A 72089-nucleotide genomic window follows, 5' to 3' on the forward strand; every position below is an offset into this window, starting at 1 on the left:
GAGAATTCTCCTGTAATGGTCTGAGCATGTGCAGAGATGGAGTCGCATGCTTAACTCTGCTTCTTTGCCCATTTCCAATTTTTTTCTTATATAAGAGTCATTTTGCAAGCCACAGTGTCTGAGAGCATTATTTATTGATAAGTCAGAAGAGCTACGAAGTCAAAACTGGTCATTTTTAATATTAGTGCTACAGATACAGGAACAAGAAAATGACTGTATGTCCGTTCATTGTCCATGCATCTACTGCTAATGCTAAAGCTAGGACTGCTGCTCAGAGCCTACAGTACAGTATCATTTCAACAGCCAAACAAATTTGAACCACTGTAAAGTCTAATTAATGCAGAAGTTTAATGATAAAGTGCCAACAATAATGGCTGACCACACAACAGTAAAGTGGCTTATTGTGCACGTCGACCAGCATGATACAAGAAAGCAGGAGTCTGAGTAACTAAAAAGGGACTTTAATAACCTCTTCAACACAACTAGAAAGTTTGATGTTCAAACATTTATCAGTATTCCTCTGCATGCATGGAAAACAAACACTTGGCTACACAAAAGCTGCATGTCCAACAACCTGAAGTTTATTGACAATTTCAATGTGTTTTGGAGGGTAAAAAAGAGAAAAGAGGATTTTTTTAGGTGAGATGCACTGCCCACAAACAAGAGATGTGTCTCAACTTCATTTTAAATTTTAATTTTTTATATCTGAAGCACTTTGAATTGCTACTGTGTAAGAATGTGTGTGAAAGGGGCGATACAAATCAACCTGCATGGCTTTCTCCCTGTTTTGCCACTTTTTTTCCCCCCCAGTTACTTTGGGAAAGAAGTCACACTTTCTGTTTCTATCTCTCTCTCTTTCTTGCTCTCTCTCCCCTACCTTCTGCTTCTGCATTTGGGTTCACCTCTTATTGCCTATTATTAAATTATTCTATATTATTATTGCATATAATAACCATTTGCCAAATTATTATCACTTTGAGTAAATAAATTTATGTAGTGAGCATCAGAGATCTCTCCTAGTATCTTTTATTCACTGAAGTAATTCAGAATGTGATACTTTATGATGTGCTGATACTGGCCGATACGCATGCCAACATGTGAATAAGGGGAATACTAAAGACTTTGTGTCTATTTCAAGCACTGATAGAAACGTTATAAAAACTCCCATACAAAAACCTTTTTTTGTTTTAGATTTTTTAAGTGATTTTTTTTAATGAGAGCATGTTATGAGTAAAATTATTGTGATGATTTATTGTGGTGACTTATTGCGTGTAATGTTGTCGCTGGCCTGAGTGCCGGTGGGCGTGGAGCAGGACACACAGACTCCCTCGAAGTGAAACATTTAACATAAAACATATAGAACAGTGGCACTCACACACAACACTAACGACATACATGACTTATACATTTAACTAAACACAGACTACAATCACATCTCACAAATGACTATACACGCACTAACATACATCAGTGAACAAACAATGACCAACGGTGACGTTTTTTGTTTTGGATTTTTAAAGTGATTTTTTACAATGACAGCATGTTATGAGTAAAATTATGGTGGTGATTTATTGTGGCGACTTATTGTTGTGAGTACTGGTCAACTGACAAAAACAGTTAATCATAAAAGCATCTTGGGCAGAAGAAGAATATTTCAGTGTTCACTGGTTAGACATCTCGCTAACGTGTAATCTTTGATCTTTATTTACCTTTACTATTACTATCTTAAAAAGTAACAATAGTAATAATTTTATATTAGAAATCAGTCATGAAATCAAAAATGAAGGTCAAACAGATGCACATAATGGAATGCTGTTTGTATTTATTAATTGTAACACAAGTAGAGTGACAGATCAGCTGTAGTACATAGTCTGTAACTTTATATGTGACTCTACTGTTACAGCTTCATATAGGACTCATATGGGACCTGCTGTCTCAGTGATTAGTCATGGTATCATTTATCCAATTCCTGATAGGAGAAGCACACACACTTGTGAATCTGGCATTACTAGTACATTGATTCCAGCGACTCTTGAGAACTCCATAGATCACACCCGTTCTCCCAAACCTCTTCTTCAGCCAGCCTCCACCGGAGTCCCCCTGTTTGAGAGATGGAGGGAGTTCTTTCTCTTTTCCATTGTTGTTTCCATAGATATAAAGCACCTCATAGACCTGGCTTGTAACTCATTCACTCATGTTTAACATAATTCACCACAAAGGGGCACTGCTAGCACTGAAATAACTTGAAATAAATTGTAAGAGGCAGTATTATTTATTTTATTTTATATTTTACATTATATTTAAGATATTTAAGGAAATAATATATGTCATCATAATGGTAGGTGTCCTACTGGGCAGACGTAGACAGGTGAGTTAAGACCTTCACCACAGAAATAGTTGTTTCTGGATCTAGGACAATCTGTGACTTTCAGATCAAGACACTGCAGAGGTTGGTTCAGGTCGGCAGGTCCTAAAACATGAAGAAGAAATGATAATACGGGCGTGACATTATTGTAAGTGCTTATTCAGCATTCTGGTGTAGTTTAGCTACAGCTCAGAGTGCAGTACAAGCAGACCTAAAACAAACACAAACAAAAAGTGAGAAATACAGAAGGAATAAACACATGTGAAGGAGCCTGATGCTGGAGTCCACAGAGTTGAACATTTTCAGCTTTAAAAAGGTAAAAAGGTCACTGAATGTGATATTCTGCTATTTTAAAAATTGCATCTAAACTTAATCTACTTTGACAGTATGGCTGTGACAAGAACAAGCACACTATACACCCAAAGCATAAAAATGTTCAGTCTCATATTTAAATTAGTCAAATATTTAAATGTAAAGTATTGTAGAATGCTCTTTTACACAGGATAAAAGAGAAAATAATAAACTAACTGAAACAAAACTACAAAGAGAAAGGTTTATGTACATTTACATAATAGCCTTTACTTCTATGAGCAGTTTGTTCAGAATAATTTTTACCAGTTCGGTTAACAGTAGATCCGTGACCAGCGATCTGCAGCTGCTCTCCATTAACAGGAGTCTGACAGGAGGAGTCAGGAAGCTTAGCAGGAGTGATTCCACTTACAGGTCCAGGAAGTTTGAGCAGCATGATGTCACCTGTTCTCTCAGTTACATCATATTTATGGATGTCACCTGCCTGAATGTTAAACTTTTGGTATGCTCTCTTTGGATGAACACCTGCCCAGACTTCAACACTTCTGCAGAACATATACATACACATACACAAACACGCACACACACACACACACACACACACACACACACACACACACACACACACACACACAAACACACACACACACACACACACACACACACACACACACACACACACACACACACACACACATTCAAATACACATGCATTACTCAGATGAAAATGAAAATGATAAAATAACACACAAGTATTTTAATCAACCTCTACATACCCGATCACTGACTTATTATAGCAGTGTGCTGCAGTCAACACCCAGTTCTTGTCGATCAGAGTTCCTCCACAGAAACTTTTTTCTGAATGTGTCACTTGAAAAACCCACACTTGATGGCGGCGTACATTGTTGCCACAAGGTTTTCCACCAATCAGTCGATGTTTAACCACAGCAGATTCAACTCCTAAATGATTATTATTACTGCTATTATTGATAATATTATTACTACATGTTGATCTACATTCTCAGAAATCAACATTACACAGTCACCGTCACAACACTGATACAATCACAAAACTGAAATTATTTTTGAATGTAAGCAATATGTTTATATGGCTTTATTTTCCCTTCTAAGTCCAGGGTTTGTGTATGAAGTTTTACCTGCTGTCAAAAGCAAGAGTTGCAGGACCTTCAGCATTGCCATTATGTCCTCCTCAGTCTTCAGCTCAGCAAAATATGAAGTGTGTTAGTCACACTTTTAAACTGATTGTAACCCACACAATCGCACACCCCCTGCCACAAACTTACCAATCACACGACACCTTCTCAGCCCTTTTTCCTTCTAAGCGCTTGAAGCCGAGCACCTAACCATATATAGATGGAGTGTGCTTTACTGCTATACTGAGAAAATAATTATCAATTTACTTATTCGATCCTGAAGCGTCAATCTAAAAAAAAACACTTACTACAGTGAAAAGAACTTGTGCAGCACATTGTTTTGCTATTTTGTTAATAAACATGAGTCCAACCTGTTCATCAGAAAAGCTTAAAAAACCACAGTGGTTTGCAAATGTATTTTTGGAAAGTAAGATTTTGCTGAGCAAAGCCGAGGTACATCATAAAGTTCTCAGTGATGCATTCTAGACTGGTGACCACAGCCCAGGTACATCGTGAAGTTCTCAGTGATGCATTCTATCTACCATAGATACTTGCTGGACAGCCCCACCACAGATTTAGGTAGGGATGGTAGGGAAATTAATCTTCTAACTTCCACATAAACAGAAAGATCCCTATCAATATCTTAAGCCTGTGATCTAGGCTACAACATAGAAATTTGTTTCTGAGTTCTGCAAAGCCTCTGCAGACTGTTTTCAATGTACTGATTGGGACATGTTTAAAACTGCAGCCACTGGAGACTTTCTAACTGATGTAAATGAACTGATGTAAACACCTCTCACTGGATTTATCAAGAAGTCTGTAGATGATGTGACTCAATAAAAGCAAATCTGCACTTTCAAACCACAAAACATGGCGGAAGAATTCTGCCGTGGGCGCAAGAAGCAGCCTTCAAATCAGCCAACAGCAAGCAGCCAGTCACAAGCAGAAAGCTGCCATCCACAATACAAAGAACAAACCTTCTTCAGCACTAACTCGGATAGCCAACGCATGTGGCAAAGGATCTAAGCAATCACAGATTTCCAGAGCAATGTGAGTAACTCGGCGACCACCGACGTCTCCCTCCCTACTGCTATGTATCATTTCTATGCTTGTATTGAGAACACGTCTCAGACTCAGGTAACCACCACTGCCCTGCACCCAAACTTATGAGAAATGAGGTAAGAAGAGCACTGGTGAGAGTCTCTACTCGGAAAGCAGCGTGCCCGGATTGTATCCCAGGTGAGGTCCCCTGGAACAGTCCACAGTTCTTTCCTGCTTTAAAACCACAGCATCATTCCAGGCCGTAAGAAATCCATCACATCAAGATGTGATTCTTTTCTGGTTGGTACAGTCTTTCCCTTGTCTTGTTATATATGTTTAATTCTTGGGGTACACAATTATTTTCTTTTTGGTCAGCACACTAGCTACACATAAATTATTGTAGTCAGAATGTGTCTCTGTTGCCTCATTGAAAGGTCTTTGAAAAAATCCCAATCAATGCAAAAGAAACACCCTTTCAGTGCTGTCATCCTTAAACAGTCAAAATCTCAACTACTGGCTCGCACCTTTTAAAGACAGAATTGAATTTGCATATTGAATAAATATTGTGGCCTGTTCTGTATGACATGAACAGTTTCAAATATATGCTCTGTCCTGATTTTGTCCTTCATGCTGTGGAAGAAAGTTTGCATGTGTGGTTGAAAAACCTTGCTAGTCACTGAGGTCTAGTCAGCAGCATCAAACAAGTTACAAAGATCGTTATCAGTAAGTGGTATATTTATCAGACAGTGGTGCCTTGTGTCCTATCAAGTTGTTTTTTTTAAACAAAAACAACAGAATTATCAATTACTATACTAAAAAATTATATATATATATATATATATATATATATATATATATATATATATATATATATATATATATATATAGCCCCACAAGCGCAATAGTGCAATAGACAATAACAGATTAAGTGCTATTGAGGTGGTAGATAATTTTTCATTTAAATTACTCCTTTATACTGATATTTAACAAGTTAACAATATTCATAAGAACATAGGCAAACATCAACGTCATTATTATTTTATACACCTCCTAAACAGTGGTGTCATTACTATACTATAAACACCTAAACAATGATGTCATTACTATTCTATAATCTCCTAAACAGTGGTGTCATTACTATACTATAAACACCTAAACAGTGTCAGTAGCAGGTACCATAAATGCCATTCAATGTCATACTGTGACATATTAATGAAATGTGTGGCCGGCATGGGTTAGCAAGTTTCAGATGGACCAGACCTTGGGGATGGAAACTGACTCCAAGGAATGTGGAATATCTCTTCTTGGACAGTGTGTGATATACAAAGGTCTGTTGATGTTGAAGGTTGGGGTTGCATTGAGAGGAGGCTCTGCCTGATAGTTTCTGATGTGGGTTCTGCCCAGGTTGTGGAACAGTGGATCAGCTTGGTTGTCTTAGCCTTGTGAAGAATTATGGGAGTATGCCAGTCTAGTCTGCCTGTGCTTTGTAGACTTGGAAAGGGTCATATGACTGTGACCTAAACAGTGGTGTCATTACTACACTATAAAAACCTAAACAATGATGTCATTACTATTCTATAACCTCCTAAACAGTGGTGTCATTACTATACTCTAAACACCTAAAGAGTGGTGTCATTACTATACTATAAAACCTAAACAGTGGTGTCATTACTATACTATAAAAACCTAAACAGTGGTGTCATTACTATGCTATAAACACATAAACAGTGGTGTCATTAACATATATATATATATAGAGCCCCACAGGTGCAATAGACAATAATAGGTTAAGTGTTATTGAGGTGGTAGACAATTTTTCATTTAAATTTCTCCTTTATACTGATATTTAACAAGTTAACAATATTCATAAGAACATAGGCAAACATTGACATCATTATTATTCTATGACCTCCTAAACAGTGGTGCCCTTACTCTACTATAAACACCTAAACAGCGGTGTGATTAGCAGGTACCATGAATGCCATTCAATGTCATACTGTGACATATTAATGAAGTGAAAAGCTTTAGCTTTAAAGGTGCGGGGTTATAAAAGACACTAACACTATAACAGCTTTTAGATAGTAGTAGACAAGTTATGTTTGTGCCTGCTTGATTATTCTCACTCATCTGGTCAGTTTCATCTTGGTGTTTTACCACATGACCATATGTAGCATTTACCATATCATGTAGAGCATTTGTCTTAAAGTCTTTAGATGATTTAGAAGACTCTGGTCTCCATCATAATGAAAAACCACAAAGCGACTGGCCTCTTTTAATTAGACCAATAAAAGATCACAGGCTCATAGCATGTAGCTCATATATATACACATTGCACATTTTGAAAACAAGCTGAAGAGGAACTTATCGTAATACATCTTAGCCTCTGATCTGTGTCTCCATACTGCCTGTGTCAAACCGTAACCATGAGCTGTGAGTGTGTGAAACCAGACTTGCTGTTAATAAATTCAGAAACAGGAAGTGTTTTTATATGACATAGAAAGTTAAGATTTACATGAGGTGCATTCTTTTTTTACTTAAGATTTTAAGATAATTTTCGATATAAACTGTGATCAATTATGACAAGACAAAAGACATTTATTGGCAGAAGATGGTGCCTTGTGTCTTTTCAAGTTGTTTTGTTTAAGCAACTTTACATTTACAGGTATCAATTACTATATAGAACAATAACAATTAAACATCAATAAACGGTATTTACCGTTCATTGATGTTTAATTGTTATTGTTCGATATAGTAATTGTTACCTGTAAATGTAAAGTTGCTTAAACAAAACAACTTGAAAAGACACTAATAATATCCTTGCTGAATACAGCCTTCTGTCTTGGTCTCAGATGATCCATGTTCAGGTTTTGCAAAGCCTGTAAAGAATGACAAGGTTTAAATAGTCACGTTTGTTCCTCCCGACCCACCTGTTTCTTCCACACGGACTCCAACTCCCATGATCCTCTGAACAGTTTAATCAGACGCAATTGTAACGTTGAGCGGTAAGGAGGCGGACGCGTCTGCGGAGAAGAGCGAGATTTATTAGGTGTAAATCCAAATTCAGAGTTGTTATAGCAGTCCAGGGACATTGAGATTACGGGGATACATGATGAACCAAAGATACAAGTACACGAACGCAGACAGGGGAAGCAGGCTACAACCAAAACTAGGAAATAACAAACGGAGGTAAGGAAAAACAAACGGTTAAGATAACACGGGCTTCCTGACACATTCAAACATACAAACACATAAACACAATCATTCAAATAATGAACAGCCAAAAACACAGGGAATCAGACAGGGTTTAAAAACATGAACCTAACAAGGTAGAAACGAGGGACAGTTGTGAGCAATCAAACGAGGGGCCGAGAAAACGAAACTAAAACTAATGGAACTAAAATACACAAGACAGGGAAAACATGGAAGCTGGGAGGGACTAACCGTGACAGCAATTCCGCCACAAACATCACACCTGTTTCTCATTAACACATCAATCCTTGCAACTTTAAGTTTAGATTTTCTGTTTTGTATATTGCAAATTCTCTGTGTATCTACATACATGTCTTCTTTGCCTAGCCATGCCTGGATTTGTTTGCCCTGTTTATGTGATTATGTTACTGAATCTCTGCCTGGATTATGACTGTTTCTAGATGTCTGACTGTATTTGTTTGCCAACCTTATTAAATGAGTTGTTATTCACCAAACCTACTTTCTGCTCTGCTTCTGCATGTAACAAAAGTCACCTAAAGTGGTAGTGTAATTCAGTAATTAAGGTAGTTGACTTGTAATTGGATGGTTACTAGTTCAAGCCCTGCCACTGTTGGGCCCTTGAGCAAGACCCTTAACCCTCAGTTGCTCAAGTTGTACTCAGTCATAATTGTAAGTCATTTTGTCACATGTGCATTTGTAGCTGGAACAAAAAAAAAAGAATTGTAAGGCAGCTGCTCTGAAGACTGTGTGAGAGGTGAAGATATTTTTAAGTAGGCGTAAACGTAAAGCAAATAAATATAGGAACAGAATAAAAAGGTAATAAATATATATGCATGATTTAGGCAAACCACATGTAAAGGGGGGATTGCAAACTGTTGTAAAAAGCACTATAAATACATTTGACTTGAAGTATAGGCCACGTGGGAATATTAAATAAGGGATGATACAAATAGTGCAAATAAACACGGGAAGTTAAAGTGGCCACGTGTACCATGTAACTGTCCAGTTCAAGTAACTCAGTCATGCTGTTCGTGTGCAAGTATGGAGATGTGCTGAATGTGTGTGTGCAGGTGTAGGTGTGAGTATCTGTATGCCTTGCAGATCTTCTGTGGAGGATCTTCTTGTCCTTAGAACTGCTGTTGCCATACCAGACAGTGATGATCCCAGAAAGAACTGACCCTACTATTGCAGTGAAGAAGGCTTTCCGCAGTGCTTTAGAGATCTTGAATTTCCTCAGCTCCTTGATGTGATATAAGTGCTGCCTTGCCCCCTTTACCAGGGTGGAGATGTGTTTGGTCCTCAGAGATGTGGGCTCCGAGGGAACCTGTAGTTGCTCACTCTCAACCTGGGTTCTGTTGCTCCTTAGTGGTGCATAAGTCACATGAGCAAAGGGGGGATAGTGGAGAGTATAACGAGACATTGGTATGCACCGGGAATAAACACACATACCCAAAAAATTTTGTTCCCGATGCCTGGTATGTGCACAAAATACACCACACAGAGACAATCATACCAAACACGCACCCGCCGGACACCCGCCGCCCAGTGAGCCATTTCAACATTGGCAAATAGATTTTGTAGAACTAACACCAGCCGAAGGGAAGAGGTACATGCTTGTGTGTGTGTGCATGTTCAGTAAGTGGGTGGAGGCCTTCCCAACAGGGAAACAAGACAGCGATGCAGTAGCAAAAGCGCAACTGAGAGAAATCATTCCCCGATGGGGTTTGCCACAACGAGTGTCTAGTGACAATGGAACACCCTTCGTACATGAAGGACTAAAGGCTCTGACTAAATACCTAGGAGTGGATATGAGAAAACTCTGCAGTTATCACCCAGCTAGCGCAGGGGCAGTAGAACGGGCAAACGGCACCATTAAAGGGGGGTTAGCTAAATTAATGCAGGAAACAGGCATGAATTGGGTAAAATGCCTTCCCCTCGTCCTGTGGCAATGTCGAACCAGGCCGCAGGCACGAACAGGACTATCAGCTTTTGAGATAGTGTTTGGACGGCCTCCCAACACGGGGATAGGACCGCCCGACTGGGATACTAACCTGATCAATGAATCGCTTTTGCAGTATTGTGTGTCTGCACAAATCTCTCTCCCATGTGTCTAAGCAGGTGAAGGCAGTCCTTCCTGAGGTGACGGACAATCCCCTCCATACACATCAGCCAGGCGATTGGGTGCTGATTAAGGACTTCAGAAGCAAGCAGTGGAGCCAGCCCAGGTGGAGAGGACCATTCCAAGTACTACTGACGACACAAAACCGCATGGCCTTGGACATGCTCCTCGCTAAGGAAGGGGGAGTGTGCTCGATGATAGGCAACCATTGTTGCATGTACATACCGCCCAATGATGCACCTGGAGGTAATATCTCCATGGCCTTGGACCGCATGAGTAAGATTGCTGACCAACTTCGTGCTGAAGAAGCCGGAGTGAGACCTTGGGACTGGAAACAGGGATCTCTATTCTCAATGTGGAAAAGTATTGTAATTATGATTCTCCCATCCATTTTACTACTTGCCTTGATTATATGTTGTGGACCTTTGTTATGTCAATGTATGCTTAGTACTATTTGCATGAATATGGATACCAGATACCAACTTATTCAGGTCACTAAAGGGGACCTGGATGAGGATAACACCCTGTACCTGCACACTGTATTCTCTGATAATTAACAAATGATTGTATAAGAATCAAAGGGGGGAAATGTGATGGAAAATGTTACGAAACTATGTATTATGTGATTCATATAAAATCATACTGATCCTTTGTTCTCAAATTAATAATGCTGTCCGCACATTTGTATCTGCCTGTTGCTGATTATGTTGAACATGTATCAGGAACTGTTAACGTCAAGGTCAACTTGACACACAGTTTGGAGCCAGTTTGGGTTGGTTTGTGGGAAAAACCAAGCCGAGGGCTGATTGGCTTATAGCCACAGCAACAAAGGAAAGAAGAGCTGCTTAAGAAAAGATGATTGGTTAAAGACAACACAGGAGTAGTATAACTAGCCACGCTTTTGTATACTCGGGGCTCCCTACCTGAGGCGAGTGAAACATTTATTTTATTCTTTTTTCTTATTAAATTACTCTCTTAATCACGTCTGACTTGATGTTTGTTCAAAATTCCACAACAGTTGGTCATAAAACGGGAAGACTATTATGAAGACTTGCCTCAGCATCCCACTTCATCACGTCTCAGTACATCTGTCATAGTGTCCGTCAGGACATGACATTCTTAAAATTTGTAACTTCATAATTCATAATATATTTTTATTGTGTTTAACGTATTTATCTTCGACTCTAAAAATCTAGAAAAGTTGTCTGTAGCTCTTTGTGTCAACATATTGTATTATTTGCTTAGAATATCCTTACCATCTAACCAAAGAAAATTTTTTAAATGTAAACAGAGGACGTTTTGTCTCTTAAAAGACTTTATGAAGTCCAAAAATGTTTTGTGGGTGAAAACAAATGTTTCAAATCTACAGGCTTTTGAACACTCATAAAGGACTCAAACATTTGTTTGTATTTTCATTTGTTCTGTCTATAGTGCTAAAACCTAACTTGTTGAAAAACCAACAACATTATGAATAACAAAAAAATAAACAGTTACAAAAAAAAGGCAGTCCCAAACCAGGACAATACCAGCAATTATGAACATAGCAGTTATCCTGCAAATCTTCAGTATCGTGTGTGTCCTCCTCAGAGCAACGTACTCTTCCTGTCTGGTCAGAGATGCCTCGGACAGGTCAACAGCACAGAGCTCATCCCACACTCTCCTACCACTGCGCAGGGACTGTGACTACAGTCATTCTCCTCTAGCACTACAAGTGGCAGGACGGAAATGATTTTGCAGATGGACCGATCAGATTTGTTCTTCCTGCTCCGGTGTAGGCACACAACACTACCTAGACCCTGGACCTGCCTGTCCACTGAAACCTTGTTGAGAAGCAGTGAAGAGGCTTCTTCCATGATGCCTGCAGGATGTCAGTGTCTCCAAGACAATGGACAAAATTGTACACCATATTTCCTATATTTAGGAAACTAGGGCACTGCATCAGAAGACAGCTAGAAGAATTGTGCTGCAGTTATATAGCAAGTGAACATTCAGTAGTGCAAATATTAAACATTGTACAGATGTATTTTTTGCAGTATTATCTTTCATTCAGCTTTGAAATATTTTATGTGATTAAAGTTGTCTGCTACCACTAGAGGGCTTGCATATGCAAGCTACAGGCTTTCGAAAGGTCAGCTCGTTTGAGATTTGAGTGTTACTTCCAAACCATTACAAATTTCTGTTAAAATGTTTCCACTACTCTAATTATTTTTCCACAGCCCATTTTAATGATAGTTGTGACTGGTCAACAGTACAATGAAATCTGCAAATGCTTTTGTGAACTGGGTTGCAAAATATGTTAGTGACAGGACACAGATAGCAGAAGTAAGAGGACAAACCTGCTTCAGAATTTTCCATTTTTCTGAACTGCTTCTGGATTTTGGAAACAGGACTCATGAGAACCTGATCTGAATTTTAAAAATGAGGCTGCTTTATATTCATCCATTTGATTACAAACAGGAAGAGGGATGTACACAAAGATCAGGACTAGATTAAAGTGTCATAGATCGGCCTCGGGACTTTACCTGTAACTTAGGCTGAGAAAATGAGAGGACCATATGCTGAAGACAATTTTGTTTCTTTTTTCAATTTTTTCTTTAATAGTAAATGTAGAAACTGTGATAATTCCTAGCATCTTTTATTCACTGAAGTAATTCAGAATGTAATACTGGTAGTATTACATAAGGGGAGTACTGAAGATGTTGTCTCTATTTCAAGCACTGATAGAAACGTTATAAAAACTCCCATACAAAAACCTTTTTTTGTTTTGGATTTTTAAAGTGATTTTTTTCAATGAGAGCATGTTATGAGTAAAATTAATGTGATGATTTATTGTGGTGACTTATTGTTGTGAGTACTGGTCAACTGACAAAAACATAGTTAATCATAAAAGCATCTTGGGCAGGAGAAGAATATTATTTCAGTGTTCACTGGTTAGACATCTCGCTAACGTGTAATCTTTCTTTACCTTTACTATTACTATCTTAAAGTAACAATAGAAATCAGTCATGAAATCAAAAATGAAGGTGAAACAGATGCACATAATGGAATGCTGTTTATATTTATTAATTGTAACACAAGTACAGAGTGACAGATCAGCTGTAGTACATAGTCTGTAACTTCATATGTGACTCTACTGTTACAGCTTCATATAGGACTCATATGGCACCTGCTGTTTCAGTGATTAGTCATGATATCATTTATCCACTTCCTGATAGGAGGAGCACACACACTTGTGCATTTGGCATAAGCAATTTTGCTAGAAGTAAGATGTGAACCTTTGTGAACTCCATAGATCACACTCGTTCTCCCAAACCTCTTCTTCAGCCAGCCTCCACCGGAGTCCCCCTGTTTGAGAGATGGAGGGAGTTCTTTCTCTTTTCCATTGTTGTTTCCATGGATATGAAGCACCTCATAGACCTGGCTTGTAACTCATTCACTCATGTTTAACATAATTCACCACAAAGGGGCACTGCTAGCATTGAAATAACTTGAAATAAATTGCAATAGGCATTACTATTTATTTTTATTTTATATTTTACATTATATTTTAGCTATTTAAGGAAATAATATATGGCATCATAATGGTAGGTCTCCTACCTTGCAAGTGAAGGCAGGTGGGTTATTAGGAAGACCTTCACCACAGAAATAGTTGTTTCTGGGTTTAGGACAGTCTGTGACTTTCAGATCAAGACACTGCAGAGGTTGCTTCCGGTCGGAAGGTCCTAAAACATGAAGAAGAAATGATAATAAGGGTGTGACATTATTCTAAGTGCTTATTCAGCATTCTGATGTAGTTTAGCTACAGCTCAGAGTGCAGTAAAAGCAGACCTAAAACAAACACAAACAAAAAGTGAGAAATACAGAAGGAATAAACACATGTGAAGGAGCCTGATGCAGGAGTGCACAGAGTTGAACAGTTTCAGCTTTTAAAAAAGTAAAAAGGCCACTGAATGTGATATTCTGCTATTTTAAAAATTTCATCTAAGCTTAATCTACTTTGACAGTATGGCTGTGACAAGAACAAGCACACTATACACCCAAAGCATAAAAATGTTCAGTCACATATTTAAATTAGTCAAATATTTAAATGTAAAGTATTGTAGAACGCTCGTTTACACAGGATAAAAGAGAAAATAATAAACTAACTGAAACAAAACTACTAAGAGAAAGATTTATGTACATTTACATAATAGCCTTTACTTCTATGAGCAGTTTGGTCAGAAGCATTTTTACCAGTTCGGTTAACAGTAGATCCGTGACCAGCGATCTGCAGCTGCTCTCCATTAACAGGAGTCTGACAGGAGGAGTCAGGAAGCTTAGCAGGAGTGATTCCACATACAGGTCCAGGAAGTTTGAGCAGCATGATGTCACCTGTTCTCTTGGTTTTATCAAATATATGGATGTCACCTTCCTGAATGTTAAACTTTTGGTATGCTCTCTTTGGATGAACACCTGCCCAGACTTCAACACTTCTGCAGAACATATACATGTACAAACATACATACACACAAACACGCACACACACACACACACACACACATTCAAATACACACGCATTTTTCAGATGAAAATGAAAATGATAAAATAACACACAAGTATTTTAATTAACCTCTACATACCCGATCACTGACTTATAGCAGTGTGCTGCAGTCAACACCCAATTCTTGTCGATCAAAGTCCCTCCACAAAAGCTTGGTGTAAAAACCCACACTTGATGGTGGCGTTCATTGTTGCTACAAGGTTTTCCACCAATCAGTCGATGTTTAACCACAGCAGATTCAACTCCTAAATGATTATTATTACTGCTATTATTAATAATATTATTATTACATGTTGATCTACATTCTCAGAAATCAACATTACACAGTCACCGTCACAACACTGATGCAATCACAAAACTGAAATTATTTTTTAATGTAAGCAATTTGTTTATATGGCTTTATTTTCCCTTCTAAGTCCAGGGTTTGTGTATGAAGTTTTACCTGCTGTCAAAAGCAAGAGTTGCAGGAACTTCAGCATTGCCATTATGTCCTCCTCAGTCTTCAGCTCAGCAAAATATGAAGTGTGTTAGTCACACTTTTAAACTGATTGTAACCCACACAATCGCACACCCCCTGCCACAAACTTACCAATCACACGACACCTTCTCAGCCCTTTTTCCTTCTAAGTGCTTGAAGCCGAGCACCTAACCATATATAGATGGAGTCTGCTTTTTATACTGAGAAAATAATTATCAATTTACTTACACTATCTTGAGGCATCAATCTAAAAAAAACACTTACTACAGTGAAAAGAACTTGTGCAGCACATTGTTTTGCTATTTTGTTAATAAACATGAGTCCAACCTGTTCATCAGAAAAGCTTAAAAAACCACAGTGGTTTGCAAATGTATTTTTGGAAAGTAAGATTTTGCTGAACAAAGCCGAGGTACATCATAAAGTTCTCAGTGATGCATTCTAGACTGGTGACCACAGCCCAGGTACATCGTGAAGTTCTCAGTGATGCATTCTATCTACCATAGATACTTGCTGGACAGCCCCACCACAGATTTAGGTAGGGATGGTAGGGAAATGAATCTTCTAACTTCCACATAAACAGAAAGATCCCTATCAATATCTTAAGCCTGTGATCGAGGCTACAACATAGAAATTTGTTTCTGAGTTCTGCAAAGCCTCTGCAGACTGTTTTCAATGTACTGATTGGGACATGTTTAAAACTGCAGCCACTGGAGACTTTCTAACTGATGTAAATGAACTGATGTAAACACCTCTCACTGGATTTATCAAGAAGTCTGTAGATGATGTGACTCAATAAAAGCAAATCTGCACACTTTCAAACCACAAAACATGGCGGAAGAATTCTGCCGTAGGCGCAAGAAGCAGCCTTCAAATCAGCCAACAACAAGCAGCCAGTCACAAGCAGAAAGCTGCCATCCACAATACAAAGAACAAACCTTCTTCAGTACTAACTCGGATACCCGACGCATGTGGCAAAGGATCTAAGCAATCACAGATTTCCAGAGCAATGTGAGTAACTCGGCGACCACCGACGTCTCCCTCCCTACTGCTATGTATCATTTCTATGCTTGTATTGAGAACACGTCTCAGACTCAGGTAACCACCACTGCCCTGCACCCAAACTTATGAGAGATGAGGTAAGAAGAGCACTAGTGAGAGTCTCTACTCGGAAAGCAGCGTGCCCAGATTGTATCCCAGGTGAGGTCCCCTGGAACAGTGTACAGTTCCTTCCTGCTTTAAAACCACAGCATCATTCCAGGCCGTAAGAAATCCATCACATCAAGTTGTGCCTCTTTTCTGGTTGGTACAGTCTTTCCCTTGTCTTGTTATATATGTTTAATTCTTGGGGTACACAATTATTTTCTTTTTGGTCAGCACACTAGCTACACATAAATTATTGTAGTCAGAATGTGTCTCTGTTGCCTCATTGAAAGGTCTTTGAAAAAATCCCAATCAATGCAAAAGAAACACCCTTTCAGTGCTGTCATCCTTAAACAGTCAAAATCTCAACTACTGGCTCGCACCTTTTAAAGACAGAATTGAATTTGCATATTGAATAAATATTGTGGCCTGTTCTGTATGACATGAACAGTTTCAAATATATGCTCTGTCCTGATTTTGTCCTTCATGCTGTGGAAGAAAGTTTGCATGTGTGGTTGAAAAACCTTGCTAGTCACTGAGGTCTAGTCTGCAGCATCAAACAAGTTACAAAGATCGTTATCAGTAAGTGGTATATTTATCAGACAGTGGTGCCTTGTGTCCTGTCAAGTTGGTTTTTTTAAACAAAAACAACAGAATTATCAATTACTATACTAAAAAATTATATATATATATATATATATATATATATATATATATATATATATATATATATATATATATATATATATAGCCCCACAAGCGCAATAGTGCAATAGACAATAACAGATTAAGTGCTATTGAGGTGGTAGATAATTTTTCATTTAAATTACTCCTTTATACTGATATTTAACAAGTTAACAATATTCAGAAGAACATAGGCAAACATCAACGTCATTATTATTTTATACACCTCCTAAACAGTGGTGTCATTACTATACTATAAACACCTAAACAATGATGTCATTACTATTCTATAATCTCCTAAACAGTGGTGTCATTACTATACTATAAACACCTAAACAGTGTCATTAGCAGGTACCATAAATGCCATTCAATGTCATACTGTGACATATTAATGAAATGTGTGGCAGGCATGGGTTAGCAAGTTTCAGATGGACCAGACCTTGGGGATGGAAACTGACTCCAAGGAATGTGGAATATCTCTTCTTGGACAGTGTGTGATATACAAAGGTCTGTTGATGTTGAAGGTTGGGGTTGCATTGAGAGGATGCTCTGCCTGATAGTTTCTGATGTGGGTTCTGCCCAGGTTGTGGAACAGTGGATCAGCTTGGCTGTCTTAGCCTTGTGAAGAATTATGGGAGTATGCCAGTCTAGTCTGCCTGTGCTTTGTAGACTTGGAAAGGGTCATATGACTGTGACCTAAACAGTGGTGTCATTACTACACTATAAAAACCTAAACAATGATGTCATTACTATTCTATAACCTCCTAAACAGTGGTGTCATTACTATACTCTAAACACCTAAAGAGTGGTGTCATTCCTATACTATAAAAACCTAAACAGTGGTGTCATTACTATGCTATAAACACATAAACAGTGGTGTCATTAGCATATATATATATAGTGCCCCACAGGTGCAATAGACAATAATAGGTTAATTGTTATTGAGGTGGTAGACAATTTTACATTTAAATTTCTCCTTTATACTGATATTTAACAAGTTAACAATATTCATAAGAACATAGGCAAACATTGACATCATTATTATTCTATGACCTCCTAAACAGTGGTGCCCTTACTCTACTATAAACACCTAAACAGCGGTGTCATTAGCAGGTACCATGAATGCCATTCAATGTCATACTGTGACATATTAATGAAGTGAAAAGCTTTAGCTTTAAAGGTGCGGGGTTATAAAAGACACTAACACTATAACAGCTTTTAGATAGTAGTAGACAAGTTATGTTTGTGCCTGCTTGATTATTCTCACTCATCTGGTCAGTTTCATCTTGGTGTTTTACCACATGACCATATGTAGCATTTACCATATCATGTATAGCATTTGTCTTAAAGTCTTTAGATGATTTAGAAGACTCTGGTCTCCATCATAATGAAAAACCACAAAGTGACTGGCCTCTTTTAATTAGACCAATAAAAGATCACAGGCTCATAGCATGTAGCTCATATATATACACATTGCACATTTTGAAAACAAGCTGAAGAGGAACTTATCGTAATACATCTTAGCCTCTGATCTGTGTCTCCATACTGCCTGTGTCAAACCGTAACCATGAGCTGTGAGTGTGTGAAACCAGACTTGCTGTTAATAAATTCAGAAACAGGAAGTGTTTTTATATGACATAGAAAGTTAAGATTTACATGAGGTGCATTCTTTTTTTACTTAAGATTTTAAGATAATTTTCGATATAAACTGTGATCAATTATGACAAGACAAAAGACATTTATTGGCAGAAGATGGTGCCTTGTGTCTTTTCAAGTTGTTTTGTTTAAGCAACTTTACATTTACAGGTATCAATTACTATATCGAACAATAAAAATTAAACATCAATAAACGGTAAATAACACTAATAATATCCTTCCTGAATACAGCCTTCTGTCTTGGTCTCAGATGACCCATGTTCAGGTTTTGCAAAGCCTGTAAAGAATGACAAGGTTTAAATAGTCACGTTTGTTCCTCCCGTCCCACCTGTTTCTTCCACACGGACTCCAACTCCCATGATCCTCTGAACAGTTTAATCAGACGCAATTGTAACGTTGAGCGGTAAGGAGGCGGACGCGTCTGCGGAGAAGAGCGAGATTTATTATGTGTAAATCCAAATTCAGAGTTGTTATAGCAGTCCAGGGACATTGAGATTACGGGGATACATGATGAACCAAAGATACAAGTACACGAACGCAGACAGGGGAAGCAGGCTACAACCAAAACTAGGAAATAACAAACGGAGGTAAGGAAAAACAAATGGTTAAGATAACACGGGCTAACAAACGCAGGCTTCGAAAAACAGACGGGCTTCCTGACACATTCAAACATACAAACACATAAACGCAACCATTCAAATAATGAACAGCCGAAAACACAGGGAATCAGACAGGGTTTAAAAACATGAACCTAACAAGGTAGAAACGAGGGACAGTTGTGAGCAATCAAACGAGGGGCCGAGAAAACGAAACTAAAACTAATGGAACTAAAATACACAAGACAGGGAAAACATGGAAGCTGGGAGGGACTAACCGTGACAGCAATTCCGCCACAAACGTCACACCTGTTTCTCATTAACACATCAGTCCTTGCATCTTTAAGTTTAGATTTTCTGTTTTGTATATTGCAAATTCTCTGTGTATCTACATACATGTCTTCTTTGCCTAGCCATGCCTGGATTTGTTTGCCCTGTTTATGTGATTATGTTACTGAATCTCTGCCTGGATTATGACTGTTTCTAGATGTCTGACTGTATTTGTTTGCCAACCTTATTAAATGAGTTGTTATTCACCAAACCTACTTTCTGCTCTGCTTCTGCATGTAACAAAAGTCACCTAAAGTGGTAGTGTAATTCAGTAATTAAGGTAGTTGACTTGTAATTGGATGGTTACTAGTTCAAGTCAAGCCACTGTTGGGCCCCTGAGCAAGACCCTTAACCCTCAGTTGCTCAAGTTGTACTCAGTCGTAATTGTAAGTCATTTTGGATAAAAGCGTCAGCTAAATGCCATAAATGTAATGTAAGCTATAACTTCAAAAACTTTAGAATAAGCAAATGAACTTACAAGCAATCAAGTCTGAGTGGGAGAATTCCTCCATTCTGAAATGTAACTAATCTAGTGACAGAATACTTTGTATTTCTAAATGTAATAAGATTCATCATACAAATCTGGCCATACATATGCAGAACACTGTTTTATGAAACAGCTAAACATGGGTGCATCGTAACAATAATGTTACCTAATATCCATGACTGCAATCTTCAGTCTGGATGTAAGAAATGTGCTGTTGCTTGTAGTGGAGCGCTGCTCAGCACGTACCACCAATACAACATACACTGCATCTCTTTTCTACCAATACAACACACACTGACTCTATTTTCCACTAATACAACACACACTGCCTCTATTTTCCAGCAGTACAATCACAAGGTCAGTTTGAAAGGGCTGCAAGATTTCCTGAATGGTTTGAATTTGCATATTGAATAAATATTAGAGCCTGTTCTGAATGACATAGAAAGTTTCAAATGCATTCTGTCTTTCTGATCTTATCCTTCATGCTACAGAACAAAGTTTGCTTGTGTGTTTTGAGTCAGGAAGGTCTAGTCATCGGCAATTAACAAGTTACAAAGATGTTTATCAGTCAGTGGTGCGTTGATCGGATTCAAGATTAAATAGCTTTATTTGTCACATGTGCATTTGTAGCTGGAACAAAAAAAAAGAATTGTAAGGCAGCTGCTCTGAAGACTGTGTGAGAGGTGAAGATATTTTTAAGTAGGCGTAAACGTAAAGCAAATAAATATAGGAACAGAATAAAAAGGTAAAAATATATATATGCATGATTTAGGCAAACCACATGTAAAGGGGGGATTGTAAACTGTTGTAAAAAGCACTATAAATACATTTGACTGGAAGTATAGGCCACGTGGGAATATTAAATAAGGGATGATACAAATAGTGCAAATAAACACGGGAAGTTAAAGTGGCCACGTGTACCATGTAACTGTCCAGTTCAAGTAACTCAGTCGTGCTGTTCGTGTGCAAGTATGGAGATGTGCTGAATGTGTGTATGTGCAGGTGTAGGTGTGAGTATCTGTATGCCTTGCAGTGGGGTCCTGTTCGAGTGCATGTGTGAAGTTGTGGTGAGTGCAGATTTCACCTTTGTAACATACAAAGGATTCGGCCATTTGTCTCGCAGGAAGCTGCCCAGGTGCTTGTGCAGTCTCTTGTGATCTCAAAGCTACACTGCTGCAACTCGCTACTTACTGGTCTTCCTCTAAGAGCCATCAAACTTGTCCAGAAAGCAGCAGCATGACTGGTCTTCAATCTTCCGAAGTTCACACGTTACTCCACTGCTGCGCTCCCTTCATTGGCTTCCAGTAGCTGCATACATCAGATTTAAAACCTTGATGCTTGCCTACAAAACCAAAAATGGACCAGCCCCTTCATACATGAGGTCAGTGGTCAAAGCCCGATCCGTACCTCGAGTACTTCAAACCTCAAGTACGGCTCGGCTTGAAATACTTGCTTCAGGTCTCATGGACAACAAGCATCGAGACTGTTTTCTGTCCTGGCTCCAAGATGGTGGAATGAACTCCCACTTGCTGTCCAGACAGCAGAGTCCCTGCAGTCTTCAAACGCAGACTGAAGATCCATCTATTCGTGGAATATTTAAAGGACAACTGACCTTGCTCCCATTTTGACTGACTAAATTAGTACTTATTGTAGGGTATTGTTTATTATATTGTTTAACAAACTCTAGCACTTATTGTTTATGGCACTTATCATTGTTTAAGACCTTATTTATTTTGTATTTTGTACTTCTAGGTATCAGCATTGATCTCTGTATTTCTACAGTATTCTAGTTCATTGGTATGTTGGTCTCTAACCGACTGTACTGTAATAGGATATATTCTATATGAGTAAATAACAAAGCACTTTTGTAAGTCGCTCTGGATAAGATGCTGTAAATGTAATGTAAATTAGTGTATCTGTTTGTGTGTGTGTGTTGTGTGCCTCACAGAATTTATGTTGTGAGCTGTTTATTTTTCATAGTGTCTGGGGGTAAAAGCTCTAAGGACTGTAAACTCTCCGTCCTGGCACTGATGGAGTGGAGACGTTTCCCGGCGGGTAACCACTTGATCACATTGTGATCTTTGTAATTAAAGTCGTTGATGATCCGATTTCCTGATGGCCTTGCGCTGCCTGGAATAGATGTCCTTTAGTCCGGGCAGTGTTGTTCTGCTGATGTGCTCAGCACTTTGGATCTCTCTGTGGAGGATCTTCTTGTCCTGGAAACTGATGTTGCCATACCACACAGTGATAGTCCCAGAAAGAACTGACCCTACTATTGCAGTGAAGAAGGCTTTCCGCAGTGGTTTAGAGATCTTGAATTTCCTCAGCTGCTTGATGTGATAAGTGCTGCCTTGCCCCCTTTACCAGGGTGGAGATGTGTTTGGTCCTCAGAGATATGGGCTCCGAGGGAACCTGTAGTTGCTCACTCTCAACCTGGGTTCTGTTGCTCTTTAGTGGTGCATATTGGCAATCATTTTCTCCATCCTGAAGTCCACAATCATTTCCTTGGTCTTGAAAACATTCAGGACCAGGTTGTTAACATCACACCATGATGACACAAAGCTCCACGTCATCCAAGCAGGCAGTCTCATGATTGTTTGAGATCAGGGATTCATATCCCTGATTCAGTGTGTCATCTGTGAATTTCACAATAGTGTTACAGCTATGAGTGGCTGTGCAGTCATGAGTTGAGTATAGTAGAGGACTTAGGACGCAGCCTTGGGGGGCACCAGTGTTGAAGGGCTGCATATGAGGCTTCCAATTTCACTACATGGGGTCAGTCAGATAGGAAGCTCTGGACCCAGGAACACACTCTCCATGTGGCTTCATGCTTTTGTTTTTGTTCTGTCAGCATGTCACCATGTGCCTGTGTTTATACTCCTTTAACCACATGTTGCCTTTAGATATTTATTGTTAGGTTTATGTACAGGTACAGGTTCCATGCTTGCAGGTGCTTGGGTATGTTGTTTTATGTATGGTCTAAGGAAATGACACAAAGAGGTAAATTACAAGCAGGACCCATAAAATCTTGAGAAATATATGTAAAGGTTAATTATACCCTCAATAATAATAACAAATAATAATAACTACATGCCGTGATAGTCCGTTTACAGTGATGTACAGCAGGCATGATGAACTACCAGCTGACTAAATCCCAACAATCTGCACATAATGAAAATACAAACATGAGACAACATATGAACCCAAATATACAAAAGGCATTAGATTTGAGCAATGGCTGATAATTGCAATGGCAGGTGAAACATTAATGCACACATTAACAAACACACATACGTTTGTACTCATAAATACTGATTCAATATTTTAGATTCTGTGACATAAACAACAGGGAGGATAGAAATGACAATTACTCAGAACATGGCAAATTTCTCAAACTAGTGGCGAGGTCAAGCTCCCTGCGCTTTAAATCCAAATTTTATGTTATTTCTCTACTCACCGCAAACTAACACTCCCTAAGCAAAGACAGTGGGGTTTTAAAATCGATTTATGACAAAATGGTAGAGTAGAATCTGGTCATAATTGCACTGCTGATAGCCAAGGGCTCCTACTCTTTTGTGGTAGTGGAATTGTTTCGGCATTATGGGAACATTTTTGAGAAATAGTTATCCATACTGTCTCAAACCTCTATTAGGTTTTTGAAAAAAATGGTAGAGTAGAATCTGCCCAAATTTGTAGTGGTGATAAGCAAAGGCTTCTACTTTTTTATATTATGGGATAATTCAGAGAAACTAGTAACCATAAATCTTCTGAATTAAATGGGCATTTAAACCACATAACAATACAAGCACTTCATTATAGATTTATTAAAAACTGGTGCAGTAGAATATTTTCAGGCTTGGTCTGATGAGAGCTAAGGACACCCACTCAATTGGCAGTGAGGTTCTTCAGCCCTGGAGTTCCCCCTGCCCAACACTTTTGCAACAGAAGTTTATTACAGCGCTTGACTGCCAGATAAAACCCCCTGTTTGTTCTGGAAGTCAAGCTCTGTAATAAACTTCTGAGAAACTTTATGTAATGTAATGCTTAACATTATCTTTAATGTAATGATGCAAATAAACTTGTTCAGTTAAGTAAACTGTCATTTGTACTTAGAATGTAGTAAAAGTGTGTGTCGACACCAAAGCTCTTCAAAAAAAAAAGTCACTGTTTTATATTTTAATAACAAGTGAGGCTTTTTGGTTTCGTAGCTGACCATGACCTATTTTTGTTTTTTAACAGCTCTACATGAAATATGATGTGTGGGAGCTTATGTTCATGGTTTCCATTTTACTGTGCAATACACTGCAGATTGTATCAGCTCCCTCAGGTGGGACTATATAACACTAGATGGAACAAACTGTGACTTTCAGTGTTGTTTGTTTAAAATAAATGACAGGAAATTGAACCATAAAGTCTTTGTACTGTTACAACCGTAACTGACTTTTTTATATTATATTCCATCTCACTGAATTTTCCAACAAAGACGTTGTTAAGAGAAAGTTTTTTTTATTTACTTTTTTCATTGTTTAAAGCACAGAAGGCAAATCTGTCTCATGTCTAAATTTTGTAACCCTTCCTCAGTTGAGACATTCTGTTTCTAGGAAGGCCACACCAACCACAAACTAACAGTTTCTTCCACAACATTTATTGATTACAGGAATGGAATCCATGACCTGTCAGTTTAAAATGTTTCACAGTCATGCAGTGCAGTTCATAGGAGTATTTGCTTAATATCAATTTCAGAGGATTGAACCAGAAATCAAGAAACCTGTTCTTCAATTGGGTCTTGGGTGGTACAGATGTCTAGTTCTTGCAGTAGGTGAGCTGTTATCACCTTCCTTTTTGCATTGCTGCAATGGTTGGACTGTGAACGTTTCTGGTTTTCACACTGCAGCAATAGTTCTGGTCTTCACACATCGCATTCACACGACTCCCTCTGTACCTGATGCAGGCAGTTTAGAGATTCCACTTAGAGGCAAACTGGTATTGCCCTGTAAGCTTTCTTCAGCTGTCCCTTAAAGGCTAGGAAACAGCTAAAAGTAAAGCTGACATTAAACAATCAGGAAACAGTTTTAGTTATAAATAAAATTCTGATGGTTATACATGTTAGATGGTTCATCTCAAGCATTTTGAAGCAAAAGAGACAGAGGGTGTTGTGTGATTGGTGGGTTTGTGGTGGTGGAGATGGTGTGGAGTAAATTAGTTCAAAATTTAAACTGAAACAACCGATATTTTCGCTCATAGGAACACATCATGGCAATGCTACAGTTCCTGCAACTCTTGTTCCTAGTAGCAGGTAGAACATTCATCAAACCTGAGCTTAAAATGGAAACCTTTGCAGCCATCAACTGTTTACATTGCAGACTTTCTGTGCTGAGATGTTGCGTTTGTTGTGTTGTGCACTGTGTTAAGGTCTATGAATGTAGGTCACCTTACAATATGAAAGTTATATAAACCCAAGATCTGTTCCACAGTAAGGACTGAAGCTCACCTGCAAGGAGAGATGCTTTACTGATAGTTTGGTGACTATCTAGACAGATCTGACATTTACTTTATGTTTTACGTATAGTCTGTTAACATTTTAAATCACCAGTGGGATGAAAAAATCCAACACGCAGTCTTTTGCCTTTAAGGGGTGCTTGTCATAGAAATAGTGACTCTCCCAGGATTTAAACAAAGGGGATCTCACCCACCTCTTACATGATTGCGATGTGGTTTGAAATGACAATCCCTGATTATATGACTTGCTGATCCACAATACAGACACACCTTCCTGGAACCGACACCTCCGTTCTTCCTCAGATAAACGGGATGAATCGCAATGCATGTACTCCACTCTGGGTTCTTGTCTGAATCCATATCTCAGACTAGGGTGGGGGTAGGTGGGGCGAGAATTACCGGTTATTTGTGGTCTCCGTTCCTGAAGATAATTATCCAGGCGGCTGGCAAGAGCCTTAAGTTGATCTAACTTGAGCTCATCAGCCCGGCACACCAGCTCGTGCAATACATCAGAATTCAGGCCATGTTGAAATTGTACAATCAGTGCGGCCTCATGGAGGTGGTCAAAAACTGCTCTAGACAGAACAATAAATTCCTTATACGTGGAGTGTTTTATACCATCCCAAACGGCGGTAGCTCAATCTAGTGCTTTATCTGAAAGACGTGAAGTAAGGAATGTAATTTTCTCTTGGCTAGAGCAGCGGGGAGTACTATTGAAGTATATGGAATGTTGTAATATAAAACCTCAACACTCCTCGTGGGATCCGTCGTATTTCTCGATCGTGTCTATAGATCGCGTGAATCCCTCTAGCACCTGCTGGTGCTGATTGAGTAGGTGGCTTTGGCTGGTAAGGGTTTCCTTAATAGCTTCTGAATCTGCTGTCTGCGTGGAGGCGAAGTATTCTGTGACGGGTCGGGCAAAAACAGACGGTTGCGGATATAAGACAGCAGGTTGGTTTAATCGTTGTACAGGGGTTGTGCAATAATCCTATGTGATGACAGAAGGGTAAGATAAAAGGGACAATTCAAATCGTATAGAGTTTTTACCAGTCCAAGTCAGAAACCAGAAGATCAGTGACAATGTAACCAGGCAGACAATCCAAAAGGGGCAAAATACAACAAAAAGACAACCCAAATACACAAAAAGACAACCCAAATACACAAAAAGACAACCCAAAATAATGCTCGGTTTGCTTCTAGAGACTATTGGCAATACTAAGCAAAGACTTAGAGTTAGAAACAGTCTTATATAATACAGATGAGTTCAGTATTATGGTGACACTGATCTGATTGGACGCCTCTGATTGCTTGAGTCGTTGACTGGCTATTGTAGTCTGTCCGGGGATTTGGCATTATGACAATTATTATTATTATTATAGATGATAAAAAGCAGTTTGACAAATTTTTGTCATTTTGAGTAAATGTTCTGAACATTAGTTGTGAGTGTCTTTTATTCACTGCAGAAATTCAGAATATAATATTTAATCATTTGCTGATACCAACCAATAGTTTAAAAACTTTTAGTACTTTTTTCAACAAGAGCATGTTATGAGTAACATTATTGAAGTGATTTGTAAATACTAGTAGTACTGTACTAGTCAGAAACTTAATATTAAATTCATCTTGGGGAGGAGAAAAATATATTTCAATAATCACTGGCTAGACATCTCACTAATTCCACTAAGCAATTTAAAATCAAAAACATTCGTTTGAATTCTTTACCTTAATTTTGTTTTATAATGATAAAGTATAAAAATAATTTTATATTAGAAATCAATCAGTCTAAAAATGAAGGTGAAACAGATGCACATAATGGAATGCTGTTTGTATTTATTAATTGTAACACAAGTACAGAGTGACAGATCAGCTGTAGTACATAGTCTGTAACTTCATATGTGACTCTACTGTTACAGCTTCATATAGGACTCATATGGGACGTGCTGTTTCAGTGATTAGTCATGATATCATTTATCCACTCCCTGATATGAGGAGCACACACACTTGTGGAATAAGCAATTGTGCTAGAAGTATTATATGAACCTCTGTGAACTCCATAGATCACACTCGTTCTCCCAAACCTCTTCTTCAGCCAGCCTCCACCGGAGTCCCCCTGTTTGAGAGATGGAGGGAGTTCTTTCTCTTTTCCCTTGTTGTTTCCATAGATATAAAGCACCTCATAGACCTGGCTTGTAACTCATTCACTCATGTTTAACATAATTCACCACAAAGGGGCACTGCTAGCACTGAAATAACTTGAAATAAATTGTAAGAGGCACTATTATTTATTTTATTTTATAATTTACATTATATTTAAGATATTTAAGGAAATAATATATGGCATCATAATGGTAGGTCTCCTACCACGCAGGAGTAGGCAGGTGGGTTATTAGGAAGAGCTTGACCACAGAAATAGTTGGTTATGGGTGTAGGACAGTCTGTGACTTGCAGATCAAGACACTGCAGAGGTTGGTTCAGGTCGGCAGGTCCTTAAACATGAAGAAGAAATTATAATAAGGGTGTGACATTATTCTAAGTGCTTATTCAGCATTCTGATGTAGTTTAGCTACAGCTCAGCGTGCAGTACAAGCAGACCTAAAACAAACACAAACACAAAGTGAGAAATACAGAAGGAATAAACACATGTGAAGGAGCCTGATGCAGGAGTGCACAGAGTTGAACATTTTCAGCTTTTGAAAAAGTGAAAAGGCCACTGAATGTGATATTCTGCTATTTTAAAAAGTGCATCTAAACTGAATCTACTTTGACAGTATGGCTGTGACAAGAACAAGCAGAACACTATACACCCAATGCATAAAAATGTTGTTACATATTTAAATTAGTCAAATATTTAAATTTAAAGTATTGTAGAACACTCTTTTACACAAGAGGAAATAATAAACTAACTGAAACAAAACTACAAAGAGAAAGGTTTATGTACATTTACATAATAGCCTTTACATCTATGAGCAGTTTGGTCAGAAGCATTTTTACCAGTTCGGTTAACAGTAGATCCGTGACCAGCGATCTGCAGCTGCTCTCCGTTAACAGGAGTCTGACAGGAGGAGTCAGGAAGCTTAGCAGGAGTGATTCCACTTACAGATCCAGGAAGTTTGAGCAGCATGATGTCACCTGTTCTCTTGGTTTTATCAAATATATGGATGTGACCTTCCTGAATGTTAAACTTTTGGTATGCTCTCTTTGGATGAACATCTTCCCAGACTTGAACACTTCTGCAGAACATATACATGCACACACACACACACACACACACACACACACACACACACACACACACACACACACACACACACACACACACACACACACACACACACACAAACACAAACACAAACACACACGCATTATTCAGAGTAAAATGAAAATGATAAAATAACACACAAGTATTTTAATCAACCTCTACATACCCACTCAAATAGCAGTGTGCTGCAGTCAACACCCAATTCTTGTCAATCAGAGTTCCTCCACAGAAACCCCTTGATGTAAAAACCCACACCTGATGGTAGCGTTCATTGTTGCTGTCAAAAGCAAGAGTTGCAGGAACGTCAGTATTGCCATTATGTCCTCCTCAGTCTTCAGTTCAGCAGAACATAAAACGTTTAAGACTTTTAAACTCACTCTAACCCACACAATCACACGCCCCCTTCCACAGTCTCACCAATCACACGCCTCCTTCCACAGTCTCACCAATCACACGCCCCCTTCCACAGTCTCACCAATCACACAATATCTCATCTTTTTTCCTTCTAAGTACATGAGACCAAGTACCCAATCATATCATACACACATCGTTTATTTCCACTGAGTTCAGCAAAGTCCACTGCACTTGAGCCCCCCACCATCATACGGAGAACAAACTGATAAATGGAGAGAAATTAATTGGGTTATAAGCAAAAGAAAATGTGGGCATAATTTATCTAGAGAGATAGGTAGCTACATTCGCTAACTGTTACGACTAGCTAACTATGTGGCCTACATTATGCGCCTGTGGCAGGTTGTAAATACAGCCATTCTCTCACTTCATGTTCATGTCTGGTGCTTCATAATGTAGCAACTCATATTTAGCCACAACACACATTCTGAAGAGCAGCTGAAGAGGAGTTCATCGCAACACTGTCTGTTACTTCATAATGTAGTAGCTCATATGTAGTCACATTCTGGAGAGTTTTAACATAACAAAGGTTTGTCTTTGATCCTCATCTCTGTACTGCCAGTGCCAAATAATGACCATGAACTTCACTGTGGACGTGTGAAACCATACCTGCTGTTGCAGCACCAAAGTAGAGAACCACTGTAGTATGCACTGTTACAACTACAAGGCCCATGTGAAAAGAAAAAAAAAAGACTTCTGTTAAAATGGTTGAAAAGCATGTTGAACAGATACTAGTAGGAGCTTTTTACATATGGCAGAGAAAAGTATAGATATATATGACTTGCATTGTTTCTAAGATAAGAAATTAATATCAATTAATAAGTTATCAGGAGTAGCAGAAAGGGCTAGCCAGTGATTGTGGATAAGGAGAGCACAGACTAGTTGGGGAAACGCACCATAATTGGTGGTTTGGTGTTTTAGGTACCTGGAGGCCTGTGTAGCGAGTGTGATGGTGTGTCATGTCATTGTGTAATGTGCCAGATCCAGATGGAATGGGTGGCACTGAACATGCATTAATGGTGCCAGTGGCTTTAGTCACTGGGAGGCCAGGATGGATCTCCAGTGCTGGGGAATGCTTTGTGATATAATACATAAAATCCATGTGGAACTAGTGGAACTAAGTATGCATTAGTGGTGCCAGTGGGGCAGAGTACAGCCTTAGTCACTGGGAAGGCCAATATAGATGTTATGGGTTGGGTGTGTTAGTGCATAAAGCCCATATGGAACTGGTGACAATGAGCATGTGTTGATGGTGGCAGTGGGGCTGAGTTCAGCCTTATTCACCAGGAAGGCCAGTTTGGGTTTATGCTTAAAGAGGTGCAGCTTGGTTTAAAAGGGAGCTTGGAGGGTCTGAGATGCCAGACCTCACTGGTAGGCACAAAGGGCAGTGCCTACCTGATGACCCCTGAGAGGAGCTCGCCTTGTTGTGGTTACTGGAATGAAGAGTGGACAGGGCCCTATGTGAAGCTCTAATGGAGCTCTACTGGCGTAGGACATTTTACTTTTGTCCTGTGTAATGGTACTATTAAATCAATAAGCAGGATACCTAATCAACAGACAAAAAAATCAAACCAAAAGACCTTGATTTGCAAGAATTAAATCATCTGTGAGTCAGCAACATTTGATTGGTGGAAAATGCTGTAGAAAAAAAAGGTGCCACCAAGAGGACGACTACAGAACTACAGCTGAGGGTTTCTGTGTTGACTGCAGGGAGGTGTTACAATAAGAACACTGCTGGATATGTGAAGGTTTAGGGATCAAAAATACTTACCTTACACAATAATTTACTCTTCAAGATGTGTGTGTGTGTGTGTGTGTGTGTGTGTGTGTGTGTGTGTGTGTGTGTGTGTGTGTGTGTGTGTGTGTGTGAGTGTGTGTGTGTAATTGTTTGGCATTAAGTCAGATAACATCTGTATGTTAAATAGGTGACATCATGCTGATCAAATTTCCTGCAGCTGTAAGTGGAATTTTCTGTCTGGATGAACACCTGCCCAGACTGAAACCGTTCTGCAGGATACACACACAAACACACATTAAGTAGATGGCAATGATAAACATACTTTGATAACATTTTATCAATCTCTACATATCCAATTATCTACTTATTATTGAAGTATGATGCAGTCATGACTTCTTGTCAGTCAGAGTCCCTCCACAGAAACTCTTTAGTTCAAAAACCCACACTTGGTGGTGTTGCTCACTCTTGTCACAAGGTTCTCCACCAATCAAAAGATGTTTAACCACTGTTCCTAAATTATTATTAATATTAATAATAATTTTGTTATTTCAATATATTATTATGTTAATCTATATTATTAGAAAGCAGCATTATGCAATCACAACACTGATGCAATCATAAAATATTTCTGAATGTAAACAAAACATTTTACATGGCTTTATTTTCCCTTCTAAGTCCAGGGATTGTGTATGAAGTTTTACCTGCTGTCAAATGCAAGAGTTGCAGGAGCTTCAGCATTGCCGTGTGTTTTTATATTCATATTCATTGAGACTGAGGAGCAGCAGGGCTCTGTATAATATTATATGGAACTTATATGTTATGGCATACACTGCTGACTAATTCATACTACATTTACTCTGACTGATAAATGTTTTCCTCCCACATTTCAACCAAAGAATTTTCCTTAATATACTGCCTGACTAAAAAAAAGGTCACACACTCTAATATTTCATTGGACCGCCTTTAGCTTTACGGCATGCGTTCGCTGTGGCATCGTTTCCACAAACTTCTGCAATGTCACATATATTTCTGTCCAGAGTTGCATTAATTTTTCCCCAATATCTTGTATTGATGATGGGAGATTTGGAGCACTGCGCAAAGTCTTCTGCAGCACATCCCAAAGATTCTCAGTGGGGTTCAGGTCTGGATTCTGTGGTGGCCAATCCATGTGTGAAAATGACCTGACCAACTGCAGCAACCCCAGATCATAGGACTGCCACCACAGGCTTGTACAGTAGGCACTAGGCATGGTGGGTGCATCACTTCAGCCAGCTGTCTTCCTACCCTGATGTTCCCATCACTCTGGAACAGGGTAAATCTGGACTCATCAGACCACATGACCTTCTTCCACTACTCCAGAGTCCAATCTTTATGCTCCCTAGCAAATTGAAACCGTTTTTGCCGGTTAGCCTCACTGACAAGTGGTTTTCTTAAGGCTACACAGCTGTTTAGTCCCAATCCCTTGAGTTCCCTTCACATTGTGCATGCTGAAATGCTCTTACTTTCACTATTAAACATATCCCTGAGTTCTACTGTTGTTTTTCTACGATTTGATTTCACCACACGTTTAAGTGATCGCTGATCATGATCATTCAAGATTTTTTTCCTTCCTCGAAGATGATGATTCCCCACTGTCCTTCCACTTTTTAATAATACGTTGGACTGTTCTTAGCCCAATTTTAGTAGTTTCAGCAATCTCCTTAGATGTTTTCTCTGCTTGCTGCATGCCAATAATTTGACCTTTCGAAAACAGATTAACTTCTTTTCCATGACAACATGCCATTCGACATGGTTGTTTAACAAATGAGAAGCTACTCACTGCATCACTTGGGGTTAAATAACTTGTTGCCAGCTGAAACATAATCACCCATGCCGTAATTATCCAATGGGAGGCTCTTACCTATTTGCTTAGTTATATCCAGGCGGTGACCTTTTTTTTTGTCCAGGCAGTGTATTATATAATATTTAAATTATTCTTGGACACAGCATGGCTGCAATAAAACTGGGCTCCATACCCATGTGATATTGAATTTTAACAACACAACATTTAAACTTATGGCATTTAGCTAACACTTTTATCCAAAGCAACTTATAATTAAGTACAACTTGAGCGTTAAGGGCCTTGCTCAGCAGCCCAACAGTAACAACTTGGCAGTGGGGCAGCTGGAACCAGCAACCTTCTGTTTACAAGTCAAGTACCTTAAGCACTGAGCTACCACTGCCCTACACAACTGCAACCCTGTTCAGTACCTTCAACATCTCTGCTCAACTCTAAACCTGCTGTCCTGTCACTACATCGCTTTTTAACTACCATGGCGACTTCATCCACAGAAATGGAATTTGAGTCACTGTAGGTTTCAGGCACTGCCTCTTGTAAGAACATGTTCACTGGGCTGTTCCCTCCACTGCCCAACAATATCCCCACTAGAGGTCAGCACTTCCCCTGCTCTGCTCGTCACATATTCTAGTTCTGAGGAGAAATTGCATTAAATGAATCCCATCTGACCCTTTGTTACCTCTCAGTTGAATTGATATCTCTTTATTCAACTTTTTTTTCTTTTACTACAATTCCTACCTGTCACATTGTCAGAATGTTTATAGTCTGTTTCTGTCTCATTTTCATTGAAAAATTTGTTGCAGAAAAAATCAGTGTACACGACACATCCTTTCAGTGCCTGTATGCCATCCTCCATATTGAAAGGCCTGGCAGGGTTGGGATGTTGCAGACTCGTAGTGGTGAAGGCCATCTTGAGCTCCTTGAAGGCATTTTCAATCACAGGGCCCCAGGACAGCTGGTTGTTCTTCCCATGAAGCAGGTTAGTGAGGGGATGGGCTTTAACACTAAACTCCCTAACAAAGTGCTAGTAGAAGTTTATGAACCACAGAAAGCAGGCTCATGGCGCATCATGGAAGCAGAGCCAGTTGGTCACCAACTCAACTTTAGTTGCCTACATCTGCACAATGGATATGTAAATGAGGTAGCCAAAGTAGCTAAACTCGTGCAGATGGAACTCATCAAGGGAATGTCATTGTCAAGGGAAACATCATTGGGAATGTCAGGATGTCATCGTCAAGGGAAACGATGACAGATCTGCCCGGATAGTCCTGGAGGACCTCTTTCATAAATGCTGGAAAGATGGAAAGTGCTCTAGCTAGTTTATATGGGATACCTGATTCATGGTTGTTATATAATTCTTTGCTACTTATGTGCTGCCAGTAATGCAGAGTGTAACTGCAGCATTGGATAAAAGGAGCTCTTAGCAGTAAAACTAGCTCAGGAGGAGTGGAGACACTGGTTTCAGGGAGCTAACCATCCTTTCCTCGTCGTCACTGACCATAAAAACTTGCATACATGCGCATGTCTAAATTCTCGTGAAACCCTCTGGTCTATTTTTTTCTCACTGTTAGATTTTTACATTACTTACCGTCCAGGCTCTCGCAATACTAAGGCGCACGCCCTATCACGTATGCTCCTGGGGGAAACAGAGGACCCTAACGCCATTCTTCCTACACAAATTAAAGTTGCATCAATAAATTGGGAGATTGAGAAGGAGATTGAGGAGTTACTGACAGACACAGAGATTACCGCAGAATGTCCAGAGGGTAAATTCTTTGTACCCGTTAATTGTCACGATAAAATATTAACCTGGGCATACTCAACCTTGGCGACTGGATATCCTGGGGAGACCCGCACACTGTAACTTACTGTCACACGACCAACCCCAGCCCATGACAACTCCTGTATTCCCTAAACCTCATCAGATCCTCATCACCGGTTTACTAGTTTCACCTGTATCACATCTTGGTTATGTCATTTAGTCTTTCCTGTTCCGTTCTTTGATTGCGAAGTATTATCACTTTTCTTTTGCGAACGCTGAGCACGTCCCACTGTGCATGTCCGATATATTTCTGGCTAATACCCTTGCCTGACAAGTGTCTGGTCTGGTCTCAGATCTTGAGCCAGATAACACTTTGGTTGGTAGAACATGTTTCTCCCCTGCATGCAAAAATAACAATTAGAGTATTTGTTCCTTGTTTCAGAAGGATACTGTTTCTATATAAAGAATTATATATAACACATTCTTAATATAGAACAAAATGAGGGAAATATTGTTTAAAACTAATATTATCCTACCAACAATTTCTAGACTAAACTGAAGAGGTATGCTCCCAAAATGCTCCTTTAGTGATACTAACCCTGAAACATCACTACATCTGGCAATGTGAGCATGTAAAACTGTTTTGGAAGAGCTTGGCCAGATTTATTGTCAAACATACTGACTCTGACTTCACTTTGTGACTGGAATATGTTTTATTTGCTTTTACTGATACTTGTAGAAAAAAGGTAAGACAATATTATATTATTAATCTGATCCTTTTTTAGCTAAATTTCATATCCACAAGTGTAATAATTTTTATACCAAAGCTAAAATGAATAATTGCACCATTATTTGCTCTACTGGCTGTTAAAATGGTTTATATAGTCTGTAATTCTCTGAAAGTCTTTAATTGCAAGTGTAATAATACAATTTTGTCTTTTTTTCTCCAGTTTGATGTGATAGACATTTACTTATCAACCCCCTGCACTGTACTGTTCTACATTCTCCTGCTTCAATAATTGCACACACAAATAAATAAATATACAAAATGAAAAATAAATAAATTAATGTTGCCTGACTTAATGTCAAACTTTTGGAATTCTCTATATGGATGAACACCTGCCCAGACTGAAACAGTTCTGTAGAACAAATAGCTGCACATGAACACAAACATCATGAAAGGTAAAAATAAATGACCGTATAAGCTCAAAGTAACTAAGTGTATTTTTAACCTCTCACATACAACATTCATATTGTAACAGTGTCCTGCAGTCAACACCCAGTTCTTATGTCCCACCACAGATGTAACGGTCTGAGAATGTGAGAAGAATAAGGGGAATACTGAAGACATTGTGTCTATTTCAAGCACTGATAGAAACGTTATAAAAACTCCCATACAAAAACCTTTTTTTGTTTTGGATTTTTAAAGTGATTTTTTTCAATGAGAGCATGTTATGAGTAAAATTATTGTGATGATTCATTGTGGTGACTTATTGCGTGTAACGTTGTCGCTGGCCCGAGTGCCGGTGGGCGTGGAGCAGGACGCACAGACTCCCTCGAAGTGAAACATTTAACATAAAACATATAGAACAGTGGCTGGCACACACAACACTAACGACATACATGACTTATACATTTAACTAAACACAGACTACAATCACATCTCACAAATGACTATACACGCACTAACATACATCAGCGAACGAACAATGACCAACGGTGAGGTTTTTTGTTTTGGATTTTTAAAGTGATTTTTTACAATGAGAGCATGTTATGAGTAAAATTATGGTGGTGATTTGTTGTGGCGACTTATTGTGGTGAGTACTGGTCAACTGACAAAAACATAGTTAATCATAAAAGCATTTTTGGCAGGAGAAGAATATTATTTCAGTGTTCACTGTTTAGACATCTCGCTAACGTGTAATCTTTCTTTACCTTTACTATTACTATCTTAAAGTAACAATAGTAATAATTTTATATTAGAAATCAGTCAGTCCAAAAATGAAGGTCAAACAGATGCACATAATGGAATGCTGTTTATATTTAATAATTGTAACACAAGTACAGAGTGACAGATCAGCTGTAGTACATAGTCTGTAACTTCATATGTGACTCTACTGTTACAGCTTCATATAGGACTCATACGGGACCTGCTGTCTCAGTGATTAGTCATGATGTCATTTATCCACTTCCTGATAGGAGGAGCACACACACTTGTGGAAAGGGAAATTTGTCTATACTGAATATGTGAAGCTTTGTGAACTCCGTAGATCACACCTGTTGTCCCAGTCCTCTTCTTCAGCCAGCCTCCACCGGAGTCTCCCTGTTTGAGAGATGGAGGGAGTTCTTTCTGTTTTTCCATTGTTGTGAACATTTAGATATGAAGCACCACATAGACCTGGCTTGTGACATTCACTCATGTTTATCATAATCACCACAAGGGCGTACAGCTAGCACTGAAATAGCTTGAAATAGATTGTAATAGGCACTATTACTTTTATCTTATGTTTTAGATATTTAAGGAAATAATATATGGCATCATAATGGTAGGTGTCCTACCCCACAGGTGTAGGCAGGTGGGTTATTAGGAAGACCTTCACCACACAAATAGTTGTTTATGGGTGTAGGACAGTCTGTGACTTGCAGATCAAGACCTTGCAGAGGTTGTTTCAGGTCAACAGGTCCTAAAACATGAAGAAGAAATGATAATAAGGGTGTGACATTATTCTAAGTGCTTATTCAGCATTCTGATGTAGTTTAGCTACAGCTCAGAGTGCAGTACAAGCAGACCTAAAACAAACACAAACAAAAAGTTAGAAATACAGAAGGAATAAACACATGTGAAGGAGCCTGATGCAGGAGTGCACAGAGTTGAACAGTTTCAGCTTTTAAAAAAGTAAAAAGGCCACTGAATGTGATATTCTGCTATTTTAAAAATTGCATCTAAACTTAATCTACTTTGACAGTATGGCTGTGACAAGAACAAGCACACTATACACCCAAAGCATAAAAATGTTCAGTCACATATTCAAATTAGTCAAATATTTAAATTTAAAGTATTGTAGAATGCTCTTTTACACAGGATAAAAGAGAAAATAATAAACTAACTGAAACAAAACTACAAAGAGAAAGGTTTATATACATTTACATAATAGCCTTTACTTCTATGAGCAGTTTGTTCAGAAGCATTTTTACCAGTTTGGTTAACAGTAGATCCGTGACCAGCGATCTGCAGGTGCTCTCCATTAACAGGAGTCTGACAGGAGGAGTCAGGAAGCTTAGCAGGAGTGATTCCACTTACAGGTCCAGGAAGTTTGAGCAGCATGATGTCACCTGTTCTCTCAGTTACATCAAATATATGGATGTCACCTAATGTAATGTTAAACTTTTGGTATGCTCTATTTGGATGAACACCTGCACAGACTTGAAGACTTCTGCAGAACAGATACAAGCACACACACACACACACACACACACACACACACACACACACACACACACACACACACACACACACACATTATTCAGAAGAAAATGAAAATGATAAAATAACACACAAGTATTTTAATCAAACTCTACATATCCAATCATTGATCCAATCAATTATCATATATATGGACATGACACAGCTGAAGGTCAAACATTTGATATCTCTTATGTGGATGAACACCTGCCCAGACTGAAACACTTCTGCAGGACATGCCCATGTGTGCACACAATGGCACATGTAAGGAAAATAAAAATTACAGCAAATTATGAATGATTTCTGTCCCTCAACTTTTATCTCTCAACCACTGACAGGTTCAGGAAGCTTGATTAGCATGATTAGCATGATTGGCTTGATTAGTATGATTAGCATTCATGGTGAATTCGTCATATACAACTCTGGAAAAAAGTCCTTCAAAATTGCACTCCTTCAAAATGATCAGTTTCTCTGTTTTTACTATTTGTATTAGGTATGCATTTGAGTAAAAGGAACATTTTTGTTTTATTCCATAAACTAGTGATAACATTTCTCCCAAATTCCAAATAAACATTTTGTCAATTTAAAATCAGTATTTGGTGGAATAATCTGGATTTTCAATCATAGCTTTCATGAATCTTGGCCTGCTCTACGCCAGTCCTTCATGTTTCTTGTTAAATAATATTTGGTTCAGGTGAACACCTGATCAGTACATTCTTAAGTAAACTTAGGTATGCCTGTGTTGGAGTTCGACTGGAATGGGTGCTGTACATGTAGAGATGAAGTTTTCACACACACACACACACACACACACACACACACACACACACACACACACACACACACACACACACACACACACACACACACACACATTTCTAAAGGTCACAGATACAGATTATGCAGCACAAACTGGGCTAATTAAGATACAATTGTTAATTGTGTTCATTGTAAAGCAAACTTGAATTCCTTCATAGGCGCTATATAAAGATAACTTAATTCATTCATTCATTCATTCATTCATAGATTCATAGAAAGCATGTAATAATACATTTCTATAATAGCCCAATACATACCCGCCTACTGTTATGTTATAACAGTGAGATGCAGTCAGTATCCATTTGGCATCTATTAGAGTCCCACCACAGAATCTATGGTGAAAAATCCATACTTGACGGAGTCGTTCTGTGTTTGTACAGGGTCCACCCCCAATCAGACGCTTCCCAATCTCAGCTGATCCAGGACCTGGAATTATTTTGGACTTATATTTTGGCTTTTATTCTATTGTTTAGTGATGAAAGTATAGAAATGCATAACAAACAAAAATTTGAGTCATGTTTTTTAGACATAGTACACATATTAACATAGGTAAGCTACAGGAAATATGTTTGGTTTGGTTCAAAATTATAAGACCAAGCTATTTTAAAGGTATTTCAGTATGGTTCATAATTGAAAACTCTTAACATAAAAATTCACAATTGACAGTCCATACAAAATGTAGCATATACTTGTTATGAACAATTTAATCAGCATTTCTTTGCAACAGAGACAGGAGTTTTATTTGTTCCACAATCTGTGTATTGTTTACATGTCATGCTTTACCTGCCAAGAGAAGCAAGACTTGCAGGAGAAAAAACTTTGCCATGATTGGTCCCACTCTCAGTCTTCAGTTGAGTGAAGATATCAGAAAAGTTTCTGATGCTTTTAAACTCTCTTTAACCCACAATGCCACACCTCCTTACACAAGACTCACCAATCACACTGTACACAGAGCATCGTTTTACGACTTGTGTCAAATTGTTCACTGGGATCAGTTAAGATCAAGTAAGATGAACTACAAACATTCTCACAGAAAACACCATTCATTTACTGCAACAATGTAATGCTTTTAAAATATATAGAGACCTGTTGAAACCGATAACAAGGACATGTTTATGTAAAATCAACATTTTAATTGTTTTTAAGAAATTAACATTTCATAATTCATATCCAAATGCTTTATTTTAATATAAAACATCAGGTTATGAAAAAAAGCAGGTTGTTACAGAACGACTTTTCTAGTTATGTTCAGGTGTCTTTATCCTAAGACACAGCTGCAAAAACACTTAATTAAAATAAAAAATAAAAACAAAATTTCAACCACAGGACGCATAGACGTCTTTCGACGAAGACAGACATTTATTAGGCACACCGAAACAACGGAGACTATGAAACTGAGTAACCTTTATACCTTTGAACTGTATGCTAACAAGGTCTTTCTGGTGTTTCTAATATGTGCTCTCACTGAGCACTTTAACAGAAATATTTAACAGCTTTCCATGACACTTTTCATAGTAAAATGGTTGCACGAGTCACCCTGGCCTGAGCATCTGACATGATGAGTAACCTATCAAATTACATGGCAACTATTCACCTGCGTAAGTGTGTCTACAAGCTACTCTACATATTTCTAAAGTTGGTGAGTGCATGTAAATATGTTAAATAATTCTATTAATAATTCCTATAATTGTTAATTTGAGATTGACTTTACATCCCCTGGAGCCACACCTGGCGGGCAGGCTACCCACAAAACCAGTCAGGCGCAACCTGAAAAAGGAGATGCAGAGTCATTGTGTTGGTCCACCACCTCCAAGGTGGAGCGTGGGGTCGGCTGCAGTACCAGTTGTGTGGCAGGCATGGGTTAGGAAGTTTCAGATGGACCAGACCTTGGGGATGGAAACTGACTCCAAGGAATGTGGAACATCTCTTCTTGGACAGTGTGTGATATACAAAGGTCTGTTGATGTTGAAGGTTGGGGTTGCATTGAGAGGAGGCTCTGCCTGATAGTTTCTGATGTGGGTTCTGCCCAGGTTGTGGAACAGTGGATCAGCTTGGCTGCCTTAGCCTTGTGAAGAATTATGGGAGTATGCCAGTGTAGTCTGCCTGTGCTTTGTAGACTTGGAAAGGGTCATATGACTGTGACCTAAACAGTGGTGTCATTACTACACTATAAAAACCTAAACAATGATGTCATTACTATTCTATAACCTCCTAAACAGTGGTGTCATTACTATACTATAAACACCTAAACAGTGTCAGTAGCAGGTACCATAAATGCCATTCAATGTCATACTGTGACATATTAATGAAATGTGTGGCAGGCATGGGTTAGCAAGTTTCAGATGGACCAGACCTTGGGGATGGAAACTGACTCCAAGGAATGTGGAACATCTCTTCTTGGACAGTGTGTGATATACAAAAGTCTGTTGATGTTGAAGGTTGGGGTTGCATTGAGAGGAGGCTCTGCCTGATAGTTTCTGATGTGGGTTCTGCCCAGGTTGTGGAACAGTGGATCAGCTTGGCTGTCTTAGCCTTGTGAAAAATTATGGGAGTATGCCAGTGTAGTCTGCCTGTGCTTTGTAGACTTGGAAAGGGTCATATGACTGTGTACCTCAGCATTAGTTGTGGGAAGTGATGCAATATTATAGGGTATGGAGGTGATGCTTTGGGTGGTCCAGTCTTTGTTTAAATGCAATAAGAGCTGTGTCCTCTTTTTTAGCATTAAGTCAACGTCGTTCAAAATGGGTGTTGAGCTCTGCCGAGGGACTGTCAGATCATCACTCCTATTTGTGTGGGGGGTTTTATTAAAAAAAAACAAGTACAAATGTTTCTGCAAAAGAGGAGAGATGATGTTCTAGCACTGGAATGATCATCCTTGTTTAAGACGTCATAAAACAACACATCCTTTTTCTACATGTCTTTTCCAGTAGTACAGCACACCAAGACTCATTATTGCCTGGCACTGTATCGGCCAAGCCGACTTATCCTGGATTGCATTTGCATCATCGGTTGAACTCGTTTGGAAGTTCTTGAGAATCTTGTTTGATTATACAAATGAACACAATTTTGTGAAGTCTTATCAGTCCACGCAGAACAAAGAAATTTAGATGATTGCAAGCACATTTGTAACAAATAACAATAAACCAACAAAGCAGGATACAAAGATAGGTTCTGATAAATAGGAGACACATTCCTGTACCAGCTTGATCATCCCTTCCTGTCATGTCTTTGACTATCTTGGCATTCCTAATGCAACACAGAAACAGGTGTGCAGAATTTCTATCAGGTGCTGAAATAGGGATGAAATTCTGAGTGGTAGGACTTCAGCCTTACCTTTTCTGCTTCTTAGATTGAGATGTGTTCTTACTGATTCTTTTGCTGGTATTGCTCTTCACTTCTGTGTAATGTGTTGTACTGAAGTTATGATTTCCTTTTTACATGGACACAGCAACTGGGAAGCTGAATGTGGAAACATTCAGAAACATGTCTAGTGTTATCATGCTTGTATGCTGTCAATCTTGAAAAGTGGTTCCTAGGGGTTAAAACCTCACAAATGAGAGGTAATTGTCATTGTTACTACTTTACAAATTACAAATTACTTTACAAAAATAGATTCAGCTTTTGTTAATTGAGTCTAAATAGCACCTTAGTAGGTTTCATCATTCATAAGTATAGGACAGCAAACATCACAGAACTTTTCAAATATCAAAAAAACTCTAGTGTCGTGTCATTCATACACAAGTATATCAATGATCAAAATAAAATTCTTTCAGGGTTTTCATACAACAGACAGGATCTATATTTAAAAGGCAATGCAAAGAGATAGCACTGTATACAAGCACTACATATAGTCCGATTAGACAAGGAGTGCAGGAAAAAACACTACATTACAATACAGAAAATACATTAAACATCACGCTGAACAGGACAGATTGAGAGAGACAATTTCAGACAGATCTGTTGAGTCATAGTGTAGCAGTTTGGTCCCTGCTCAAACACACCATCTTTACCTTATCAGTTAATTAGCAGGGCTGGGTTGTAAAACAAAGATCATTTTCAAATTCTAGAGCGAGTATAATACTGTACACACTCTGTCTTATTTAAATTGATCACAACACTATGATGATGTTGGGAAATAGGCCCTGATTAGTAGGTCTGTTGGAGTAGTATGTAAATCTAAAGAAAATTAAGCAAATTACATGTGAGGCAAACCATCTCGGCAGCATTTGATACGTACGCCGTCAAGTAGTATAATAAGAATGCGCTTAAAACATGACATAACAAGCCAGACACTTGTGGATAAGATTAACCAATAGAGTGTTATCGATTGTAGGGCAAACCAAACACATGTTCAAACACAGGCGAGGGTCAAAACCAGTACAAAATTATTACAACCAAAGGGGATGTCCGGAGTGCAAAAACAGAGCAAACTTGAGCTAAAATATTCAAATGAGAGCTAAGTACATCTACTAATTTATTATAAGCTGTTAATGCTTATTAATTGTTAAGAAGGCCAAGTACTTATTCTGTATACTGCAACACTGTAATTTATTCTGTAATCTGTATTATGTATTTTCTGTATTATCAATTGCATACCTCCAAAGGGTCCTGGACGGCAAGCGCCTGAATGATGGGACAAACGATGCGTAATAAACCTTATTATTCATATTCTGCCCTAGCTCAAGCTTACGTAAAGAAACAGCAGAGCAACCAGTCATAGACGATTTAGTCATCTCATTTAGAAGCTCTGATGTCATGTGTAAGGGATTTGTTACTATATTGTTACTCTGTTTATTTACATGTGCCTCACTTAACTACAACCAGTTTCTGTTATGCGCTCATTTCAGATAGGCACAATGAAATGGAGCAATGTAGCATTATACTGTAAGACACTACAATCATTCCTGATAAGATCAGATCCAGATTATGTTTGAACTGTTGCATCAATTGAAGCAATTCTTACATCAGCTCGTTAATGCACAAAGAGTGCCACAGTGCGAGAGGAAGGCGTCTGTGCCACCTAGTTTCCTCAGCTGTTCCTGGTTCTGTCTTCGCCCTGGTAATCTGTTCCCAAGTATTCCCTCGTCTTGTTGATTCCTCTTGCTCCGTTCGCCCTGTTGTTTCTCTGTCTCATTTTTCCCTGGTCTGCTTTCCTGAGCTAGTTAGGATTCTCTGGCTTGTTCATGTCACTCTGTCATTTAGTAGTTCTGGTATTTGCCTGTATATTCTAGTTTCCCAGCTGTACTCCTGTATGTCTCCTATCCTTGTGTTTGCCTGTTTTCTGCTTAGCGCTTCCCCTGCTTTTCCGTTCTAACTGGTTAACCCTTCTAATCAGAGGGGCTAGTTCTCATGCATTTGTACCTTGAGTTTATATACTTACTTTATCGCTCTTTGTAGCCTGTCATTTCTCCGAAGTGTATTATTTGGCTTATCTTCTCAGTTTGGTTTGACCCCTAGTATGTGTTCATTCAATAAGCATTGTAAATGCAATACCCAATCATTTCCAATGCTGAGTCTCTGTATTCACTCATTAGTAGTCATGCAGCTCTGCCAGTGGGTACACCGCTGCCTCTGCAATCATTACAATACGTACTGTTGTCTCTGTCTCTCTCCCTTTCTCTACTCACTCTTCATCACTCTTCCCCTCCTCCGTTCCTTTGATCCCGCCATTATCCTGTAAACGTCTCCCCGCTAGGTATAGCGAATGCAAACCATTGGTGCTAGTTTCTATGTAGCCAAGGGAACAAGCCCGGATAGCAAATTTGGTATGGCCCCAATCTGGGCCACATCCGGCACTTACTTTCAGCCCGCATACTACATGGAATGATGGCACAGAAGTGGGCCAGATGGGGTTGTCGGAACTCAGTCAGTTTACCGCCATGAGAGCACCGCACCGCAGAGACCTTTAAGCCACTAGTGCCAGAAATGACCCACAACTCAACCACATTTAGAACTGGGCCATTATTGTGTGTTACGCTCCTGGACCGCTGCTGTGCGCTCCTGGTCCTGTTTGTGATTTGAGTCTTTCTGTGCACCTCGTTACTGGCTCTGCCCTGCCTTAAGTGATAGCTGTGGCCTGTATAAGGACTCTGCAGGTAGAAGCTTGCCCAAGCTCACACTAGGATTGCTCTAGCTTTGTGTGGGTTTGGCTTAGTGTACCATTTGCTTGTTTGGTTTATGTGGTCTTGGCTGTGCTCACCTTGTCTTTTGATATCTATAGTCAGCTTGTGTTTGTGTATTTGTAGAACTGTATGTAAGCACACACTGGGTTTCACTTGTGTTCTTATGATCCCTGTGTTAGAGTACATGTTCTAATATATGCGTCCGTGCATGCATGTGTGAGTGTGTGGGCGTGTGTGTGTGTGTGTGTGTGTGAGTGTGTTTGTGTGTGTGTGTGTGTGTGTCTGTGTGTGTGTGTGCGTGTGTGTGTGTGAGTGTGTGGGCGTGTGTGTGTGTATGTGTGTGTGTGTGTCTGTGTGTGTGTGGGCGTGTGTGTGTGAGTGTGTGGGCGTGTGTGTGTGTGTGTGTGTGTGTGTGTATGTGTGTGTGTGTGTGTGTGTGTGTGTGTGTGTGTGTGTGTGCGTGTTAATTCTTTATTCAGTAAAAGCATTCTGTTACTGTGAAGGAAACATTTCATAGATGGCTGCAGGAAATATAGAAACATGTCTTGAGTGTAATGAGACTTTGTTGTTCTATTAGTCAGTGAATCAGACTTTGTTGTTTTATTAGTCAGTAAATTAAACTTTGTTGGGGGATTTTGTAGTAGTAGTCTGTAGTGTCCAAGTGGTCTAAGGTAATTTGCACATTATAATTCCTTTAATATTTGCAGTCCTGAACTTGTGAATAAAGTGTCAGCTACCAAAGGAGCTGTACCCCAGGACCAGCTAGTAACCCAGAAGTGACCCGATCCTACTGTAGTGAGTCTGAAGGGCTTGTATTATCATAGCTAAGTTACCTGGAAAGTTAATTAGCCACACACGTTAATGTTTTTAGATTCCATTATAAAACATCTAATATTTTATATTCCATTATATTTGTTAGAAATTCCACGTAAAGTATCAGTAATCTGTCAGACATCTGTAGTGATGCATGTGAACATGTAGAGAGTAGCAGCTTTAATTTATTGTATATTTGCATAATATCCTGTACAGCTGTACCTGCTTATGATAAACAGCATCATTATTGTTACTTTGAAAAAGTGAAAGCAGACTTTTATTAGTCAGCTTTTATCAGGGTTTATTCACAGTAAGTCATGAGTAAGCGGAAGAGTGGCAATGATATGCAGCAGTTTTTTGGGGAAACCTCAGAAAAAAGAAAGTTGTGAGAAAATGAGTACTAGTCAGATGATATGAGTATAGAGGAGAGTTGTAGAAGAACTGAGTCAGAATTATCCAAAAAAAAGCCCTAATTTGAATAAAAGTAGTATTTCAAATTAGTAGTCCTCCAGATATTTAAAAACAATTAAATACATAACTAAAAATAAATGAGAGGAGAAGAGAGTGCTAGAGAGGAGAAGATAAGTCAAGAGGTTAAAATGATTAAATGAAAACATCAATTAAACATCAAATAAAAACACCAATTTCCTAAACCTTGGTCACTATATGTGGACATTCATATAACAATACATAGATTTCTGGTTATATGAATATCATTATACTTTATTAGTCCCTTAATAATAATAATAATAATAATAATAATAATAATAATAATAATAATAGCTTATGGCTATGACATTCTTGTATGCTACTTCATATGACGTTATTTTAATAGCTACAACAAGTGTGTATGCTAAGAAAATCTCTAATAAGCCAAGTAAATAAACAATGAGGATCTCTTTCACACGATGTCATAGAGACCTTTTGGGACATCATTCCAAAATGCTACACATATTCTAGAACACTGACCACCCTGCACAGGAAGGTGAAAGTAATGACAGTTTTACTAGTTTATTTAAAATTGTAAAAACTCTATACTTAAAAAAATTAACTCGTCTCACAGCTCCGAGAGGGAGAGCAGCCCCAGCAAGATCAGAAGATGAGAGAATGAACGGGAATGATAAGTCACTTCACTCAAGGAATAATAATATAAATGTATGATTGACCTTTTGTAGAAGTGGTAAAGACAAAGTAAAATGTAAGGATTGTTTATCACAGCCTGTGTTTTATTGATTTTTGAAGGTGCAGCTCATTTTTTATGACAAAAATATAACATCTTTAAGCTATTTCTATAATTACATACAATACAGTCGAAGGTCTTAGTTGATTACCAAGAACTTCATGTTTATTTCATGATTTATTCAACACTAACGTAAATGGCAGTGGTAGCTCACTGGTCAAGGTACTTAATTAGTGGTCAGAAGTTTGCCAGTTCATGTCCCGTTACTGCCAGGTTGCCACTGTTGTGCCCCTTAGCAACACCCTTAACCCTTAACTGCTCAAAATGTATTCAGTCATAGTTGTAAGTTACTTTGGATAAATGTCTCACCCATCTGCAATAGATGTAAATATTTACTTAGCTGATATGTATTATTCTGGAAAATATGATTTAACTCATTTTTGATCTTCTTGAGAAATCTTTATAATAAACTGAAATATATCTGAATATATATTCAATATGAAATAAATCTTGTATGCATAATTGTTTTGCCTTTTTTAAAAACTGTTGCTACAACATGTATTTCATTCAAACTCTAATCTATGTAGGCTTCCAACACACATTGTCAGCTGTTTCCATCTCTTAAAGAGTAATACATGGTATTGACTCAGTGTGGTAGTGTGTGGAATTCTGCTGAAAAGCTGTAACAATGTCAAAGTAGCTCAGTGAAGATGTTTGAGGCTGATCTGTTCTCCTGATAAACTACCCCAGCACCAAATCACTTCAGTTCGTTATAGCACATACCAGATTTTTTGGACCTGACTGAGTATAGGATGCAGAATATAATGTAATTTAGATAATGAAGGTCTCAAATGATCTCGAAATGGTTGATGGGTTTTCCTGTTGTGGTGAAGAGCTTGTTCTCTTGCCACTGTGTCATAAGGTCATGCCCAACCTTGACTGCTTCAAGAAGTCCCAAAAGTTCAAATCCAGATATATTTGTATAAAGCATTTTTACACCACATGTTCTCACAAAGCAGCTTTACAGAGATCATGTGTACATAGAATCCAGTTCCAAGCCCCTAATGAACAAGCCAAGGTGACAGTGGCAAGGAAAAATTCCCAGAGAGCAGAAGGAAGAAACCTTGAGAGGAACCAGGCTCAGAAGGGGAACCCATCCTCCTCTGGTTGACACTGGATCGCAAATAGCACAAAATGAATAAAAGTTGCTTTTAACTTTAACATCATTTAAAACCTAAGAGAAGAACAAACTAAATGGAATGACCAACATATTTGGCAAAAATACTGGAGTTATTCAGTTTGTAGAACCAATTTGTAGGCCACAGAGTAAACAACTAAGACAGTCTGGCAGGAGAGGCAATGGCAGTGGTTATGATCCAATCAAGTATAGAGGGTCCTTGCTGGTCAGACTGGTCTGGTCTGGCAGATGAGCCTATCAGGTACAGCTGGAGGGTCGCTGGTGGTCATACTGATCTGATGGACATGCAGATGAGCTAATCGGGTACAGCTGGAGGGTCCATGGTGGTTAGACTGGTCTGAAGAGCAAACAACCAGGAACTCTTATTGCATCAGCATCAGTAGAGATGAGAGGCTGTGCAGCTCAGCAGAAAAAAACACATGGAATTCATTAGCTCTGTTTGGAATGTACTGGACAGTTATATATGAATTTAGAAGTTCATCCTCCTTGTAACAGAGTGAACTGTTATAAGTGTTTCCAGATCTTTCAAAGAGGCCACTGGTAACACTGCAAATGCTCGCTTGCCCCTCAACTGGATTCCAAAGCCTTATCTCAGTGAGTAGAATATGTTGTTGCTCTTTGAACTGAACAAAAGCTTCAGTTCTTGCAGGATAAATCAAGGTGTTTAAACACTGTTTTAGATCTTGACTGATGTCATGTTCTTTGTAACTGTAGTCGGTATTAGTAATGTTCCAAATGAGCGCCCCACCTTTAGAATTTGGAACAGCACAGATGTACATCTGGAAAGTTCTCTTCTCTGTTTCCCTCTTCTGCTTATCCATTTTATTTCTTGCCTGTTCTCCAAATGTTGTGCTTTCATGCATTTCAAATTCCTGAGGCTTAGTATTTTAAATACAGTGTAAAGCCTCTCATGTATATATCCTGTGGGGGACTGGGTTCAGTCCCCTCTCTGGGCTCCATGTTATACCAATAATAATCCTTGGAAAAAGCTCCTATCATTTGACTTTGATTTCCTACCTGGAAATTGTAAGTCACTTTGGATTAGAGCGTCTGCCAAATGTATAAGAAATACATCATATAACAGAGAGATGGAGACTTACCACTAGAGACCACCTGGAGAGAACAGAGCAGCAGCACAAACAGCAGAGCAGACAGGTTCCTCATTCTAGCAAAATGGCTGATTACACACAGAGAGAGACTGTGAGGGCAGAGTGGGCCCTGTACTACAGGACAGAGGAGCTGAGTGTGTGAGAGGACGTGAGTGTATGAGAGGACGTGAGTGTGTGAGAGCATCTGAGTGTGTGAGGAATGACTTGCACCTCTGCATTTATACATAGAGAAGGAACTGTTGTGTCTGAATGAAATCCCCAGTGGTTCTAAAGTAAAACCTGTTTCTCTCTGAGTCTGTCTTGCTGCTGTGAGGTGCGTCCTGTTCTCGTTACACTAACATCACGTCTGTGTGGTTACACGATCTCAGCTATTTACAGACCACTTAGAATTTGCCCCAAGATACAGAAATGCACATCTTGCTATCACGCCTTTACGCAATGAAACTGATACACTGTGTAGGCATTTAAAACATCGAAACTTGCTATCGTGTTCCTGTAATTATTTGATGATGTCACCTGCCTTGGTAACCAAGAAGGTCCCCGTGAGGACGTGAACTTGGTGCACCTGCTCAGGTATGCTGTGCCATTCAGGGGGTATCAGGGTCCTTCTGTGTACCCGGAAAACATTCCCACTCCCATTCCCATCAAGCTGCCATCCCAGCATCACACCAAACTAGATGATCCCGTGAAGCTGACTAACGTCCGGTCCTCAGTTAATTTTTCATGCTCGTGGGATCTTTCATAACGTGCCCTTTAGTTTTATATCGACAATATTAGCAGTTTACAGGTTGTACCTAATAATTTAGTAAATCAGGTCAACATTAATGAATTTGATAGTGATTGTGAATTATCTACCTGGTTATTACACACACACTTTTTATGATTGATATTCATCTAGTTTAATAATTACATTGATTATGTATTTACAATAATTACATAGTTTAATAATTACAGCAATAGAGGTTTTTTTAACAAAGAAATGCTGTTGTGAGACATTGTTTAGGGGACTTTTGCGTTGTGTATGTTGCATTTGCTTTTACATACAAACTTCATTAGTTATAGTTTAATTGTTTTTACAAACCATCTGAGACCTGGGATCACTGTATTGCTTTTTTGCATACTGAATGACATGGGTCATTGGGGCCTTTAAAACCTAAGCAATAAATTAGTTAGGGCTGAGGTCTTGGTTTTAGCCTATATGAAAATATGTCTAGTTTAGATTCTCTGGGTTCTAGGGAGACTGAGGAGTAAGAAATCAGCAGCCTGGATGGTTTCTCTCCTGCTGATCTCTGTCACTGTGCTGAACATCTTTCCCCAACTTCACTGATATGTTGTATGTTGTATGACATTATTGCACTGTATTCTATTGTTTGCACTTGTGTAGAGTGTTGTCTGTTGCACTGTTGTTTTATGTTGTGCCATGGTCCGGGAAGAAGATTGTTCAGTTTTTGCCGTGTACTTGTGTATAGCTGAAATGACAAAAAAAGCCTTTTGAACCTTTGAACCTTTGATCTCCTCTATCAGTCCCTGACAAAGTGTGCTGTGTCTGTTTGTTTCAAGACCTCTGTTATCATACCAGTTCCCAAACAACTGAATATCTCCTTGACTACAGACAAGAATGACTACAGACCTGTCATCATCAAGTGATTTGAGAGACTGATATTACACCACCTCATAATCCTGACTGACAGCCTCCAAGACCCTCAGACATTCTCATACAGAGTTAACAGGTCTGTAGATGATACCTCAATATCTACACTACATCCTCCAACACCTGGATGCCCTTCACATCTTCACCTGTGTGCTGTTTGGATATTTTAGCTCTGTGTTTAATGCAATCGTCACTGATGTTCTAATGTATAAAGTGAGGGAGCTCAGGGTTCCCCTTTTGTTTGCTACTGGATCCACAACTTCCTGTCCAACAGGAAGCTACTACCCCACATATTAACATGGTGACACTCTTTAGTAGTCTTTTAGTAGTCTTTTGTCTTCATAATAATGATGATTTATGATGACTGACATGAGTGTGATGAGGTAGAATCAGGTTTGCATGTAAACAAGAAATAATTTCTCCAACTGATATTGGATTCTGATAATATCATCTTAACACCACTGATGATAATATTTATACTGCACATCAGAACTACACTTCCAAAACTGAAAGCAATAGTAGCTACAGTTCAAGGTGATTTGCATGAATAAGCTTCAATCCGTGTATTCAGAAGTGTGTTACTGGAAAACACTGTATGTGGCTTCATTTTCATCATCAGACAGATCTTAAACCTGTCCAATCTAAACATGCACAGAGAATGCTTGTCCTCTCACACTGCAGATTAAGCATGCTCAGAACACCCTAGTGTTTGTTTTGGGGCAATTGCTTTTATTCCATATTGGATTGGGTTACAAGTAAGGGTTATTTAGTAGTTGCATGGAAGTGTTAGGGTTAGAGTTAATACAGATTTTCCATTTAAAAGGCTGTCAGTATATTTTTATGTATTTTCTTCTGGAATTTCTATAGCTCTAAAAAGACTTCTAAGTAGATCTAATGAAATAAATTGCTCTGTTTCTAATTCATTTGACCTTTTGTGTTAAATTACCCCACATGATCATAAACTAACACAACATAATCCAACTAAACATCAATGAAACAAAGATGAACTGATGAACACCCGTAGAAGCCGGTGAGTTACAGTTGACCTTTTACCCTGACGTGTCTGCAGACACAACAGTCAGAGGAAGCACACTTGATCTTAGTGCCCTTTAGTGTTACATTAACATTCCCTACAACCTCACATGTGAAAGTTCATAAGAATTTGCATGACGTATGAAAAGCTATGGGCGGTTAAAGTTAGAGCCAGTTCGTAGTTACAGCTTTTGTCATGTTTCAATACACTAAACCAGATGCTGCAGGAAGAGTAGCATCATTACACTCTACATGTACCTAATAAATGACCATATCAGGTAAAACAGGAGTTTTATAGTTGTGTATTAACACTGGTAATTACACACATACTTTTACATAACATTTTTGTAATTCATCATACTAATCTAGACTAATATTACATCACAGCCTTTACACAATTAGTGACATTTGTCAAGTTTAATAATATTGCATGTTGTATGATTTATGATATTTATGGCTACTTTTCCTCTCACCTGGGAATACAGGTTTTTAACAAACATATGCTGTTTAAAGTTAAAAAGCACTTGTTTTTTAATCACACTGTTACTAATTTGTTTTTTCTTTTATCCCATTTTCAGGCACTATTCCAGTTTCTACCCACCAACTAGCCAGCTCTCCCCATCATGAGATAAATACCAGCAAGCACATCATCACTGAACAGCAGGTTCTCAGGAGACTGAGGTGTAAGAGATCAGCGGCCTGGATGGTCTCTCTCCTGCTGATCTCTGTCACTGTCCTGAACATCTTCCCACAACCTCACTGATCTCCTCTGTCAGTCCCTGACACAGTGTGCTGTGTCTGCTTGTTTCAAGGCCTCTGTCATCATACCAGTTCCCAAACAACTGAATATCTCATTGAATGACTACAGACCTGTAGTCATCAAGTGCTTTGAGAGACTGATATTACATCACCTCATAATCCTGACTGACAGTAGATGATACCCCAATATATACACTACATCCTACAACACCTGGATGCCCTTCACATCTTCACCTGTGTGCTGTTTGGAGATTTTAGCTCTGTGTTTAATCCCATCATCCCTTATGTTCTTATGTGCACACTGAGGCAGCTCAGTGTTTGCTACTGGATCCACAAAGTCCTGTCCAACAGGAAACAGTGTGTAAGGCTGGGTGTTTCAGACCCTCTCTGCCTCAGTATCAGTGCTCCACAGGCCTGTGTGTTCTCTCTTTACTCTGCTCTCATTACACAAATGACTGGACCTCTAACAATAACTCTTTTAAACTTATTACAATTGCAGATGACACCATTCTGGTCGGTCTCATCTCTAACTATGATGAGTTCAAATACTAAAAGAAATTGAAGCATCTGGTGTTCTGGTGTGGAACTACTAGTCTGGAGTTGGCATGAGACAGACACAGCACTGCAGTTATGGAGAAAGATTAAGAATATATGGACAAAGATAAAGAAATAACAGTGCTCAGCTTTCTGTGGTCCCAGTCCCATTCTGTTGGTGTGGGTGTGTATGCGTGAGTGGGTGTGTGTCTGTGGGTGGGTGTGTGAGTGAAAGAAATCTTGGCCAAACATGGCTTTATTTTTATAATGATATTGATTATTTTTGTGGACAGTAGTGAAAGTACCTCTGCTGATGTGGGTAGGAGGAGGAACATGAACATGAGATGTGACATTCAGGTTCCACTGTCACACAGGGACTTCCAGACCCAATCTGTGTGTCTCAGTGACATATTAGTTAAATATAACACACACACACACACACACACACACACACACACACACACACACACACACACACACAGCCCCCACTACACACACCCACCCCCCCACAAACATCCCCCCCTACACACCCACACACACACACCCCTCTACACACCCACACACACACGCGTCTGATGCTTGCTGCCTTCCCTTTCCATTCTCTTTTCTAGTGAGTGAGAAAAACTTCTACATGTCTACTGCTATGACTGACTGAGACTCGGCGCATCGCTCCCACAGACTGACTGAGACTGGGCGCATCCCTGCCTCAGACTGACTGAGACTGGGCGCATCCCTGCCTCAGACTGACTGAGACTGGGCGCATCCCTCCCGCAGACTGACTGAGACTCAGCGCATCCCTCCCGCAGACTGACTGAGACTCGGCGCATCCCTCCCGCAGACTGACTGACACTGGGCGCATCCCTGCCTCAGACTGACTGAGACTGGGCGCATCCCTCCCGCAGACTGACTGAGACTGGGCGCATCCCTCCCGCAGACTGACTGAGACTCGGCGCATCCCTCCCGCAGACTGACTGAGACTCGGCGCATCCCGCCCGCAGACTGACTGAGACTCGGCGCATCCCTTTGGCAGCAGTATTCACATGTCAAATGCTATCCTCTAATATACTGGAGACAGACAGGTAGATCAGTGTATACTGATACACACACACACACACACACACACACACTCACACACACACACGCAGCATTTAAATCAAAAGACCATCTGTAGCAGCAGAGAAAACTGATCTGCCTTATTTTATTGAAACCAGGAGGAGCAAACGACAGAGAGAGCCAAAGGCATGATGGGAAAGTGAGTCATTTAATGGTACTTCATGTAAGCGATGATTCAGTGAGGCAGTTTGCTGCCGTGTGCCCCTCAGTGCTGGGAGCCACAGGGTTCCACACTCAAGATGAATACAACAGCCTCTGCTTGGACACCACAGATGCCAGTGGGGTTTGTGGCCTGTTTGCTATATGATCCATCCACCCGGAGACGCGAGAGATTCTCCCGTCTCAAGACACTGGCACTGCTAACTAATCTAAATGGCATACTGTACGAAACGCTCATCATGTCATATATCATATAGCAGAGTATCGTCTCATATATCGTATCATATCATATCCAACATGAGGTGTGGTGCTTCACGAGGTGGTGTATGCACATTATAATTCAATAGCATGTATTCTAACCTTTGAACAACAGAAACCTAAACTGACTTCACGCTGAGGGCAACAAACATTCAATATGGCATTAAAGGCTCAGTACACCTAAATAATAAGAATGCTTGACCCGCTTATTGACTCTCTCTCCCTCACACACACACACACAGACCCACTTGTGTGTACAGTGCACTGTAACATCGTAACAGGACAGTTAACAGGAAATGACAGGACAGGAGAGGGTAGGTACACATAGTCTGCTTCCTAGCCATGAGCTAAGCTAACAGGAGTGGTTTAATGAAGCTTCGATTTGGCCAGTGGTAGAGGTGGGTGATATGAGCTAAAATTCATATCATGATATTTTACACTATCCAGATGATAATACATTACGATATGTGAAATAAGTATAAAATACGTTAGACTTGATCTTTTGTTAGGCATTTGCTATTATTGATGTTTATATGCATTTAAAAATAAATGACAAATCTTAACTCATAAAGCCAAAACATGAGTGAATCAATGCCAATAAAAAAATCTGCCTTTTCTTTATTGCAGAAATGGAAGTTTACACCTGAGGCAGAACTGCAAGCACAAAATGTAAATTAATATATTTCAATTAATAAATTGTTTTAAAGAAATTCAATTACTCGGGACAATTAAAGTAATCGCTGCAGTGAGTTATTGATCCTCTTGTCTCTCCATTTCGTGCTCTTCCTGTCAAATGGAGTAGTGGGAGTGAACGATGTCTTGCTGGACTGCTGCACTGGTGCTTTGGGCAGAGCACTGCTGCTAGCGGGGCTAACCGTCGCACGCATGCTTACCTCCTTGTACTCCCAGACAAGCGTGGGCTTCACGTGGTGAAACATCACTGGTGTTTCCACTATCAGGCAACGGTGTGTTAATCTAATCTTCACAGCTGGCTATGGTTGGAAAATCTGAATCCAAACCAATTCCCAGTGATGAGGGATGTTCTATATTTCTGTGGAACCAGTTCTGTGTTGAGGTCTGAGGATGGTGAGGTCTGAGGTTGAGGTCTGAGGTTGAGGTTGTTGAGGTCTGAGGTTGCGGTCTGAGATCTTGTTTAGCTTCAGTCTCAGACACATTGGTTTTCCTCCTCAAGCATTCTTTACTTGGTTCTGCAGCATGCCTCCAAAATAAAGTTTAGCAGCTGACTTAGCAAATGTGGCTAAGCTAACTTCACACACACACACACACACACACACACACACACACACATGCTTTAATGTGGTTGATTATTGAGTCGTTGCCTCCGTCGTTGCTGTGTGTGTGCATGTGTGTGTGTGTGTGTGTGTGTGCGTGTGTGTGTGCGTGTGCGTGTGCGTGTGTGTGTGCGTGTGTGTGTGCGTGTGTGTGTGCGTGTGTGTGTGTGTGCGCTTCTCTTCTGGACAACATTACCTAAAGGTTGTGAGTGTCTCATCACCCCAGGCAGCACATGCTGTGTGTAACAGACTCAAACTATTCAAAAATTAGCATGCACACACACACTCGCAGACACAAACACACACACTCACAAAGAGATAAGCAGATAAACACAGATAACACAAACTTGCATAGATGAACACACCCACAGGTAAACAAAAGTGACACTTATGTTAGTTGCCAAAAGCTCTGCTGTCTACAACAACTGTGAGTGAATATATACTTAGGTACACACACACACACACAGGCACAAACGAACAAACACACACAAACCTGGCCATTCTTAATCTCCAGATTTCAATGGGAAAAATGTTTACTATGTAAGGTATCCTTAATGTTGTTGAAAATATTCCAGACAGGAGAATAGGACTTGTAGAATATTACTGTCAGGAGTCCAAAGCTGTGTGTGTCTGCATGTGCACGTATGTGTCTGCGTGATTATTCAGTTGTGTTTAAAGCCTTCAGTGAAAACACTTGGGCAAACACACCTTGCTATCAGATCACCTAAAACAGGTGAGTCAAGAGACACACCCATGCACATGCACACACAGACAACTGCAGGTGTGATCACCTCCAGGCAGCTGGCATGCTCCAAACTATTCAACAACGAAGACGCGCATGCACGTGCACACACACACGCGCACACACGCACACGCACACGCGCACACGCACACACACGCACACGCGCACGGTCTATTTTCCCCAGGTCTCACTGGCTTGCTGGAGTCAGGATGAGAGCCTGTTGCAGTAAACATCTCTCTGCTGCATGTCTGAGTGTGCGACACTGAGCTCTCGCTCCACATTTCTCCCAAACAGAATTTCCAGCTGGAGAGACAGATTAAAAAAACAGTGAATGCAAATGCTTGGGAGAGAAAAAAGAGAAAGAAAAAGAGGACAGGAAACCGATTCTTTTCCCTCTCAGCAGTTTCGGAGGGAAAAATGTAGCACGGAGCCAAAGTTTAATGCCGTCCATCACTGTGAGCGACAGGAGAATGGCGACATTCCTAACACTCTCTGTCCGACTTCAGAACTGCGCCTAAGAGACGCTCTCAGTCCTCTGCCTCTCCAGCAGGCTTTGCAGCTGTTCTGGGATCTGTTGTGAGCAGCGTAGATAAAAACTATTCCCCTCCAGCTGTCTCCCATTACATCCTCTACCCCCGCACTGGCAGAGTGTCTACGTCTCACTCTCAGCGCTGTCTGTTAGTGTGAGGGCGTGTGCGTTTGTTTGTGTCAGAGTGTGTGTGTGTGTGTCTGAGAAAGAAAAACCAAAGACTAGAGTGATGGAAGAATGTCTGTCTTTCTTCCATCACTCTAGTCTAGATAGAGAGCGAGAGAGAGTGAGACAGACCATTTAACATCTACGTGGGTGGAAGTCTGAAGTAACAAATATAATCTATATGATAAACATGAACACAAAAGAGCAGCGAACAGAATGAGAGAGAGAGAGGGAGGGATGGAAAGAGCAAGGACAGAGAGAGAGAGAGGGAGGGATGGAAAGAGCAAGGACAGAGAGAGAGAGAGAGAGAGAAAGGGAGGGAGGGGGAGGGAGAGAGAAAGAAATTGTTTAACAACATGCTAAAGAGATCCAAAACTCACCCTCTCTCATTACTATGGTGAACACAGATCCATATTCCTTGAGTTAGTTAGTCACAGCTGACAGAATGCAATAAAAATGGAGCACTGTAGCATGCCTCACACCCACATTGTGTGTGTGTGTGTGTGTGTGTGTGTACACGTGTCTTCTGTATGTATGAAACAAAAGTTTATCCAGCCCCACTGAGCAGACAGTAGGGATTCTCCCTGTTCTTTCTGCTCCCACCACAAAACACATCCTGTAGGTCCAAAAAAACACATGCGTGTCCAGGCCCTGCCTACAAATCCTAACACAGAAGTCTGAAAGACAAACAGACACAAATAAACCTGAACAAACACCCCATGCTCGAACAAAGCTTAATGCCGAAGGCTTCCAACAGCAATCACTGCCTCCAGATTCTCTCTAACATACGCACGTGCACACACATAAATACATGCACAAGCACACAAACAGTTAAGTAAAGAATGTGTCACTCAAGTATGACCACCTGTGTCCTCTGTCTCCAACACATGGACAAACACACACACACGTGCGGTTGCAGGCACAGTCTTGCACATGTACACACACACACACACACACACACACACACACACACAGCAGGCACACACACACAAGACTAAAGGTGTGTGACTTACCAACAACCATGAGAGTGAACTCGAAACCCCTTTTGACGGACTTGCGGTACACCTGGTTGGGCAGATTGGCAAAGCCCACATATCCCTCCAGATTCCTCTGCTGGAAGACACCGGTCAGCTCATCAATCAATGATCAACTTTTAAAATGAGGCTCATAAGGTTTTATTTTGAATTTATATTGATGATATTGTTTTCACAGCGAAAGAGTATAATGTACATCTGAAGGCTGATGACACTCTTCAAGAATGTAAATTAGTCTTGAATGCACACAAAAGTATGTTTGTTATCTTCCAGATTTGCTCATACTGAATTGAAAAAACAAACAAACATATTAAATGTTTTACTTTACAAGGATCCACAATCAAAACAACCTAAAAAAACACTGACCCCCAACATCCCACAACAGCACTGACCCCCAACACCCCAAAACAGCACTGACCCCCAACACCCCTATGCAGCACTGACCTCTAACACCACAGAACAGCATCACACACAGATAACATTTCCCCTCTCACATAGACAAGTGATGGTAAGTTAACACTGGACGTCGTTATTATGAGGTTATGACACTGAATCCCTAGTCATGTAATATAAACAAAAATGAAAAAGTATTAAATTTGTGGTAAACATACTGCACATCAAAAATGTTTTGCTACATGAATGACTTAAGCATCCAATTTCCTCATACACACATTAATATGTGCGATGTAATTCAGATGGATGATGTATGACCAAGAGAGAGGGAGAGAGAGGGAGAGAGAGAGAGAGAGAGGGAGAGAGAGAGAGAGAGAGGAGAGAGAGAGAGAGAGAGAGAGAGAGAGAGAGAGAGAGGGAAAGAGAGAGAGAGAGAGAGGGAGAGAGAGAGAGAGAGGGAGAGAGAGAGAGAGAGGGAAAGAGAGAGAGAGAGAGAGGGAGAGAGAGAGAGAGAGAGAGAGAGAGAGAGAGAGAGAGAGAAAGTAAGTAGTTACTAGTGGGGGGGAAATGGCAGCTAAAGATTGCATTTACATTTCATATCACATCCGTGATATACTCCATATTGTCATGGAGACAGTGGAGTTCGCTAGTGTCTTGCCTAGCTGCACAGTGGGCCTCTCTCTCTCTCTCTCTCTCTCTCTCTCTCTCTCTCTCTCTCTCTCTCTCTCTCTCTCTCCTTCTCCCACTCTCTCTCCCACTCTCCTTTCTCCTTCTCCTCTAATATCATCCTCAAGAGCCATCTTGAAATGCACGCTATGAGAGGCAAACACAATTAACCCATAAACACAAACACACTCCACTAGGACAGGAAACAGATGGGCCAGCACATGAAACAGCCTCACCTACATACACATGACACAGGCTGGGGTACTCTGCACCAAGTCGTCATTCCAGTTTTTGGCTGTCAAAATATTCAAAAGCTGCATTTGGGGTGATTATCCTGCTGCACAGTGAATCATTATGCAATGACTTTAGAAGCATTTGGCTGGGTATGAGCAGTCATGGTGCTGTAGTACACAGAATTCAGCAATCACACGATCAGTTCCACTGGAAGCCGTTAACACCTTTGCAGCTGTGCTTAGCAAGGTTTGAGGAGCTGTTTATTTTCTTCCTCGCATCCCTCCCTCCATCCCTGTAGAACACATTAACCCTCTGGAACACTTTTACCCCTCATAGATGTATATTAACACATTGTAAGTGTTTCACTCTTTAGTGCTTCACACTTCAAAACATGTTTATAAAAAATCAGCAACCTGGAAGGAGAAAGAACGTGTCGAATCACGATTGGTCACCCTCTTAGCGTCCATGTTTTTATGGTTTCCATTCTCGTGTTTTGCTTTACTTTCTTCTTGTGGTTCCGTTCCTTAGTTTCGTTTTTTCAGCCCCTTATGATTTGCCCCTGTGTCTCGTTTAGTGTTCATTAGATCATGTATTAGTTAAGTCTTATGGCTGATCACTGTAAGTGTAGCCAACGGTTTGCAAATGTAAGTCTAGTTTGTGAATGGAAGCCTGTTTTTCCTAGCCTCTTTGTTATAGCCTGCTTCCCGTTTGTCTTCGTGTGCTTTTGTTTAGTTTATCGTGCATTCCCAGACTCTCCGTGTTGGCTCTATGACCCTGGACTTTTGCAACGACACGGACTCTGGATTTGCCACTAATAAATCTCGCTCTTCTCTGCACATGCATCCGCGTTTGGAGTGATGCTGGGGTGGCAGTTTGGAGGAACGACAGTTCTGAAATAACTATTTGCTTAAGGTGCATCTAAAACCGTGTGTGTTTGTTTTTGAAAATGAATTCATATATAGGCTAACGCATTTCCCAAATTATATTTGTCTTTGAAACAATCATAAGAATAACCCATTAGACTAATATGCCTTCATTACTATTAAAAACATACATTGTCAGGTCTGTGCAAACCTTTGATTGGTGCTGTATGTATATGTATGTTCACAAATATATAGGCTATTCGTGAATTTTCAGTACATACACACCATAAAGCAAAATACAATTACAAGTGGACAGCTTTTTTCATGAACAGTATTGCAACAGCATACATGCTGTATATACTGTAATACATAGCAGATAACAAAATAGGCTTGCAACTATGAAATAAAAAATTTGATCTTATTGACTGTAACGGTGAGCGGTAAGGAGGCGGACGCATGTGCGGAGAAGAGCGAGATTTATTAAGGGCAAATCCAGAGTCGTAGTCGTTAGGGTAGTGCAGTGTCATAGAGCCAACACGAAGAGTGCGAGGATACATTACACACAAATCAAGGGCTAGAATAAACAAACCAAAGGCACACAAAGGCAAACTGAGGAAGCAGGCTATAGCAAAGACGGTAGGAAGAGCTAAGACTAAACACGAAGGCTAGAAGAAACACAGGCACGGAGTACAAAACTTACAAACAGGCAGATACAGGCTCTCAGGTATTAAGACATTCACATTCAGACATGCACAACCATCAAACACAATGAACCTAATGAACAGCCAAGAAAGAGGGACCACAACAGGGTTATAGTACATGAATTTAACAAGACTAGAAACAAGGGACAGGTGTGGAAAATCAAACGAGGGGCATTGAAAACGAAACTACAGAATGAAACTAAAATAAATAAGTCAGGGAAAACATGGAACATGGAAGCTGGGAGGGACTAACCGAGACATTGACATCACACATATGATGCACACAGATGTGCTCTCTGGCCAGAGAGCAGGGGATGTACCATTTGGAGTGATGTATCCACCCTGGCATGTTCCCACATTAATGTGGACATCAGCTTCAAAAGTATTTAGAAACCAAAAATCACTTTGAGCCATTCTGGATTCCATCCCTACCACAGCACTGAAAGTCCTGAATAAAAATCACTAATGATTGCCTCATGTGTGCTTATCCTGGTGCTCTCTATATTCTTCTGCTGCTAGATCTAAGTGCAACCTTTGACACGGTAAGCTGTTCTATCCTTCTGCCTAGACTGCGTGAGCTGGGCATTTCCGCCCTGTACCGGTTCCCATCATATCTAACTGATAGAAATCAGTTCCTCAAGGATCAGTTCTTGGGCCCTTCCTATTCATTGTGTACATCCTTCCTTTAGGACATATCTTGCGTCACTTCTACCTTGACTTCCACTGCTATGCGGATGACATCCAGATTCATCTTGATACTAAATCCAATAAAAATCCACCTCTTGAATAGAGGAAACCCATCTATCAAAAATCAGGATATGGATGAAGTGTAATTTTCTTATGCTAAATGGTGATACGATTGAAATCATGATGCTTGTTTCTAAATCATTTTGCAATAAAGCTGGTTCTCCATTGATGTTACAGTTGTATCTCTTTCACCCCTGGTTCGAAATCTGGGTGTCATCCTTGATTCCACTATCATTTAGTGTTAAGCAACAGTTAAAAAATATTTTTAAAATCTGCATAACATTGCCAAAATTAGGTCATCCCTCTCTGCTGTAGAAGCTCCCATTCACGCATTCATCTCTAGCCGGTTGGACTATTGTAACTGTATTCTGTGTTACCTCCTCCTCTGTTCACTGACTTCAGATGGTTCAGAACTCTGCTGCCTTCTCACCCACACACACCCACTCACACCCACACACACCCACACACCCACACACACCCACTCTCACCCACACACACCCACTCTCACCCACTCTCACCCACACACCCACTCTCACCCACACACCCACTCTCACCCACTCTCACCCACACACACCCACTCTCACCCACTCTCACCCACACACACCCGCTCTCACCCACACACACCCACACACCCACTCTCACCCACACACCCACTCTCACCCACACACACCCACTCTCACCCATTCTCACCCACACACCCACTCTCACCCACACACACCCACTCTCACACACTCTCACCCACACACACCCACACACACCCACACACACCCACTCTCACCCACACACCCACTCTCACCCACACACCCACTCTCACCCACACACACCCACTCTCACCCATTCTCACCCACACACCCACTCTCACCCACACACCCACTCTCACCCACACACACCCACTCTCACCCACACACACCCACTCTCACCCACACACACCCACACACCCACTCTCACCCACACACCCACTCTCACCCACACACACCCACTCTCACCCACTCTCACCCACTCTCACCCACACACACCCACTCTCACCCACACACACCCACTCTCACCCACTCTCACCCACTCTCACCCACACACCCACTCTCACCCACTCTCACCCACACACACCCACACACCCACTCTCACCCACACACACCCACTCTCACCCACTCTCACCCACACACACCCACTCTCACCCACTCTCACCCACACACACCCACTCTCACCCACACTCACCCACACACACCCACACACACCTGCACTCAACCTCACTCACCCACACTCGCTAGCTCCATCACATTATGCCTGTTCTCAATAATCTCCACTGGCTTCCTGTAAAATATTGTATTCAGTTTAAAATCCTCCTATTCACCTACAAAGCCCTAAATGACCTCACTCCTCACCTGTCTGATCTTCTCCTTCCTTACAAACCTACTCGCACTCTCAGATCTTCCTCAGCTGGGTTGTGTACTGTTCCTGTTCCTTCCTCCAGCCTACATGGCGATCGTGCCTTTTCTAGATGTGCTCCTTGACTCTGGATCGCTTTCTCCTCTGGTACAACAGTCTGCAACTCCATCTATATTCAAATCTAGCGTTAAAATATCTTTTTTTCTTTTGCCTAGAATACTTCTCAAACATAAACAGCCCTCTCATCAGCTTGTGCCAGTGTCCTGTAAGTGCTATTTGTAAATGTCATGTACACTGGACATGTTGTCTTTTATGTCTATCAAGATCTTTTTACTGACAATTGTAAGCATCTTTTGGTCCTTGGAAAGCATAAATAAATACAATATATTATTCTTATAGTAATAATAATAATTATTATTAACAGTTAGGTATTTTTGACAAACAGCTCTGTTTGTGTGTATAAATGACAGGGTGCAGGTCACTCCCCCCTCACTCAGCTCCTCACACACACTCAGCTCCTCACACACACACTCAGCTCCTCACACACTCAGCTCCTCACACTCTCAGCTCCTCACACAGGTCCACATACACACTCAGCTCCTCACACACACTCAGCTCCTCACACACACACTCAGCTCCTCACACACACTCAGCTCCTCACACACACACTCAGCTCCTCTCACACTTAGCTCCTCACACAGGTCCACACACACACTCAGCTCCTCACACTCTCAGCTCCTCACACAGGTCCACATACACACTCAGCTCCTCACACACACTCAGCTCCTCACACACACACTCAGCTCCTCTCACACTCAGCTCCTCACACTCTCAGCTCCTCACACAGGTCCACATACACACTCAGCTCCTCTGTCCTGTAGTACAGGGCCCACTCTGCCCTCACAGTCTCTCTCTGTTTGTGAAATCAGCCATTTTGCTAGAATGAGGAACCTGTCTGCTGTGCTGTTTGTGCTGCTGCTCCGTTCTCTCCATTCTGTGTAACAGGTGCTTTTAATGGCCCTATAACAAGAGTAAATGCCATCCTGTACCTATGCAGAGCTTTCCTGACTCTTCACCTTGAGGTATCTTCAAGTATCTCAGTGGGAGCCAGTGGAGAGGTTTCTGCAGAGGATAGAAATTCATGCATTTTCTGGCTATATTCCAATACTAAATCATACACTCATACAATAATTTCACAAATATAATATATTCTAATTTTACTACAGTGGCCACACCTGTAGCTAACAGTGTCACAGCATCTTTTTTGTGTGTGTTACATTTGTAAATGTTTGGGAAGTGGGAATTTTCAAGTGGGAATTTTCAACAAGAGTACTGTAACACCCCAGGACCTCCACAAGCTAGGATGGGCGTTGGGTTTGTAACATGTCACGAATTAGACTTGATTAATATAACAGACTTCCCAGTTCAATAGTTTACCCATATCTCCTCCAACCTATGGGTTTACTTTACTTAGAATGAGTAATAACTATCAAAACAACTATCACTGTGACACGTTAAAACATCAAACAATAATTATCATCAAATATGAAGAAAAAGCTCATGCTTCTCTACACCACCAACTACCAGTGACACTAACTGGCCATCATGGACGTTTTTGGGCAGCGTAAGCAAATTCTCTCACACGCTGCTTTAACTAGTACTGATTCTTCATCTAAGACACTGTTTGGTTACTTCACTGTTTTACTTTTTTCTTTTTTCTTCCTCGCCTCTCTCTTCCTCTCTCTCTTGCTCCTTCCTACGTCACCCGTGAAGAAGTCACGGGATTGGATACTCCACAGAACAAACTCAGGATACACAGCACATTCAATTTTGCCATACAGTATTGTGTTACCCATTACCAAATACAACATGTAACCCATTTATAAAATAAAATTCCATAAAACACAACTATTAAAGGAACTATTCCATTCAATACTTTATCTCTCGCTTTTCATGATATTTTCACTGGGCTACAGTGTCCTTTGTCTTTCTTGGCTGCTCTATGAGGGACAGTCTTCCCTCGTGTCTCAGTCTCACTGCTTCTCCGGAAGAGGGTTCCCCCGTCTGCCAGTTGTTCAACAGGAAAAGAAATCTGTAGCAGGCAGTGTTCCTGCATGTGTTTCCTGCCTTTAGTTACAAACACATTTTCCGTGTTTCTGGTGTCGTGGTTAGAGCTGAGATCCCTGACATGCGTGGACTTTGGTGTTCTGGTTCCTAAAATGTAATTTTGTTTGTATATAACTTACTAGTCTAAAGGATAACATTTGTTATCTATAGATAAGGATTTGAAAAAAAAGGTTTTGAAGACGTTACTTTTGGTGTCTTCAGTTCAAGAAAAAATATCTCATGGCCTTTTTGGTCTTATGTAAGAATGAACACCTACACTGTAAGTCCCACAGGACACAAGTAAACACTATTGGTGATCATTTTACACTGGGCCCACATTCTATTAACCATATTCATATGATCATAAACCATATTCATATGATCATAAACTGTCTGATTGACATCAGTAGACTCGAGTGGTTTGTTAGTTGTGTTTAGTTTGTGGTTGGGTGAAGTGTCCTATTTATGTTGAGGTGGTGGTGGCATAAATAAATAAATAATGTTCATCTCTAAAATCGCAAGTGGCCACTGGGACACACACAGTGAGTCTGGAAGTCCCTGTGTGACAGTGAAACCTGAATGTCACATCTCATGTTCATGTTCCTCCTCCTACCCACATCAGCACAGGTACTTTCATTACTGTCCACAAAAAATAACAACTGGGTGAGAATAACATTATAAAAATAATATTAACCAAGATTTCTTTTCCTTACACACCCACACACACCCACACAAACACCCACACAAAATGGGACTGGGACTATAGAAACCTGAACACAGCTATTTCCTTATCCTTCTTTATATATTATTTACCTTTCTCCATAACTGCAATGTGTCTGCTCCATTTCACTTCCTGCTGAATGGTGGTGATCAGAGATTTGTAAGACTCTGTCCTGTGCACTGTGGAGCTGAGAATTCCCAGTGGTATCAGAGGATTTAGCTTCTGAAATCAATGGTTATCTCCACAAAAACTACAGTCTGGTAGTTCCACACCAGGACACCAGATGCCTCACTTTCTTATAGTATTTGGACTCATCATTTTTAGAGATGAGATCGACCAGACTGGTGTCATCTGCAAATGTAATAAGTTTAATAGAGTTAGAGGTGCAGTCATTTGTGTAATGAGAGCAGAACACACAGGCCTGTGGAGCACTGATACTGAGGCAGAGAGGGTCTGAAACACCCAGCCTTACACACTGTTTCCTGTTGGACAGGACGTTGTGGATCTAGTAGCAAACATTGAGCTGCCTCAGTGTACGCATAAGAACATCGGGGATGATGAGATTAAACGCAGAGCTAAAATCTCCAAACAACACACAGGTGAAGATGTGAAGGGCATCCAGGTGTTGTAGACTGTAGTGTATATATATATTGAGGTATCATCTACAGAACTGTTAACGCTCTATGTGAATGTCTGCGGGTCTTAGAGGCTGTCAGACAGGATTAAGAGGTGATGTAATATCAGTCTCTCAAAGCACATGATGTCTGCAGGTCTGTAGTCATTCTTGTCTGTAGTCAAGGAGATATTCAGTTGTTTGGGAACTGGTATGATGACAACATGAATGTCATAAATCAAAATGGGGTGATATAAATTGTAAAATGCTTGTGATGTTCTATCGCCAGTGAATGGTTACAGCAACATGAGGGAGTTTTTGTTGTTTTAGCTGTGTAAACAGCCTTGTCAGTCTCATACTTCTTCTGACGGCATGATAGGAGATGTGAGATAAGATGTTCATTTCCGTTTCTTGGGGCAAATTGTAAGTGGTCTGTAAATAGCTGAGACTGTGTAGGCACACAGAAGTGATGTAAGTGTAAAGAGAAAGGAAACATCACAGCAGCAAGACTGACTCAGCAGAAGTTTATACAGAGAAACGTGTCTTAAATTAGAGCCACTGGGGATTTCAGACAGAGAAGCAGCTCAGTCCGTGTGTATAAATGATGGCTTGCATGTCACTCCACACACGCTCAGCTCCTCTGTCCTGTAGTACAGGGCCCACTCTGCCCCCACAGTCTCTCTCTGTGTGTAAAATCAGCCATTCTGCTAGAATGAGGAACCTGTCTGCTCTGCTGTTTGTGCTGCTGCTCTGTTCTCTCCAGCTGGTCTCTAGTGGTGAGTCTCCATCTCTCTGTTATATGATGCTTTCTGTCTTTTACTGTGAAAACTACCAATGTGAACCAAACTGAGAGAATTTATTTTTACTTCACTGTTACATAGTTTAGGCCTAAAGGTACAAAAAAGTGGTACAATCTCTCATTGCTGTACTGCACTGAGTGACTTTGTCTGGAACTGTTTGCTGATGACTTCCAGGTACTCAAGCTAGTAAAGCTGCTTTGAAAATCTGCTGTCCTGCACTGACTCAGATGAAGTTGCCCCTCAAACGCATCGTGTCCTACAACTGGACCAGCAGCGAATGCTCCATCAAAGCTGTGGTGTGAGTATCACCTGCTCTGAGAGGCAGCGCACGCCTGCTACAGCCCTTCATATATGGAACACAGTCCACACACTGCATTTGTGAACCATTTCTGGAATCAGGTTTGGACTTCCTGCTGAAACACTGCAGTGAAGGTGCTGTAGCAACAACATTAAGAGCTGATTTTACACACTCAGATTAAGCCCAGTGGGAGAAACTTCCACAGGGATTTATCACGGACAGTGTCATTTACATCAGGAATGTTTACTGTGATTTTCGCACACAGGTACATTTTTGCCATCTTGGGTCATTCAGTCCCAGCCTGTTGTAATAACAGAACATTGCTGTACCTTTGTCTCTGTTCCAGCTTTAATATGATTAGTGGAAAGACGATCTGTGTGGATCCTGCCTCTGACTGGGTCAATGACCACGTGAAAGCAGTGGACCAGAGAACAAAAGGACCTGCTACTGGAAACTAAACATCCTCCAAACACTGAAGCTGACCAGCTAAAGGCTGTGAAAGACATGAGATTACATATCACATATACATGTGTACCTCTAACTGTCTGCCATAAGGAGCCATTTATGCTAAATATGCTAATACTGTAGCCTTTCTTTTTTCTAAATTAATAATAAAGCTAATTTTCCTACAATGTCTTGCTCACTGTAATTTATGCTTTATTGAGTTGGATATACAGAAAATACAGAAAAAGAAAAATGTAATTTTAAAGAGGTTCACCATAAAGCTGAATTCCTGTTGCACTTGAACCAGTCAAAGGCTTTCCTGGTGTATGATGAAACCTTAACCCTAAATCTAACCATAACTCGTACCCTAACCATAAATACCAGAAAACAAGAGTTTGCTGTACCAAGCTGAGAGATCACTCTGAATCATCTGGGCTACTACACTGTACTCAAACATTATTAGTCATTATTGTTAATGGATATTATTCTGCAGATACCAAAACACTGATGTGAGAGGGGAGCAGATTAATGTAATAGTACTACTGTTCCTAAACCTGCCATAACTTTAACCGCTCGTAGCTTTTCATACGTCATGCAAATTCTTATGAACATGTGACGTTGTCAGGAATATTAACGTAACACTAGAGGGCGCTAAGATCAAGTGTGCTTCCTCTGACTGCGAGTGTTGTGCCTGCAGACACGTCAGTGTAAAAGGTCCGCTGTAGCTCACAAGCCTCTACTGATGTTCATCAGTTCATCTTTATTTCATTGATGTTTAGTTGGATTATGTTGTGTTAGTTTATGTTCATGTGGGGTATTTTAACTCAAAAGGTCAAATGAATTAGAAACAGAGCAATTTATTTCATAACATCTACTTCAAACTCTTTTTGGAGCTACAGACATCCAGAAAAAAAAGGCATAAAATACTCTCACTGCCTTTTAAATGGAAAATCATACGAACTCTAACCGTAAACCTACTTTCCTGCAAATACTAATTAACCCTAAGCCTACTACTTCATTCCCAGACAGCAAAATTATGCCCACAATCAGAAATTCTTAACCACAATTCATTTTGACTTCTTCCATCCAACAACTTATTGAATAAGCAACTTTTAAGACACACACCTTTCGCTCACCCACAAGCCAACTGAAAAAGAAGTTTTAAGACTAGTTTTTTTTTTTCAGATGAAAAAGCACACAGCTCAAAAGAAGGCTCTTCCACAACTTTGGGCCAGCAAAATCTAATGCCCCATTACCAGATGTACACAGCTTGACCTTACAGGAGTATTGTAACGCCCTGGGGTCTCCTCAAGCTAGGATGGACGTTGGGTTTGTAACATCTCAGGAATTAAATTAGATTTATATAACAGGCTTCCAAGTTCAAGAGTTTGCCCTTACGGCCAACCTACGGTTTTACTCTACTTAGAATGAGTAATATTCATCAAACAACTATCATTGCGGTATGTTAAAATAAACAAAGCATCATCAATAACATCCACTCAACCTCATCAAATGAAAATTTACATGTGTGGCAGTTAGCAGACATTCTTATCCAGAGTGTCTTACAAAGTGCTTTGTTATTTACTCATAGAATACATCCTAGCCAGTAGAATAGGTTAGAGTCCAAGATACCAATGAACTAGACTACTGTTGAAATACAGGGATCGATGCTGATGCCTAAAAGTTTAAAATACATTAGCTCTATCTCAGACAACAGTCAGTACAATAAACATAGGAGCAGTAAACCTCAGGGCAATAAACAATACCGTACAATAAGAACAAGAGTTTGTCAGTCAACGTAGGAGCAGGGTCAGTGGTCATTTAAATAATTCACAAATAGATGGGTCTTCAGTCTGCATTTGAAAACTGCAAGGGACTCTGCTGTCCAGACAGATAGTGGAAGTTAATTCCACCATCTTGGAGCCAGGACAGAGAATAGTCTCGATGCTTGTCTTCCATGAGACTTGAAGCATGGTATTTCAAATCAAGCCGTACTTTAGGTTCGAGGTATGGATCAGGCTTTGACTATTGACCTCATGTATGGAGGGGCTGGTCGATTTTTGGCTTCATAGGCAAGCATCAAGGTTTTAAATCTGATGCAGGCAGCTACTGGAAGCTAATAAAGGGAGTGCAGCAGTGGAGTGATGTGTGAACTTCAGAATATTGAAGACTAGTCTTGCTGCTGCCTTCTGGACAAGTTGCAGAGGTTTGATGGCTCTTAGAGGAAGACCAGCAACTAGCAAGTTTCAATTAGTCTAGCTTTGAGGTTACAAGTACCTGGGCAGCTTCCTGCAAGTGAAATGGCCAAATCCTTTGTTTGTTACAAAGGAGAAATCTGCACATCTGGGTCAGATTTGAAACATGAGCTGAGAACGACAACTGGTTGTCCAAAGTTAGACTTGCCCTGGTTACAAGCAGCTTCAGATGGTCATACCAGGAAGTTTGATGTAGGGGAATGAACACTGGTTGGAAGAGTGGGAACAGAGGGGAAGGACTGGTGGATTGCTGCAACCTTCTCAAAGAAGGTGTTGAAATCCTCAGGAGTGAGAGGTGAGGGGGGGGGGGGTTAAGGAGAGAAGAAAAATAAATAGTGAAGAACTTGTATGGAGCAGATGCTAATTCACATTTCTCTCTGTAGTAGGATGACTTTACAGATGTTACTAGCAGTGAGAACTTGGAAAGAAGGGACTGGTATAAGCCTAGGTCTGATTTTAGGTAAGTTTTCCTCCAACGCTTCTCTGCAGTCCTTAGTTGTCTGCTGTAGCAGCGGAGTGTTTGTTTGCCAGGGGGCATGTAGGGAAGATCTTGCAGGTCTAGAGCAGAGAGGGCACAGAAGATTAATTGATGGAGTGTAGATGTGAAAGTATTTGTAACGAGAGAGAGAGAGAGAGAGAGAAGATTGTGACGGAAGGAGGAGGAACACATTGGAAAGATATGGATGGTAAGAGAAGGGAGGGAGACAAAGGAATAGTTGGCTACGGTGGAGGTGTGGTGGGCTACAGGAAGGGACATCAGGAGTGGTGGGAGTAGCCATGGCAGCTGAGACAGGTAGAGACTCGGTAACATGACATCCTACAAGAGAACGTGCATTAAGGGCAACGGAAAGTGATTGAGAGTTGTAAGAGGGTGGTTATGATGTCACATGTTGTGGAGTTCCGGGTGGAAATCAGGTCCAGAACATCGCCCGCTCTGTGAGCCAGAGGAGACGGGGTGATGGTGAGGTTACATGACGTCAACAGCGGAACGATGGAGGAGGAATGTAGCTTGTTTGTGTAACAGTGAACGGTAAGGAGGCAGACGCATGTGCAGAGAAGAGCAAGATTACGGGAAAATCCAGAGACAGCGTCGTTATAATAGTCCAGGGACAAGTTACCAACATGTAAAGTTCAGGAAGACATGATAAACTAAAAGAAACAAAGGTAAATGATATAAAAGGGCTAGGATGTAACACATGGAGGTAAGGATAAACAAACGGCTAGAATTATAAACAGAGGTATGGAATCAAACAGCAGCTAGACATACACACGAGCTTA

At 40.1% G+C, this 72089-nt stretch overlaps 2 protein-coding genes and 4 long non-coding RNA genes across 7 annotated transcripts; 1 reads left to right on the forward strand and 5 right to left on the reverse strand.

Moving 5' to 3' along the window:
• Window positions 1-1820: 1820 nt before the first annotated feature.
• LOC118240652 (trypsin-2-like) lies at window positions 1821-3934 on the reverse strand. The gene is made up of 5 exons (XM_081704932.1): window positions 3832-3934; window positions 3451-3634; window positions 2981-3219; window positions 2352-2470; window positions 1821-2100 (listed from the first exon to the last, which is right to left on the reverse strand). Exons 1-5 carry the CDS (start codon window positions 3872-3874, stop codon window positions 1936-1938), a joined length of 750 nt encoding a protein of 249 aa, XP_081561058.1. The 5' UTR covers window positions 3875-3934; the 3' UTR covers window positions 1821-1935.
• Window positions 3935-13237: 9303 nt separating this feature from the next.
• LOC118240622 (trypsin-1-like) lies at window positions 13238-15304 on the reverse strand. Its single transcript, XM_035521574.2, has 5 exons — window positions 15181-15304; window positions 14818-14983; window positions 14432-14670; window positions 13796-13920; window positions 13238-13543 (listed from the first exon to the last, which is right to left on the reverse strand). The coding sequence occupies exons 1-5, from the start codon at window positions 15221-15223 to the stop codon at window positions 13373-13375; spliced, it is 744 nt and encodes a 247-aa protein (XP_035377467.1). The 5' UTR covers window positions 15224-15304; the 3' UTR covers window positions 13238-13372.
• A 2835-nt stretch (window positions 15305-18139) lies between these two features.
• LOC118240633 (uncharacterized) lies at window positions 18140-55330 on the forward strand. Of its 2 annotated transcripts, none has more exons than XR_004775541.2 (4): window positions 18140-19283; window positions 33657-33832; window positions 50932-51049; window positions 52581-55330. It is a non-coding gene; the product is annotated as an uncharacterized LOC118240633 (long non-coding RNA). The 2 variants fall into 2 exon arrangements; XR_014119084.1 differs by lacking the exons at window positions 50932-51049; window positions 52581-55330 and adding exons at window positions 35566-35797; window positions 35918-36116.
• Window positions 27419-29192, reverse strand: LOC145652815 (uncharacterized). The gene is made up of 4 exons (XR_014119083.1): window positions 29034-29192; window positions 28600-28838; window positions 27970-28094; window positions 27419-27718 (listed from the first exon to the last, which is right to left on the reverse strand). It is a non-coding gene; the product is annotated as an uncharacterized LOC145652815 (long non-coding RNA).
• Window positions 36649-39727, reverse strand: LOC145652960 (uncharacterized). The gene is made up of 5 exons (XR_014119252.1): window positions 39681-39727; window positions 39155-39323; window positions 37811-38049; window positions 37175-37299; window positions 36649-36938 (listed from the first exon to the last, which is right to left on the reverse strand). It is a non-coding gene; the product is annotated as an uncharacterized LOC145652960 (long non-coding RNA).
• Window positions 55331-55426: 96 nt separating the features above from the next.
• On the reverse strand, window positions 55427-58066 carry LOC145652816 (uncharacterized). Its single transcript, XR_014119085.1, has 2 exons — window positions 57934-58066; window positions 55427-57162 (listed from the first exon to the last, which is right to left on the reverse strand). It is a non-coding gene; the product is annotated as an uncharacterized LOC145652816 (long non-coding RNA).
• Window positions 58067-72089: the final 14023 nt, after the last annotated feature.

The sequence above is a fragment of the Electrophorus electricus genome, chromosome 21 (assembly GCF_041902795.1).
Source record: "Electrophorus electricus isolate QZ-2024a chromosome 21, ASM4190279v1, whole genome shotgun sequence".
Classification (NCBI taxonomy): domain Eukaryota; kingdom Metazoa; phylum Chordata; class Actinopteri; order Gymnotiformes; family Gymnotidae; genus Electrophorus; species Electrophorus electricus.

What these genes read in the sequence shown, in the direction of transcription:
- LOC118240652 (XM_081704932.1), bottom strand. Translation starts at nt 3,874, where the DNA reads ATGGCAATGCTGAAGGTCCTGCAACTCTTGCTTTTGACAGCAG. An exon ending in ACTCTTGCTTTTGACAGCAG is followed by an intron (nt 3,635 to 3,831) that starts GTAAAACTTCAT and finishes ATAATCATTTAG; the next exon opens with GAGTTGAATCTGCTGTGGTT. An exon ending in CACCTGTCTACGTCTGCCCA is followed by an intron (nt 2,101 to 2,351) that starts GTAGGACACCTA and finishes TCTCTCAAACAG; the next exon opens with GGGGACTCCGGTGGAGGCTG.
- LOC118240622 (XM_035521574.2), bottom strand. Translation starts at nt 15,223, where the DNA reads ATGGCAATGCTGAAGTTCCTGCAACTCTTGCTTTTGACAGCAG. An exon ending in TGCTATAAGTCAGTGATCGG is followed by an intron (nt 14,671 to 14,817) that starts GTATGTAGAGGT and finishes TATGTTCTGCAG; the next exon opens with AAGTGTTGAAGTCTGGGCAG. An exon ending in CACCTGCCTTCACTTGCAAG is followed by an intron (nt 13,544 to 13,795) that starts GTAGGAGACCTA and finishes TCTCTCAAACAG; the next exon opens with GGGGACTCCGGTGGAGGCTG.